A 68132-nucleotide genomic window follows, 5' to 3' on the forward strand; every position below is an offset into this window, starting at 1 on the left:
TTCATTGGTTAACATGTTCTTATGCTCACATAGTTCACGTATATTATTCATAAATGACGGCTCGACGCATCAGTTAACAGATCAAGGAGTGTCCTAGTGCTTCACAATGCGATGTTGCCCCTGAGATGAAGCAGAGAATCATGGATAAAGACGAGACGAGAAAATGTTAATCAAACATGTATGCACAATCATCTCGTGAAAAATTAATCGTCACTTGAGGGTGCTCTTCAACTGTAGGATGATCAGAGCTCCTGTTACGGTTTTCAAGACGAGACTGTTGATAGGGCGGTCGGACTTGTAGGACTGATCACCTAGAGAGGACAATGTAAGTGTTGTGGCATACAATTGTTATTATCAAGTAAACAGGTGACTGTTTTGCTTTCACATAGTGTATCAGGCAGTGGAACCTCATGAACTCGAAACTACTTGGACTATGATAAAATACTGCTGAAAAAGTAAAAGATTTTTTAATTCTTTCATAATAATATAGACCATATGACATGACATAATTGTAATATGAAAGGATCGGGAGGTCCCTAACGTTCTGTTTGTAGTATATTATCACGTTATCTTGATTTCGAGACTGGGGATATCGAATCACACTCGCACTTATCAAGATCAAACATCAAATCAAGTAACTATCACCCACTCTCACACTCACATTCACATTGACACTCACACCAACATACACATTAACACTCACATTCACACGCACACTGACATTTACACTCTAACTCACACTCACATTCACACTCACATACACATTCACATTCACATTCACACTCACACTCACATTCACACGCACACTCACATTCACACTCTAACTCACACTCACATTCACACTCACATACACATTCACATTCACAATCACACTCACATTCACACGCACACTCACATTCACACTCTAACTCACACTCACATTCACACTCACATACACATTCACAATCACACGCACACTGACATTCACACGCACACTCACATTCACACTCTAACTCACACTCACATTCACACTCACATACACATTCACATTCACACTCACACTCACATTCACACGCACACTGACATTCACACTCTAACTCACACTCCAATTCACACTCACATACAAATTCACAATCACACGCACACTCACATTCACACTCACAATCACACTCACGTTCACACGCACACGAACACTCACATTCACACTCACATTCACATTCACATTTGCATTCACAATCAGAATCACACTCACGTTCACACGCACACTTACCTTCACACTCACAATCACAATAACAATCACACTCACACTCACATATTCACACTCACACTCGCATACACAAACAAATTCACACCCACATACACATTCACACTCACATTTACATTCACACTCACATTCACTCTCACATTTACATTTACATTAACATTTACAATCACACTCACACTCACACTCATGTTCACACTAACACACAAACGTACTCTCACTCTCACTCTCACGCTCAAACTCACATTCACACTCACACGCACACCCACACTTACATTTACACTCACACTCACACTCACACTCACTCTCACTCTCACTCTCAGTATCACTCACTTTCGCTTTCACTTTCACCTTCATCTCCACCTCCACTTTCACTCTCACTCTCACTTTCACTATCACATTCACACTCACTCACATTTACTCTCACTCTCACTTACATTCACTGTCACTGTCACTATCACATTAACACTCACACTCACACTCACACTCACACTCACATTCACACTCATATTCACACTCACATTCACACTCATATTCACACTCACATTCACACTCACATTCACTGTCACTCTCACTATCACATTAACACTCACACTCACACTCACATTCACACTCACATTCACACTCACACTCACACTTACATTCATACTCACATTCACGGTCACATTCACACTCACACTCACTTTAACACTCACATTCCTACTTACAATCTTACTCACATTCATTTTCACTCACATTCACATTTACACTCAAATTCACACTCACACTCACACTCAAATTTACATTTACACTCAAATTCACATTCACACTCACTCTCACATTTACATTTACACTCACACTCACTCTCAATATCACTTTCACTTTCACTTTCACTATCACAATCACTTTCACTTTCACAATCACTTTCACTTTCACTTTCACTTTCACTGTCACATTCACACTCACTCACATTTACTCTCACTCTCACTTACATTCACTGTCACTATCACTATCTCTCACATTCACTCTCACTATAAAGATCATTCTCATATTCACTCTCACCATCACATTCACTGTCACTCTCACTCACACTCACTCTCACACTCTCACTCACTCTCACAGTCACACTGACACTCACACTCACACTCACTCTCAAGCTCACTCTCACTCTCAATCTCACTCTCACTCTCACTCACACTCACACCCATACTCACATCCACATCCACATTCACACTCACATTCACACACACTCACATTCACGCTCACACTCACTCACATTGACAGTCATCCTCACTCTCACTCTCACTTACAGTCACTCACATTTACTCCAACGTACAGTCACTGTCACTATTACTATCTCTCACATTCACTCTCACTCTCACTATCCCTCACTTACACTTTCACTTTCATCTTCACTTTCACTTTCACTCTCACAATCACTTTCAATATCACTCTCACTATCACATTCACTCTGACTAACACATTCACACTCAGTCACATTTACTCTCACTCTCACATACAGTCTCTGTCACTATCACTATCTCTCACATCCACTCTCACTCTCACTATCACTATCACATTCTTTCACCTTAACCTTCACCTTCACTTTCACTTTCACTTTCGCTCTCACTATCACAATCACTTTCACTTTACTCTCACTATCACATTCACTCTCACTATCACATTCAAACTCACTCACATTTACTCTCACTCTCACAAACATTCACTGTCACCATCACTATCTCTCACATTCAATCTCACTCTCACCATCACATTCACTGTCACTCTCACTCTCACTCACTCTCACACTCTTACTCACTCTCACAGTCACACTCACTCTCACACTTTCACTCACTCTCACAGTAACACTGACACTGACATTCACTCTCACTCTCACTCTCACTCTCACTCAAACTCACACTCACACCCATACTCACACCCACTTCCACATTCACACTCACACTCAAACTCAATCTCAAAGTCATTTGTTATTTACGGCTGTCTTTTACCTAAACGTATCGCCTGAGCTATACGGGTCCGTATCACCTGAGCTTTCAAGTTCAATTTGTTGGGCTGATATTTCGATGACGAACAGTATTCGTTCCTCTATGTGGTTTGATGGAACATATATTTCAAAGTACAATAAATGTACTTATCAACCTTTGTTTTGGAAGTATAACTGTGGACGGTGTTTATATTATATATGAATGATTGGAACAATTAACTCTGGTACGTTTTGTGAAATATTTATTACGCATTTACTGGATATGCATGCATATTATATATCTATTTCAAGCTATCATTATCTATTTAGTTATGAAATACTGCACTAATCTGAATATATAAAATATATATTTATATATCACTCACTTGAAACAACACGTTAACAATTGACCTGCTTTTCCATGTGATTGTGATGGGTACTCTTGGTTGGGCAGGATACAGTTCCAATTGTATCAAGAGTTGTGTCTGCCTAGTAAGATTATTGTGTATCACTTGGCTCAAAAGCCAAACTGACAATGGGCACCTTGACATGGATTTCAGGTGAAAATTAACTTTGCTTGTGTTTGTGACAGCTGACACCGGTGGGAAAAGTACATTCACCTTTTCGCGAACACCTGGTATCATCACAATTTGTAAGTGACGTATGAACGCATGCTTGTGATATGGTCGGAATCATTCACTGGACTCGACTTAGCAGAACATTTGTATGGTTATTAATTGTGGTTATTATTCGTGAAATAACGCTGTAAGCTGGGCTGCTTCCAGGCTGCCTAACTTATACAGTGGTTTTAAAGACTAAGATGGAGAAGACTCATAGGATATAGAACCTTGTCTTTTCTTGGCAAACAACACATTTATTTCGTCTAATGACCTGATAAAGTTTACATTTTCACTCAAGAATTTCCAAACATCCTCTATGCATTCTGATCATGGGCGGTTTTTTGTGAGGGATCATAATAATAATGATCTTGAGTGCGAAACCTTTAACTTGTCGTGTTCTTGTTATCGAGTTTATTTTATCCTATCATAGTAATTATGAATACAGTTTTGTTCATGTGTTGTCTTTGACTTGATATGCTTGATATAGTTTTTCTCTACACATTCTTTTGTGAAAGCTTACGTTTTTAAATGTATGAATTAAATGTAGTTCCTTTTGAATATTGAGATATAAAACAATGAAACGGTTTTAATGGCTCATGCATATATATGTATACAACTTGGAAGCAATATCAAAACAACAATGCCAAGCCCTGGGGTATTCCTATTGACTAATTGTAGACACCAATGTGAGTGTTGACTTACATCTTGAAAGCACACAGTGACAATGACACTAAGGTGTCACCGAGTTCGCTTTGCAGATGTTTAACAAAAACATTACACAAGAATGAAAAGTACATTTTATACATTGGTGACTTCTACTTGGGCAGAACATCTTTTATTAAATGACAGATCTCGTCTTCGTTCCAGAAGGTAAGACAAATCAATATACCCAGACTCCTCAAGTTAAGAGAAAATCAATCTCATATTATAAGGTGTTATTTTTTCCAAACCCAGACGTTTATTTACTGTTTTGTTAGGGAGATTCAACTCACTTTGACTCTATACATTTTCACTACCATTTAACCGTGCCGTTGATATGGACTCGTCCAGCATATTCAACCAACTGCTTCTCTCTTAAGCGCGATCACGTGATAAAACCAAACATACTTTAAAACATACATGCACACAGCTTTAACTCATAGTGTCCATCCTTTGACCAGTACCAGTTGTTCAAGGTTGTGATAATCACCTTACAATATGATCTGTTCGTGATTACTTGTTCTCCTCTTTCAGACTAGAATTCATGTTGTAAAGGATGACAGAAGGCATTTCCAATGTAATACATGGATAACTGTGACATCGATCTAGCAAGAAGACCAATGACGCACACTCGATATGTACTGAGGTCTCAAGGAATAAACCTTTCTGTCGTAGAATTCATCAGAACATAGGCTTGGGATCTGCTACTTTCTTATGGTTGAGATCCACAGGACCGATCATTGAGCACAGCCTCTTTCTTGCAGTTGAGATCTGCATAACATAGCATTAGGGGTAGTCGTTACACTTACCAAACTCAGAGGACTCAAAACAGGGATATTCTTTGAGAACGATTGCGCGATCATCGTATAATACAGTGGTACAGAACAGAAAGTTGCATATAGAGTTCTCACTGTTGTGCGTTACAGACATTTGAGCAGAACTTTTTGTATCACAGATTGGACAGAGGACCGGCATGTCGGAAAAAAGTCGAGCACCAACGAAGAGAGTCTTGACCAACTACGCCAACAACACCTCTGCCCATGGTATCTCAAAGTTGGTCGACAACAATGGCATCTTGCTGAAGTTGATGTGGCTGGTGCTGCTGCTGGTAGCGACAGGACTGATAGTGTTCCAGGTCATCAAGCTTGTACAGCAATATCAGAGGTGAGTCATTCATCACACAAATTTTGCAAATTGTTTGTTTGAAATCACCCTGGGGCTTCAAATACTTGACATTAAATTGAAAATTAATCAAATATCTGCTAAAACCGTCAAGATTTTAAACTCTCCCGAGCAGGATTTTCCACAGGTACACATGTACGATTTATCTCGAAATATTACGTCTATGTTATTTCCAACATGGTAAAGGCTTCTGTGACGGACGTATTTGTATACTCAAGTGGGTATAATATTTTAAATCCATTCTTGACGTTTAAAAAAGTATCAACCCTTGTCATTGTATAAGTGAAGTAATAATGTATGATAAATATATGATTTTAAATACCTTTATACATGACATGAACATTGATGTTATGGACGTACCACAGTGAAGCCTCGGTATTCTCCACAGAATCGTCACTCTTGAAGTTACGAATCAATGTTACGATGTGACACGCGATTTTAGTGCTACGGCTCTGACAACACCTATCCTCTCACAGAAGAGGTTGTGCATGAATACACCTCGCCCGGAAATTATATTTGAAACAAACACCGTGTCTATGATTACATTTCGTGGGCATAAAAGTTAAAGTGGACCAAGTTCCGTGCACTTTCTGTGAATGTTTTCCTTAATGATGTCTTCACATGAATATGATTGATGAAAATGCGAGCGTTAGAGAGATTATTACTTAAGTGTGTTGTGGTATCATATCATATATCGGGAATCATCATGAGTCTTGACATGATGCCTAGTCTAACCAACCCGGGACGTTTCGGAGAATGTGAAGACTCCCAACACTGCAGCCTTCTGCATAACCCAGATTGTCAGAAGGCGAAGAGCTACACCATCATGTCGCTAAAGATACTGTGTTTGTACCAAACATCCACTGACAATGTTTTGGACAGTCTCATTAAATTCATTACATAATCTACATTTCATATTTACATTTTGATGCAAAATCACACATTGAGCAGCAAACAGAAAACCTTCTGTTTCACTCATCGGGCCAGCCGACGTCGTCCAAAACGAAGGACTCTGCAGGGTTGCTGATCCTCTCAACACTCTGACTGGACCAATTTGATATGACACTTCGCATGGTTGACACTCTTTTACTGTACCGTCCAGCAGTACAGAACCTTTAACACTGCTATTGATATTACGTCTCACATCCTAGGCTCGTTTACGAAAACTGTGGAATACCATGTTTTCTTGACATGCTTCACAAGAGGATCATCAGTCAAATATATATGTGCAAAAGTGCACAATACAATTTTATCACAAAGAGACTCCACATTATTCAAACCACGTCCTCACATTATAATTTGTAAATATAAGAACGAGGATGGTGGAATCTATTGTCTGACATGATTCTTCGTGTATTTATTTATTTATTTATTTATTTATTTATTTATTTATTTATTTATTTATTTATTTTAAAATATTTGATATTTTTTATACGCAAACAACTAGGGTAATACTATCTTATCTTTATCTTTAATGATTCTATTAATCGATGTTTGAGACGTTATTGAAGCAACTATTAGTAACCGTGTATCACTATATATTGTTTGATAGAACCGCCCCTCTTATGTTATAGTGACAAAGGATGGGATGACTTCATTTGTACATTTATTGGCTCATGATACCAATTGCAAGTTTACCCTATTGGTTTATCAGATCGATAATACTATCAGTTATGTGATAAATACTATTCTCAGTGACTATTGATAGTTTTCATGCAAGACCGAGAGATTGAGGATTTGTGAGTGACACAAATGTTGTTCCTTATTTATTAAGCCGTGAAGCCAGATTTTCTTTTTTGATTGTACACGGATTGTATTTTAATATATTTTTTTCATCTAAAACTTTGATTTGAATCGGTAGATGGTAAAACAATTTTAAAACTCTTGACCTTGTTTGTGTCCGTATTTATATTATAAATATAAGATATGACTTGTGATAACGATTTATTGTTAAAAAATTCTGTTTTAGTCATGCAAAGCAGAACGTTATGCCTTATTATCTCAGATTCTTTATTTTTCTTTTAACCACGATCGGTGGTGCATGAGTAATGCTATAATATACTGAACAAATTAAAAACTTCACAATCCTAAAATTTTAACATTTTGACCAGTTATCATTGTGGGCCCTTAATGTGTATATAAACAGTTATGGCCACGTATTGTCTTCAGATAACGTATTTTCAGCCATACTTGTTAGCAGTCATTAACAAAAAAAGAAAAACACAAGAAAACAAAAGTCGTTACGGCCATTTGTCATGCCACGCCTTTCAAATGGCCAGGTCGACAACATGTGACGTCACATGCAGAGGATCGTCAGATTGTCTTACGTCACCTCCGTAACCGATTGTTGACGGCTACACCAACCAGAAATGAACTGTTTAGGGGTAGACTGAGTCCGCAAACTTTCGAAACCGTCTAAGAACTGCTCACCTTCAAGCACTACGGCCATACTGCGGGCCGATTCTGAATCAATTACACAGACGTCAACGTCAATTGTGGGCACAGCGACACTTACGATGGACTCAGAGAAATTGGAATCAAGTCGTCTTCAGTGATAAACCACGATTTAGTCTTCGATTTGCTGATGTTAGGGTGAGGGTGTGGAGGCGCCGTCATGAACGTTACGCCCAGTGTTGTGTACAGGTTGACAGGAAGTTGACAGATTTCGAGGCGGAAGTGTCATGGTGTGGGGTGCTTTCTGTGGCAATGCACGTTCCAGGCTTCTTGTCATCCGTGGCAAACTCAACGCTGCTGCTTACCGCGACCAGTTACCGGCACCACAACTTCTGCCTTTTATGGCAGCACATGGACCCGGTTTGATCTTCCAACACGACAATGCCAGATCCCACACAGCAATTTTGACAAGGAATTTCCTTCAGAATGCGGGAGTCAACGTCATGGACTGGCCGTCAAGGTCTCCCGACCTCAACCCCATCGAACACGTCTGGAATGCTCTTGGCAGACGTCTGCGCACTCTCCAGAACCAACCACAGAATTTGCAAGATCTTGGCACATTTTTGCAGCAACAATTGCGTCGTCTTCTCAATCATGTGTTCACAAGCATCACAAGGCCCACGCGGAGGCGTTGTGTGGCAGTTGTAACAACGCACATGGCGGCCATACACGCTACTGAACTTGTATGCCATCAGATTTTCGTGCTTGGGACTTATGATTTAAACTGTTGATGTTATTACCGAATACCGAAGGTGCTTGGAACAAATTATGGTTACCACCGTTAATTTCAAATTCTTCTTTGGACATTAATGATTAAAAATTACTTTCTCTGATACATTTGTCCGTTGTATATCATATATAGGATTACTTTTACAAATGTGAAGTTTTTAATTTGACTCAGTATACATAATATATAAAGTGAAACGATGAATCAAGATGACGGGGAGTGTACATTTATAAATAACAAGGGACATACAAAATTACTTAATACGACTTCCGATTGTATCCTGTATGCACGACTACTTAAAAAATTATATATTTATGGCTGCGAGGAACCTACATAGTTGCTTCATATCCTTACATTTAGGAGTACAAAAGAGGCGTTTTAGATTCGTGATGTTTGGTCAGTTTAGGTATTTCCTATCGATATATGTAATTCTTTGTTTTCTAAAAGCCTCACAACGAAAAAAATAGTAAATTCATCTGCATTGCCTGCATGGTAAATTACATAATTTACTTAAGCGATTTTCTCTAGGAGTAAAGCTCCATCTTCGAATCTCAAGGGGAAGGATAGTGTGTGATGTTCAAATTTTTAGTGGTGGGTATAATACTGATTCAGGTAACAAAACTAGGTATATGTTTAAACTATCTGTAAGTACAATCCTTTGGAGCTTGTTGCAACTATACTAGCCAAGATTTATCAAATTGATCTTTCATGATCATTGTTCTCTCAACAACTGCTACGATCCAGTCTGATGAATGTGGTGAATGAAATACGGCAGTCAGTCCTCAAGAGTTCAGTATATTTTCAGCACCGCTTAGCCATTGGTATTTTATTGGATTTATATAATAGCTACACTTTGGGCTCACTTGGGATCCCTTATTTATGCCAAAAACTAAGTCTTTTACCTATTTTATATTGAGTGGGACCCTTCCAAGTTCTCCACATACAAAAAATGGGGGTGATGTCCTCAGACCAGAAGCAATTTCTAAAAATCTGTTAAATGGATTCTCTCAGTAGCTTCTGTCCCCATAGTTCGGATCCATACATAAGTATGGGAGTTACCATGACGCCGAATGCTTTACATGAACAGTCTAATGATAGATGGAGGTTTCTCCTCTTTTTGAGTAAACAAATTAATATGGCCGGTCAATAAATGTATTATATCATTCATGCCCCAGGCGCCCAGTGAACACTAAGACATCCATTGAGAGCACCCAGCTGACATTTCCCAGTGTCACCATATGCAACCTGAACCCAGTTCTCAACTCCAAGGCGAGCGAATACAACATGTACCATGTAATTGAGAGAGTTGCCAAATACCTGAACGTTCCTCTGTCCGACTTCAAATACACTGGCGACGTAAGTACACAAAGGCGATAAAACCCTTTCAATACTCTTGACTAGTTTCTGCCAAAAGCGGAGTCAATTGTACCATCATAAGCATGTGTTTCCGAATCACTATCAAATAGTGATGATACCAGGTTTTCGCGCAAAAGTGAACGTACCCTGCCCCACCGGTGGCACTCATAACAAATACATGCAAGAGCAAGTCAATTAGTCACCTGAAGAAACAGCGGTAAACGTCTTCACGTGCTGATTCGGGTGGACTGTCATTTGTATTATCGATTCGATCGGCAGTGGTCAGTACAGCAGCAGTCTTCTATAGCAGTGTAATGTGCATCATATCGAGGGAACACGTGTTCCGGGCAACATTGCATCTTCGTTGTTCATAAAAGCGACAAACGATTTCCTTTTTCATATGTAAAATGAAGCGACAAAACACGTCAAAAGCCATACGATCTCTGCGATTCGACTGTATCATACGCATAAATGTCCTACTATATCACATTACACCTGGTATCATCACTTTGACTTTGACTGGTACCATGTGTTCCTGTAGCTTTGATTAACAACTTATTTGCCTTTGCATGTGTTTGTGACGGGTGCAACGGCGGGGCAGGATACGCTCGCCTTTTTTGCGAACACCTGGTATCATTACTGTTTGATAATGAGTTCTAATCACATGCTCATGATGTTGTCGGAATCGTGAACTATACTGCAAATTCAAGGTAAGTTTTCACACGAGTTTTTCGGAGTGAGTTTGACGCCGCTTTTAACAGTTTTCCAGTGATATCACGGCGTGTCAGTGCAATGTGGAAGGAAACCCAGAAGTCTCAGACGTTTACCACTTCGGTGAAACCCACGAGCATGGGTATGTTACTGACAAACCTAGAAACATAATTGGGGCGAACCGGGATTCGAACCCGCAATCAGAGATTTATGGCGTGCCCAAGGGACGCAATTCTGCACAGCGAATCGCGGCGCCTTAGACGACTGGGCCACGACTTCACACGAAGAAACAACGGAAACACATGGTACAAATCAAAATAGGGAATTGCTTCGGACATATTTTTTGACAGTGATGCGTCAAATTTGGAAATATCCTCCAAGTTCCTTCCACAAGACTTTTTGAAAGCTTTGCTGAGGCCTGATGACGTTGTAACCTGATCAAACAACTTTCGAGCAAGAGTCGTATGACGCTCTTTGAAATCATCGGGGAAAGAGCATGTTTGATTGTTCCTCAAAAGTTGTGAAATGTAGACACCAATAGGTGGAGCTCCTGAATTATTGCTCATCATAAAGGGAAAGCTGACTATTTGAAAGTTGAAGCCATAACAAATGTGTATAATATTCGTAATGGACGTCTGTATTAACTCTTACAATATGAACAATATTAGTGTCAGTATATTTGATGAGTTTAGACTTTCCTGAGGGGTCTTTGTGAACGTCCAAAAGGTGGAATTGGAACATTGGTGAAGAACAGTTAGTATAGCTCAGCGATATATATAAATTATCCATTTTACGTACACCAGATGACTCCATTCATGCCTTTTCAGATTCAAACTAATGATAACTACAGTTTTGCCGATGTCAACTTCCAAAGTGAGTAAGCCAGTGTCGACTACAGAGATATGTAAATTATAACCTTTTGTTCAAGAACCTGTTGTAACATGTGCACTTATCCTGCTGTACCCTGTGTTGAACTGTAACTAATCGCCCACTTCCTTTGGGCACCAAACTCCAAATTGTTCTCCCGCACTGTTCACTCAGTCTTATCGAGGACATAACGACAATCCACCCATCTGTGCTATTCACTCTGTCTTCTCCAGCATCTAACGACCAACTACTCCTCTCCACTCTCCACTTTGTCTTCTCCAGCATTTAACGACCAACTACTCCTCTTCACTATTCACTCTGTCTTCTCCAGCATCTAACGACCAACTACTCCTCTCCACTATTCACTCTGTCTTCTCCAGCATCTAACGATCAACTACTCCTCTCCTCTATTCACACTGTCTTCTCCAGCATCTAACGACCAACTACTCCTCTCCTCTATTCACTCTGACTTCTCCAGCATCTAACGACCAACTACTCCTCTCCTCTATTCACTCTGACTTCTCCAGCATCTAACGACCAACTACTCCTCTCCTCTATTCACTCTGACTTCTCCAGCATCTAACGACCAACTACTCCTCTCCTCTATTCACTCTGTGTTCTCCAGCATCTAACGACCAACTACTCCTCTCCACTCTCCACTTTGTCTTCTCCAGCATTTAACGACCAACTACTCCTCTCCACTCTCCACTCTGACTTCTCCAGCATCTAACGACCAACTACTCCTCTCCTCTATTCACTCTGACTTCTCCAGCATCTAACGACCAACTACTCCTCTCCTCTATTCACTCTGACTTCTCCAGCATCTAACGACCAACTACTCCTCTCCACTCTCCACTTTGTCTTCTCAAGAATCTAATGGTCTCTACCTTTCTGCACTATTCACCCGACCCGTGAAGATCCCGGGTAGAATAGGTCTTCAGCAACCCATGCCTGCCGTAAAAGGCGTCTATGCTTGTCGTACGAGGCGCCTAACGGGATTGGGTGGTCAGGTTGATGCATGTCATTGTATCTCAAGTGCGTGGATCGATGCTCATGATGTTAATCACTGCATTATTTACAGATCGCCGTCATTTAGCTGTAATATTGCTGTTCGTGGCGTTAAACAACACACAAATCACTATTCACCCTGTCGCCTCTAGAATATAAAAGGGGGATCGCCCAGTGGTTAAAGAGTTCTCTCATCACGCCGGAGATCAGGGTTCGATTCCCCGCGTGGGTTCAATGTATGAAGCCCATGTCTGGTGTCCCCCGCTGGAATATTGCTAAAGGCAGCGTGAAACCAGTCCTAGAATCTACACCTCTTCACTATTTGTCAGATCTTTCAGGTTCCCGTTCAAAAAAGAGATCTTAAGCGCTCTGGCTGTCAAAAGTCCATGTAAAGGTATTGGAATTGCAATTGCGTTAGCGCTAAGATGGTTTCTCGGACGCAGACCCAGGCGACCCTCTACGACAGTGGCCTATTTACTCTGTGTCCTCTTGACTCTACCGACCCCCTGTGACAGTATCACACAGTAGTTACCCAAACTCTAACTGCCCCATGTGTCCTCTATGCCAGTTAGTCATGCATTAGTTACCCTGATTCTGACTATTGTCCTCGTGCAGCTGATGACCCCCTGGACGAGTCGATTCTAGAGTTCCAGATGGAGATGCAGAGTTTATCATTAGGCGAACTTAAAGAGATTTCCCAGACCTTCGAGAGCTTTGTCATTTCCTGCACATTCGGAGGACGAGAATGCGACAGCAGGTAAGGAAACCGGCGATATAGTGTCACCAAGGAACTGACTACTACGTCGAAATAGATATTGGGCAGACGCAAAGAAAACGTTTTTCGAGATTGTATTAATTCTGTCAAAATAATCATATTATGCAATTCAGCAATCAGATATTTCATAGATACAAATTTGTTGTGCATACACAGTAGAAAACACGATATAATGCAACAGATGTTTTCATATCTGTCCTTGTTTGGTCTTGCAGCAACTTCACTGTGTCCTATGATCGCGACTACGGCTTGTGCTACACCTTCCCCAACAAGACAGACGTCAAGAAAGGCAATCGCATCTTTAACGCAGGGCCGCTGTATGGTAGGTTCATATAACAGCATGCTGTTTTCAAGATCGGCAACACCATAGCGAGATTCCTGTTGCAATAAACCAATTCCTGGTGGATTCACATATCTAACCATGAATATATTCATTTCTTTAAATGCTGATTGTTTCTGTTTTTTAACCAATCCGATTCAACGCCCCTGTTATACTTCCCCAAACCCACATTAACGGTAGCGTATTAATGATATCATTCGCTTAGGCCACAAAGGTGAGTAGATGTGATCTGGTGTGGTGTGGTGTGGTGTGGTGTGGTGTGGTGTGGTGTGGTGTGGTGTGGTGTGGTGTGGTCTGGTCTGGTCTGGTCTGGTCTGGTCTGGTCTGGTCTCGTCTCCCCACACGGATATAATACCATATGCCTATCTATAATGCACCAAATCCACACCATAAAACTCGCTTAAAGAGCTACATTATTACCACGGTTAATGCATCAGTGTGCACTCGATTTTCATGTTCGGTACCCTGGTATACAACATAAGCTGCCGGTGAGACGTGAGACCATATCATCCTACTGCGTACCCATTCACTGCTGGGCATATTTCGAAAAAGCCACTTGCCAAAGAAGACACAGCACATGTTACATGTGCTTTACCAGAAGCGTTAACTTCACCTGTTGCAAGACCTGTACGTTGTACTCAGAGCCAGTGTCACACTATGAGAAGCCTCATTTCTGGTGTCCCCCCCCCCCCCCCCCCCCCGTGATATTGCTGGAATTTTGTAAAACCAAACTCTTCTTTGCTTCCACATTGCTCAAATGTTTTTAAAACGTCATAATCGTCAATCCCCCTAACAAAAGCACTTCCAAAAGCAAATCCATCCCTTACATCAATGTTCCTTTAACCATTGAAAGGCGAAAACTGGCAAATTTCCCTTGAATGATACCTACGTCACTGAAAACATACAAACAAAATCGCCACAGATTTGCAATCAGTATTTCATGACAATGTGCAAATCTTGCTCTGGTCGATGGGAAACAATAAGAAGTGATCGCCAAAGGCAAACTTCCAATACAAAACGCGATCACTGCCGCGTACAATATCATTGTGACCCGAACACGACAGAGTCTCGAGAGGCAAAAAGAAAGTATACATATTTTGTAATATATGTAATTGAAAATTGAGTGAGTGAGTGTGGCTATACTCCGCTTTTAGCAATATTCCAGCAATATCACGGTGCTTGACACCAGAAATAGGGTTCACACATTGTACCCATGTCGGGAATCGAACCCGGGTCTTCCGCGTGATGAGCAAACACTTTAACGACTAGGCTACATAACCGCCCCAATTGAAAATTGAAAGTACAGTTGTTAAATTTTATTATGTCTATTTGACTATCATTCAATCTTACAACATTTTCTATAAACGTAATCATAGGTTGGGTAATTTTGTGTAAGAATATACTGGTTCAATGAGGACTGGTAAAAATGAATTTGTAACCACGTGACCCCCTACCAAGTTTGAAGTGTTGTAAATTTGTGGCGAAAATAACGAATTCGTTGATTTCGTCTAAAACACCCATCAACAGTTGTGTGTAGTTCGATTTTTGTTTCATTCTTAAAAGTTTTTAATCAAATTATATTTTATAAAGAAAAACCATGTAGATCTGAAGTATTCTTTGAATGCGGATTAACCGCCAGTACATTTCATCATTTTATATGATATCTCTTAAGATATTTTCAATTGAAAATCAATCATATGATAAAATCAACCGAGAGGCCGAGTTTATTTTGCCCCGGTTTACACATTGGTTGAATACATGACACGTTCAATGTATTACTAATTATGTATTCGTGTTCCAACTTCTAAATGCCTATTAAAGACGACATGGTGGTTATGACCAGGTCTGAAGCTGATCCTGAACGTGAACCAGAAAGAGTACCTCCCCTTCATTACTTCTTCCGCCGGAGTCAGACTACAGATCCATGAGTTTGGATCCGAGCCTCACATGCTTGAGCTGGGACAATCTCTCTCCACTGGCTTCGAGACGCAGATTGGAGTGAAACCCGTACGTGCATACAACTATCAACCCAGTGACCCTTCATAACGATATTGCGTCTGTACGAAAGCCTAATGGTACCACATTAGTAGTATACTTTCGAGCTTTCAATTATCATCTTTTCAAAATGTCGAATGAGTAAGTGTGCACGGAGCGTTTTGACACCAAAACTGAGCTTCACACCTTGAATTTCGAGTTTTCTTCTCGTGATCTTTCCAGTAATATTGATTAATTTCTCGTTATTTCAAGTATTGTATTTAATTATTTAAAAAGCGTTAAATAATTGACATTTCGATATGCAAAAGTTTGTAATGCCAAAGTGGCTCAAATGGGCTTCCGTACGTCTGCAACCTCAGACATGGTTCTACCGATTTGGCCTCTGTTTATGCCGAGGACATGGTACGTTTACAGCCTTTTGATATTTGGAACGCTTTTTAAGACCCATATCAGTCTCTTTGAGGAAAGTATTTCGCTGAAAATGAATTTCACATTATTCTTGTTGGTTACTAGTAATCATATTAGTCTTTGCGCATTGCAAGTACAGGGAAATATGTAACATCCACGGCTATGCATTGTTTAAGAAACTTCTCAAAATGATTAAATATTGTATAACAAAATATCTTTAAAGTATAACCACATATAAACGGTTGCTAACACATTCACATCGTTTATGGTATCACGGGTAGCCAGTTGCCTTACAGACCGCAATTCGCTGCGCAAAGTTGCGTCCCCTGAGCATGCCAGAATCACACGACTGTGGGTTCGAATCCCGGTTCGCCACGATTACGTTTCTAGGCTTGTCAGCAACATACCCGTACTCCAAGGTGATAAACTTCACTTCGATATTTAGCCGACATGCCGTGGCTGGAACACTGTTAAAAGCGGTGTTAAACTCAACTCACTCACTCTTATTCTTTTTATCAAAGTATATTGCGCAGGTCAATATTATTCCATATATGAATGCATTTTGGACTGGGCCGAAGTGGTCAGATTAGGCCCCACAAATCAGATCCACTTAACTCTATGAAATAACTCGAGGCACACAACAATTAGTTTTCTAATTCTGAGCAGCAGCAGTGTCTATAGGTTCGTGACGTCTGATAATGCTTCAATTTATGCACGTGTACGTGAATGCAGCTTTATGTTCCACAGATCGTTTATAAGAGGCTGCCCGATCCCCACGGCACGTGCGACGACTCCGGGAAGTACGAAAGTGTTCTGGTAAGGATAAGTTTAAATATGGCATCACCTCTCATATTTGAAACACGACTGTCACTGGACGATGTACCCATTTTGTGTGTTTTCTACTGCGAAAGAAAATAGGATATCCATATTTAAAATATGTTTCACAATTTGGTTCGAAAGCCTCCGTGGTCTAGTAGGGTAACGTCTGAACGGAGAGCGGGTTTCGATTCCCGGCCGCGTCATACCAAAATACGCTAAAAGATGGTACTTCCTGTTACCCTGCCTGGCGCTCGCCAAAGGAGCTTAAACAAGGACTGGTCAGGTCGCAGTCAGTATACTGTGTCTGAGTGGGACATTCATGCATGTTAAACTGCGGTATGATATCCCAGTGGGGTAACATCATAAAACCAACATTACTCCAGGCGTATTCAACCAGTCACACACACACACGCACACACTTGTCAGTAAATACGTTGTAAGGTTCCTTTATGTTCCTATCCTACTTATACGACACGTGTGGACACTGATGTGATCTTGTTAAATAGACCTTTATTTCTGCAACTAGGACTGTGAACGCGACTGCCTGGAGACTCTTATAGAGGGTGACTGCGGATGTTCACGGCGACAATACTCTGATGAGGATCCGTGCGCATCCAAAAGTGAGTCTGAAGCTCTATGTGCCATCCTACGATAGATCCCATGTGTCATGTTAACTTTTGTGTATTGTAGACATCCAATGTGTCATTTTCACCTGTATGAACTGTAGACATCCCCTGTATCATGTTCTCCTGTGTGAACTGTAGACATCCCCTGTGTCATGTAAACACGTATGTACCGTAGACATCCCCTGTATTATGTTAACATGTGTGTACTGTAGATATCCCCTGTGTCATGTTAACATATGTGTACTGTAGACATCCCCTGTGTCGTGTTAACATATGTGTACTGTAGACATCCCCTGTCTCATGTTACCGTGTGTGTACTGTAGACATCCCCTGTGTCATGTTCTCCTGTGTGAACTGTAGACATCCCCTGTCTCATGTTAACGTGTGTGAACTGTAGACATCCCCTGTGCCATGTTCACCTGTGTGTTGTAGACATCCCCTGTCTCATGTTCTCCTGTGTGTACTGTAGACATCCCCTGTCTTATGTTAACATGTGTGTATTGTAGACATCCACTGTATCATGTTACCGTGTGTGTACTGTAGACATCCCCTGTGTCATGTTAACGTCGTGTGTATTGTAGACATCCCCTGTGTCATGATAACATGTGTGTACTGTAGACATCCCATGTGCCATGTTCACCTGTGTGTACTGTAGACATTACATGTGTCATGTTCACCTGTGTGTACTGTACACACCCCCTGTCTCATGTTAACGTCTTGTGTATTGTAGACATCCCCTGTGTCATGTAAACACGTATGTACCGTAGACATCCCCTGTATTATGTTAACATGTGTGTACTGTAGACATCCTCTGTGTCATGTTAACTTGTGTGTACTGTAGGCATCCCCTGTGTCATGTTAACATGTGTGTACTGTAGACATCCCCTATCTCATGTTAACATCTGTGTACTGTAGATATCCCCTGTGTCATATTAACATGTGAGAAGTGTAGACATCCCCTGTGTCATGTTAACATCTGTGTACTGTAGACATCCCCTGTGTCATGTTAACATCTGTGTACTGTAGACATCCCCTGTGTCATGTTAACATCTGTGTACTGTAGACATCCCTGTGTCATGTTATAATGTGTGTACTGTAGATATCCCCTGTATCATGTTAACATGTGAGAAGTGTAGACATCCCCTGTGTCATGTTAACATCTGTGTACTGTGGACATCCCCTGTCTCATGTTAACATCTGTGTACTGTAGATATCCCCTGTGCCATGTTCACCTGTGAGAAGTGTAGACATCCCCTATGTCATGTTAACATCTGTGTACTGTAGACATCCCCTGTGTCATGTTAACATCTGTGTACTGTAGACATCCCCTGTGTCATGTTAACATCTGTGTATTGTCGATATCCCCTGTGTCATGTCAACATCTGTGTACTGTAGACATCCCCTGTGTCATGTTAACATCTGTGTACTGTAGACATCCCCTGTCTCATGTTAACATCTGTGTACTGTAGATATCCCCTGTGTCATATTAACATGTGAGAAGTGTAGACATCCCCTGTGTCATGTTAACATCTGTGTACTGTAGACATCCCCTGTGTCATGTTAACATCTGTGTACTGTAGACATCCCCTGTGTCATGTTAACATCTGTGTACTGTAGACATCCCCTGTGTCATGTTAACATCTGTGTATTGTCGATATCCCCTGTGTCATGTCAACATCTGTGTACTGTAGACATCCCCTGTGTCGTGTTAACATCTGTGTACTGTAGACATCCCCTGTGTCATGTTAACATCTGTGTACTGTCGATATCTCCTGAATCAGGGTAACATGTGTGTACTGTAGATATCCCCTGTGTCATGGTAACATGTGTGTACTGTATACATCTCCTGTATCATGTTAACTTGTGTGTACTGTATACATCCCCTGTCTCATGTTAACGTATGTGTTTTGTAGAAATTCCCTGTCTCATGTTAACGTGTGTTTATTGTTGACATCCCCTGTGTCATGTTAACTTGTGTGTACTGTAGATATACCCTGTGTCATGTTAACGTGTGTGTACTGTAGACATTAACTGTGTCGTTTTAGCATGTGTGTACTGTAGACATCCCCTGTGTCATGTTAACATCTGTGTACTGTAGACATCCCCTGTCTCATGTTAACATCTGTGTACTGTAGATATCCCCTGTGTCATATTAACATGTGAGAAGTGTAGACATCCCCTGTGTCATGTTAACATCTGTGTACTGTAGACACCCCCTGTGTCATGTTAACATCTGTGTACTGTCGTTATCCCCTGTGTCATGTCAACATCTGTGTACTGTAGACATCCCCTGTGTCATGTTAACATCTGTGTACTGTAGACATCCCCTGTCTCATGTTAACATCTGTGTACTGTCGATATCCCCTGTGTCATGTCAACATCTGTGTACTGTAGACATCCCCTGTGTCATGTTAACATCTGTGTACTGTAGACATCCCCTGTGTCATGTTAACATCTGTGTACTGTAGACATCCCCTGTGTCATGTTAACTTGTGTATACTGTAGACACCCCCTGTGTCATGTTAACGTATGTGTATTGTAGACATCGCCTGTTTCATGTTAACATGTGTGTACTGTAGACATCCCCTGTGTCATGTTAAAATGTGTGTACTGTAGACATCCCCTGTGTCATGTTAACGTGTGTGTACTGTAGACATCCCCTGTGTCATGTTAACTTGTGTGTACTGTAGATATCCCCTGTCTCATGTTAACTCGTGTGTTTTATACACATCCCCTGTGTCATGTTCACCTGTGTGTACTGTAGATATCTCCCGTGTCATGTTTCCCTGTGTGTATTGCAGACATCCCCTGTGTGTATTGTAGGCATCCCCTGTGTCATGTTTCCCTGTGTGTATTGCAGACATCCCCTGTGTCATGTTTCTCTGTGTGTATTGCAGACATCCCCTGTGTCATTTTTCCCTGTGTGTATTACAGACATCCTCTGTGTCATATTTCCCTGTGTGCACTGTAGACATCCTCTGTGTGATGTTTTCCTGTGTTTATTGCAGACATCCTCTGTGTCATGTTTCCATGTTTGTATTACAGACATCCCCTGTAATCCTCTGTACCATGCTTCCCTGTGTGAGTGTAAACAGCCCCAATTTCATGTGAACTTGTGCCTATTGTAGACATCCCATGTCTCATATTAACTTGTGTGTGTTGTAGACATCCTCTGTGTCATATGTCCCTGTGTGTGTTGTAGACATCCCCTGTATAAAGGACATAATCAAGGAGAAGCAGTCCGGCGAGTTGAAATGCGAACATACATGTCGGAGCACGTGCAGGTATATTGTATGGTTCCAACTGTCTCGTGCATGGTTAGATTTCACACAAAAACAGATGTTTCCCTATCGAGTTCTGTACTAATTCTAGAATTTCTTCCCGTTTAATTAGGAACCCTGGAATATCATTTATCGTAGATAGATAAAAAGCAATTTTGCGAAGTAAAACAAATTACGAATCGTACTAAGTGTTTTTCTTAATATCAAGAAATGAGCTGGGCCTTACATATTTTCATTGGTTCCCAACATAAGTAACCTGACAGAACTGTTTTCATTCGACGTTTCATTCGAGCCTAGTGGTTAAAGCGTTCACACTTAACGCCGAAAACCCGGGTTCGATTCCCGACATGGGTACACTTTCTGTTAAGCCCATTTCTGGTGTCAAGCACCGTGATATTGTTGGAATATTGCTAAAAGCGGCGTAAAACCATACTCACTCACTCATTCGACGTTTATTTCATTAAATGACGAAGTGATTGTAACCACCGATTTAATACAGAAGTTTACACAAAATGTCTAATGAAATTAAAAGGACCAATCTATTGTTCGTAGGGTGTATGACTTTGAGAAACAAGTATCAATGACAAGATGGCCGGCAAACCACTATGACCCTGCAGTCAAGTTCAAGGTCAAGAAATGGTCTTCTAATTTTGTGGATGATTTGTTCAGTGAGGAGAACAGCAGGTATGTCGCCATATTCTCTGTTACAATTGGACCAAAGAGCAGCGTGTCTCACACGCTGTCAATCGTGACATCCTTTAAATCAATACCAAGTGATTTTCTACATAGGAGAAATCCATAAAATCAAAACGAGAAATTTCTATAGTGGGTAATTCATAGCTTCAAAACCCAGTAATTTTATACACTTGGGGCAAAAGGCAAAACCTTATCATTTCCTATAGGTGGAACTACATAGAATCAAAACCCAGTAATGTCCCATAGTGGGGAAATCGATAGAATCAACAGCCAGTAAGTATCTATTGTGTATGCATGAAATTTCCATCGTTTAAGACAACGAACAATAATTATACAGACGTTTCTTACCCGGTTGTGTACATCATTACAAACCAGCATTAAAACGCTGAAATTGTATTTAACTATGGATATCCTCTCAGATATTAGATGGATAGAAGGGTAGCATCTTAGAAAGAGGGTAACGTCATGCCAGGATGTGTTCTATTTGCAGAGACAGCCTTCTTGCCATAAATGTGTACTTCTCGGAGCTATCCCTGCAAACTATCGAAGAGGAGCCAGCTTATGAGGTAATCTTGAAGAGCCCTACACACGTCCAGTGTGGAGTACAGCGTACTGAAGTTAATATTGTCTAAGTAGACTAGTCGGTGTGTCTCACTTCGGAAGCCTATTTGGGTCAAAAGCGCATATTTTTTTCTGAAAGTCGTAATTACGAGTTCAAAAGGCTTTCGTAAGATACCAAAACGTGCCGCACCTTTTTGTCAAATGAATCTCTGGTTTCCGTTTGGAAGTGGAACCTTTCCCGTGATCATCAAGTAGTGTGAGGAGTTGCATTTTTAAACTCTTGAGACATTACATGTGTGGGTACTTGTGCAGAGTGGGAGACGTTTCTCACAAACGTCATCTTGACAACCTTTTTACAACCCGTATCAATAAATGTACTGAGCTTTATGAAACACTTTTATCTTAAACTAAGATATTCAGTTGATATAAAAAAAAGTATATCTATTGTTTTAATTATTGCTTCGAATTTGGTTGGAGAAGGAGTATGTTTACTGTCACTGCAACCAATGCGTATCGTAAGAGGCGACCAAATGGATCGGTTTGTCAGAGTCGGTGACTTCATGTCAAACTCATGACATCGTATCCCCATCACTGCATTGGCTGGTTCATACTCACGTAGCTTAAATATTACTGAATGTGGGGGTGGTCCATTTTAATTTCTAGGGGTTAAATGAATCACACGTCATTAATTTGTTTAAATAAACTCAATCTCATTAAAATCAGACCTTTGTTCTCGCTACCGCTAAACAAAGATCTGAGGACAACCCATTACGGGTCACGTCAGACCGACCTTGTGCGAACTTTGACCGACCGATGGAATGACCAATCAGAAACAAGCTTTCTCGTGCTTTACGGCACAAATTTCAAATTGGCGACTACGCTTCGAAACATATTTTGTCAAATTCTCGATTACAAATTTGAAGCCTGAACATAAACATTCTGGAATGACTAATAGATTGTCTAGCATGTAAGGATTCAGTCGTTAAACCCGTAACTATCGTTCGGAATACCCCATGTTAAAGATTGCATGATTAGAAATCACATTCCGACTGTCACTTTCATAATCTGGTAAGCGACGCACTGACTGGTCGGATGAAAGGTCGTTCTGACGTGACCCCTAATGGGATGTCTTCAGATCTTTGTTTAGCGGTAGCGAAAACTAGGATCTGATTTTAATGAGATTGAAATAAACTCTGCTTGAAAACAAACAGTAGTGTTAAGAAATAACATAAAGAGTTTTAGTAAAGAATAAAGGAATCGTTACTAAACAACATTGTTTGCTCCCTGTTCCTAAAACCAGTACCAATGTCAAGGAATGTCAGTGCTCAAAAGCTATAAGCTCCCTGAGTGACAGAAGCAAAGTTCAGTAGCATTTATGAAATGTTGGGCGGAGACATATAAACTGTCCTCCACAGTGTTGCAAAACGAATGTATTTCTTTAGTATTTTTCTGTATTTATAAGCAGCAGAATCTGTACACCTGTGCACAGCAGACGTAATTCAAAATTAACATACCGTGTGCATAAGTTTCAGTATTCTGCTTCATCGATCACTTGATTGTCTGATTTGTTGACAGGCCACCGACGACAGGAGTACTCCTGTGATTCGTCTAGCAATTAATATTTGCAAAGTGTGTGAATGCCGGGTGGTACCTGTAGGACGGGACATACTTACCTTTCTTGCAAATACAGTCATTGTGACATCGCTGATTTTAAACGGTCCATTCATATATTTTTTGCAGCTATTTTGTCCTTACGTCAAATTTTAATCTGTTTTGGCGGACAATTTAAACCAGTTATTCTAATGCATTGACAATTTCTATTTACATGTGTAACCCTACTTTGTGTAGTTATGAAGATGCCTTGTTTTTATACAAAGGTGAGGTGAAATTGGGTTTAACGTCGCATCCAAGATTATTGCACTTATATACCGACGTGCATGTACGTGTTTGTTTGTGTTGCTGATTGTACAAGTCCGGACTGATGCCGATTTATAGTGCTAGCTCACTGAGATACCATGCCGCAGTTTAACATGAATACCCCACTCAGACACAGTATTCTGACTCCAAACTGACCAGTCCTTGTTTTAGCCCCTTAATACCGAGCGAGAGATAGGATAACAACAAGTACCATCTTTAAACGTTTATTGGTATCACGCGGGCGGGGATCGACCCCCGGACCTTCCGCTCTCCGGGCGGACGCTCTACCACTTGACCACGGAGGCGGTTGTTTAATACAAAAAGCTGCATCTGTATATGTTTCAGTTTGAGAGTCTCCTCAGTGACTTCGGCGGCCAGCTTGGGCTGTGGATGGGTATATCCGTGCTGTCTGTCTGTGAGGTTCTGGAGTTGTTTTACCTCCTCCTGGCCAACCGCTGCAAGCCACGCCCCAAAGTCAGCAGCTCGCCCGTGATTGACCTCAAGTCGTAACTCCATGCCGGACTCTACCAACATGGCTGTGGCCGCTTTAAACTTATTCAACTTCTTCTTCTATTAATGGATCTCATTATTACATAAATGCATTAAAACATATAATTTCATACACAATAGCCATTTTTTTATATCGTTGCATATATCAGTTCAATATTCATTTGGGCACACTTTCAGTAATGCTCCTCTGTTCTTTGCATCTTATGATATGACCATCTGGGAAGCCCCTCAATACCGATGATATATGATATGACCATCTGGGAAAGCCTGTGTTTTTGTACCAAATTGTCAGCAGGTAGGGTAGATATTTCTGAAACATACGCTGATATTTGAGATCTTGGAAAGTAAAGATGGATTGGTACGTGTTTGAAACCTATTTTTATACTTAACCACAAATCTATTGTTGCAAAGGCAGTAGATTTACTCTCCGCCAATCGAATTGTCGCTTTGTTATTTATTCTTTATAGTATTTAATAAAAACCTTATAGAGTATGGTTATTGCTGGGATATTATTTTGGTTAGTTGAATGGTGGATGATGACATATCTTTGTTTTCGGCACAAAATGTCACTTAGCATACTTGTATTGAGTTCGCAATGAAACTGTAAACGACATTGCTCAAATGCTGTCAAAGTAATTGCTTCATTGAATTAGTACATGAAACACTCCGCATACCCAGTATTCTTATTCCATATGGTGAACACAACCCTTGCACAATGCTATTGTCTTATTGAATGTCGCACTAATACTGTCCACGGTGACGATCCTTCCCAAAGCTAATCTCACACACATGTATATGCTTAATGTTTGTGTCACATGCATGTTTAATCTTTACATAGACATTTACACAATTATATTTACACAGCACAACCCAATTTACCGTGAATACCTTGATGTATCTCCCGCACTTTCACACTTGCACACTACCATGATTCACATGAAACGCTTCGTTTCATGAATTATACAAATTCCCCATACAATGTACCCATTACACAAGAATAAGAACAGTGATGTTATTTGGAATACACTCAAGTACTTTCACTTCATTGCCCATACCTGGTATAATATTCTCCAACAATTGGAACACGGCTGACACATCAACACATATGACAATAGCCGGCTGAGTTAAGAAATAAATGACTCGTGGTCGTTGTTTATCGTACAATACGGCAACGCAGGGAGAGATGTACAGCCTCTTTAAGGACGTTAGTCAAAGGTACGTATTTAAATAATGATGACCCCCTGAATAGAATCCAACTGCGGCACTGTTGGGCAAGCCCATTTTATGCACAGGTGTTTGTGTGTGTGTGTGTGTGTGTGTGTGTGTGTTGGGGGGGGTGGGGGGGGGGGGGGGGTGGGGGGGGGGGGGATTTGGTCCTTCACAATTTTAAAGTTGATTATCTGTACCTTATCTCCCAATACGGAGTGTCATATCTCTCTCACTTTTCGAAGCGATCGTTCGGCCATTGTGTTTATGTTCGTTTCCATAGCAGCATATACGAGGGCTGGCTGAAAAGTTCAAAGCCTCAGTGGGATATCTCAATCGGATTGCAACAAACTTTTGTCACAAACAAGTACAATCATTTATAGACATTAAGAACTGCAACTGTAATGTTAATTATTGTCTTTGTACCAGACCATCTAGTGAACCTACCCATTGAAATCACCAGAAATTGACAAACTGGCTATAGAACAGTCATCAAGTTCCTGCAACTGAAAGTTCTAACACCACTTTAGGGGATGATGCCCCTTCCTTTTCCACTGTAAAGAAGTGGGCTGCAGAATTCAAGCGTGGCAGAGAGAGCCTTGACGATGACCCGCGTCCATGAAGGCCTTCAACAGCAGCCATTCCGGAAAACATTACCCGGGTGCATGACATTGTGATGGCTGATCGACGATTGACCACTCAACATATTGCCAGTGTTGTGGGCATCTCTCATGAGAGGGTTGAGCACATTATCACCAACGAGTTGGGAATGTCAAAAGTTTCTGCAAGATGGGTGCCAAAGCTCTTGACAGCGGTTCAGAAACGTGTCAGATTCCGGACGTCCCGAGACAACTTATGCCGTTTTGAAGCAGATCCCGATGATTTTTTGGCCCGATTTGTAACCATGGATGAGACCTGGATTCATCACTTTCAACCAAAAACCAAAATTCAGTCTAAACAACGGAAGCATCCGGAATCACCAGCCCCCCCCCAAAAGCCAAGTCGGTTCCTACTGCTGGAAAGGTGATGGCTTCAGTCTTTTGGGATTCCAAGGGTATTCTGTGGATTGAATATCTTGAAAAAGGCCAGACTATCAATGGAAGATATAATGCTGACCTACTGAGACAGTTGTGCGAAGCTTTCAAAGCTAAGAGACAGGGAATGCTCACTAAAGGAGTCTTGTTCCACCAAGACAATGCTCATGTTCACAAAACTGGGGTTGCCATGTCAGCGATCCATGATTGTGGCTTCGAACTCATTGACCATCCCCCTTATTCACCCGATTTGGCCCCGTCAGACTTCCACCTGTTTCCCAAAATGAAAAAGGAACTAGCCGGTCACCATTTTCCTAGTAATGATGACATCATTTCCGCTGTGAATGATTTTTTAGGGTGGCTGAAGAAAATTTCTTCTTGACCGGCATTCAGGTCGTGCAGCATCGCTGGCAAAAGTGTGTAAACCTGGAAAGGGACTATGTTGAGAAATAAATGAAAACCATCGACTTGGTACGGGTCTTTCACAGTTAGGCTTAGAACCTTTCAGCCAGCCCTCGTATGTGGAACAACTCACTAGATACTTCCCACTCAAAAATAACGTTGTCAAGTTGCAAGCCCATGTTCGAATCTCCAAAAATGACGTCATGATAGAACAATGTTTTATCGTAAAATGAACCATGCTTCTTTCTTCATTGTTCTGTGCGTTTTATCGCGTAGCTCTCTTAAATAGTATAATAGTTGTGTTCCTTCTCACCTGAAACGCTATATTGGGTGTCACTCGCTTTTATCCTCGCTTTTATCTTCGGTAAAATCATTACCACTGCCATGTGTTATTTATCATTCTTTGCTTCATCACCTCTCTGCTTGAACACGTTATGTCTTGCATTCCCCCGTTACTTATCGCTGGGGATATCCATCCACATCCTGGTCCAGATGACTCCTTAAACACTGATTCTGACGTTTGTATTTTCTATTATAATATCAAAGTATTAGCCATAAACTCATTGAAATGTATGATGCTAGATCTGACTTTGACGTCCTCTGTTTAACTGAATCACTTCCTCGCCATAGGGGCGGTCGGGTAGCCTTGTGGTTAAAGCGTTCGCTCGTCACGCCGAAGACCCGGGTTCGATTCCCGATATGGTAACAATGTGTGAAGCCCATTCTGGTGTTCCCCGCCGTGATATTGCTGGAATATTGCTAAAAGCGGCGTAAAACCATACTCTCTCACTCCTCGCCATACAATGCAGTGGAAGGACATTCTCGTGGATCACTACGATGAATCACACAGGAGGTACAATGGTTGCGTCAGGGGTGGTATAATAGTATACGTTTTTTATATACTTTGTGCCAAACATAAATTTGATCTTGACAAACAAAGACACCATGTGGTTTCAAATTAGTCGAGTATTTGCTTTTATGTGTCGCCTACCGCCCACATAATACCGCCAGTGTATAGTGGACTGTCTTCAACATATGCAAGAAAGCGCACTTGATTGTTCTTGTGATATCGTTCTTGTTGGTGATCTAAATGAATACTTCTTGAGAAGCACTGTCCGCCACGAATTACATCAAACATGGTGACCTTAACTCTTATTTATAAGATATTATCTTAATTAATAATTGTAATTGTACGCTTACAGGTGTTATTAATACTACACCTGATATGTCTGAAGCCTTTCTATGTGTAGTACTGTGGATATAGCAAAAGATAAAACCAAACAACAACATAAAAATAGGTTATAAATGAAAGGTTATAAAATAGAAATAAATGTTGTAAAAGAAAGTTTAAATCAATTATAATTAAATAACTAATTACGAAAATGAGTAATAAAACTTTTATGATTGGATTTAATTGAGATACATTGTAAAAGACGAAGGTTCGACTTAATATATTCGTCATATTTTGACTGATGCCAGCTCGGATGGACCTTTAGCGTTTACTGATGCTGGCACAGCAGAAGTTCTAAATGGTTATTTTGTTTCTATCCATAATGTTGAAACTACTGATCATTATTGATCTCTTTTTAAACTGCGTTATGAATCCTTCCTTATCGATATGACCATACAAGAGTGGAAACTACGAGTGATCTGATCACGTTTGTATCATGTCAGCAATCCAGTGGCCCTGATAACTTTAATCAAAGATTGTTAAAGACACTAGCAGATAAAGTTACAATTATACCATTACGTAGTATCTTCAATACATTTTCCATTGCACTGGAAATTAGTTCACGTCATGCTATTGTCTGCGAAAGGAGACAAATCCCTTCCTTTGAATTGTTGACCAATAAGCCATCTGAACTAATTTTGCCCAATATATTTGGCTTTTGTAATGCCAATAAAATATGTTTCAAAACATAAACGACAACCTTAAGCACATTGTCGACTTAGGCTTCTCGGGAGAAAATATTTGTAACATATGTACAAAATATAACATTTATGTAACATATGTATTTCTGTGAAAATGTTTGCTTCAATTGAAGTTTTGGTTGTGTTGACATTCATTACCTTGTTATAAAATATTTTTTTAGGTATTGGCACATCTACATTTTCAGGCCCATAGTTCATCGAACTTGTATAGTGTTCAAATTGATCTGATTGTGTGTTATATTTGTACACTCGAACCATTGCAAATATTACCATGGCAGTTTATTATAGATGAACATGGTGGTAGCCTGATTACAATGATTGTGTTTAGCTTGAAATTTTTCATAGTTCCAGCTCAGTTCCATCCTCGACACACAGGGCTATTGGCTTTATAGCTTCACACATTGCTAGGATTCATTTCTATCGCTACCACTGTCACGTGTCAGTTGGATTACATCCCCCATGTACGAGGGGTAAACCTAAACAAACTGGTTTTGGCACGGCGCTTATTCCTTTAGTTAGCTCTAACGGTTTGAACGTACACATTTAATGCTTGTCCTTTGTTATGTAAAGTACCTTAACTCAAATGACATCATCAGACATCAGAATTCTTATTATGATACGATATAATTAGGAAATTTATTACTCGTTACGATGTCCTATTGTGTTTCATGAATGTTGCACTGTTATAATGTCACATTATTGGTTCTGAAAGACCAAGGATCATCACCGAATTGACACTGGGCTGCGACTGGATTCTCGTACGGAAACCGGGGACGATTCTAAACAGTGAGCTGAGAAGACCAAGACAACAGAAGCGTCTCTTGTATACATTGCATGTCGGACTGACATTACTAGCATGTGCCAATGTTAATGTAATGTTGACGCTCTCAGTGATATTTTACGAAACTATGTTAAGCAGTATATCATATTTTTTTTTATTCAATCAAATTTTCACCAGTTTCCCATTTTCAAATGCAATAAAAAAATAATTTTACTCACAAATATTTCAAACCTTTCATTTGCTCTGAAGCTAATGATGGGAACAACCCCTCTCTTAGCAATATTAGTTGGTGGAAGAGCCATTTTGCCCCATGTGTATCACGGTGTGTGGAAGCCTTGAGAATAAGTATGGTGCGAACAATCTCACTTTGAGGTAAAAGTGAACTGCGGAACCATGGGTCACTCGGACACTCATATGCCTGAAATCGTCATAGTATGTGTTTGCTGCTGACAGACAATTATCATAATTAAGGCGGGGACACGGGTGGCCCAGCCGTCCAAGGCGCCGCGATTCGCTGTGCAGAGTTGCGTCCCTTGGGCAAGCCAGAAACCTATTAATGTGGGTTCGAATCACGGTTCGTCCCTATTATGTTTCTAGGTTTGTCAGCACCATACCCGTGCTCGTAGGTTTCACCTAAGTGGTAAACGTCTAAGACCTGCATCACTTCGATCTTTCCTCCCACATTAAGCTGATATAACTGGAATACTGTTAAAAGCGGCGTTAAACCCAACTCACTCACTCACTCACTCACTCACTCATAATCAAGGCGAACCTGGGATTCACACACACTCAGAGAAACCTAACAATCAGGCTCCACATATAGTGTTCGGCAATCGAGTATTTACTCACACATTTTACTTAAATGAGTGGATATGTTTCAAACAATTCTTCTTGAAATGTTTCATGTGACTTTTAATTTGTATCTGTTCGTGCTTAACCCCATGTCGCCTATAGTCACCACAGCGATATAAACCTCGAGGGAAGAGACACATCCGTGTTTGATGGTGGCTGAAAATCAGTGAGTGAGTGAGTGAGTATGGTTTTACGCCGCTTTTAGCAATATTCCAGCAATATCACGGCGGGGGACACCAGAAATGGGCTTCACACATTGTACCTATGTCGGGAATCGAACCCGGGTCTTCGGCGTGACGAGCGAACGCTTTAACCACTAGGCTACCCGACCGTCCCGGCTGAAAATGATACAAACACGAATTGGTTATTGGATAAATTTGTAGTGAGCAGAGTGAAGCAGGTATTGTCATGACCAGTTGGAATTGGTTTACATTCATATTCAGTCAGGTAACGCATTGGTAACGTTTGTAATTGTCTGGTCAAATCCAAATTTTACGTGAAGTCTTTGATAGGCATTTAGAAGATGGAATAATGTTGGCTCCAATGTACTTGTGTCCATAAGTGTATGATATCTCATAAAAAAATCCCCTGGGGTTTGGGAGGGACATTTACCTTGGGCGTAAACTATGGTTTTGAAATTTTACGCAAGCGAATGAGAAGTAATTGAGCAACGTTGATTTAATAGCTTATCTGGAGCTCTGCCCACCAGCTAACGAACGCAAGATTTACAGAGAACAACAGCCGTGTTCCAACGTGGTCAGAGCACCTGAAAACGACGTCACGATGCTAACATCCTACATTGTACGCCTTCTGTGAATCAGTAAGCAACAAAGAACTAAGGGCACTCTGTACCGGAACAGATAAATTGGGTGCTGAACTCAAGGTATATTTCACGCGAGAACCTATTGTTGAGCCAGTTGTCTTCTTAATGACTAATCTAAAAAAAACATCATCAATCTGAGAGTGTTAAAAGGTTTCTTCCATCACCAGGAATTGTTTTTATACATGCTGCATTTTCTGGTATGAATTAGTTTGGTTGGTTTGTTGTTTAACGCCGCATTTGGCAGTATTCCAGCTATATGGCTTTGGTCTGCAAATAATTGATTTTGGACCAGGTATCGATCTTCGCAATTGGGATATGAATGAGTGTGTGAGCATAGTCTTTTCAGCAGTGCCACGGCGTGGGAACCAGAAATGAGCTTCACACATTGTACTCATCAGGATAATCGAACCCGCGACTTCGGCGTGACGAGCGAACGTTTTAACTACAAGGGTGCATCACCGCCCCATTCGGGATACGACGACCTACATCAAACCAAGTCAGCGAGCCTGACCACCCGAACCGGTTAGTCGCCTCTTACGCTAAGCATGTTTAGCTGAAGACCAATTCTAACCCAGGTCTTCATGGGCCGTATGAATAAGTGAGTGAGTTGGGTTTAACGCCGCTTTTAACAGTATTCCCGTTATTTCGTGGCGTGTCAGCATAACCTTTTATTCTGGTTCCTCGATTCATCAGCTCAGCCAGACAGTGGAGTCGACATAAGAGTTAACACTTAATAGGCTTTATAGTCTCCTAATGTATTTCTGAAACTTAAAAACAGCATTTAAAAATTCAAAGTTTGCTATTGTGAGACTGCAATTGTATGGTAGATCATCTACTACAGAGCTATTGTGAAGTTTGAAAACGATGGCCTACGTAACAGCCAAGCTTACAAAAGTCGCTTTCATCTATTTTGTAATGAACATCAACACGTAAGCTTGACAGTAATGCATCCCATTTGTTCTTCAATAAATTAAATATGGATTCGAGGCACTCAGCTGTTAGACAATACTGCTGGAACTGTTCAGGGAATAGCTTTACAAATATCAATAATGAATATGACACTTAACTCAAGTAGGCACAGGACAACACCACAGTCCACTACTTAAAAGATGCAACAATAAAGAAGTTGTTCTGTTTCACATCGGGGCAAAGTATATCTGTGGACGATGGCCACCAACAAGAGGATACCAGCTTCGCAGATGCTGGGCGACTTTGCGGACAACACGTCAGCCCATGGCGTCCGCAAGCTGCACGGGAGGGGTCACTGGCTTTTTAAAGTCGTCTGGCTCCTTCTTCTATTGTCAGCGACAGGGCTTATCCTCATGCAGGTGTGGCAGCTCATCATCCAGTATCAAAGGTGAGTCAATCAGTATTCGAGGTGAGTCAATCAGTTGAGTCAACCAGCAGTAGAGGTGAGTCAAACAGTATCAAAAATTAGTCAATCAGAATCAAAAGTGAGTATAAACGGTATCGGAGGAGTGTCAGACAGGATCAGAGGTGATTCAACCAGTATCAGAAATGATTCAACTACTGTCAGAAGTGAGTCAAACAGATGTCAACCGGCGACAGGGAGTTCTCAATCAATCAGGCTATCAGCAGGGGGCGGCCGGGTAGCCTAGTGGTTAAAGCGTTCGCTCGTCACGCCGAAGACCCGGGTTCGAACCCCAACATGGGTACAATGTGTGAAGCCCATTTCTGGTGTCCCCCGCCGTGATATTGCTGGAATATTGCTACAAGCGGCGTAAAACCAAACTCACTCACTCACTCACTCTTATCAGCAGTGGGGCCACGGATGGCCCAGCCGTCTTTGCAGCTACAATTCGCTGTGTAAAGTTGCGTCCCTTGGGCACGCAACAACCCCGGTATGTCGATTATCTTCCTAGGTTTGTCAGCATTTCGCGGGTTTTCCTCATATTGCTTAACGTCTGAGACCTGCATCAATCCGGACTTTCTCCCCACAGTAAGTTGACACGCCGTGATATAACTGTATGACGTTCAAAACGGCGTTAAACCCAACTCACTTACGCACGTCTATTAGCAGTACCATTGTGTAAATCATTATATCACACGCAGACTGCCTGTGTACACCTTCATCTCAAACATAGGCTGTGTATAGACACCTTCCTCTCGCACGTAGACAAACAGTGTACACCTTCGTTTCACACGTGGACAGTCTGTGTACATGTGTATATCAGCTGTAGACTGTCTGTGCACACCGTTACAGCTTTATTATCCAAATACATTATAGCGACAAAATCCTTTCAATATTCATAAGAAATCGCTGCAGAAAACGGAATCGATTGCAAGATTCCATCAACTATGTGTTCGCGATGAAGGTGTACACAGGCAGTCTGCGTGTGATGCAAAGTCAAGTGAATTGTTTATCTGTAAAAACCACGGGCACATAGTCAAAATAGGGAATTGATCCAAAATTACTTTCGTCACTAATGCGTCAAATTTGGAAATGTCCTCCACATGTCCACCATAAAGCTTTTTGAAAGGTGAACTGGGGCCCTGAATGTTGTAGCCTTGATCAAACAACTTCTGAGCATGAGTTGTATTTGCGCTCTTGGACATTTTGGTAGAAAGAGCAACTTAGATTGAACCTCAGAAGCTGTGAAGGACTGGAGCTGCAAGAATATTGCTCTAAAAAGGTAACGTTGACTATTGGAGGTTGAAGTCATCCCTCATACAGGGTTGTGGAGTGTGTTCTGTCCCTCTGGATCTTTAAGCATATATGTAAATATGAAACAGATGAAGCCGTCCAAACTGGGGTTATTTGATGGTTATTAAAGGACTATGCAATTACTTTGTCCATGCCAATCCCAGCAGAAAGTTTGATTCATATGCATACAGAAACAGATAAGGAAGAAGGTGAGCGCAATTAGGTGTTCTTAGAAACTGACCCATACAACAAATTTAGCCACCTTATACAGTTGCCTATAGAATCATTTTAAATATTTTCAAAAGAGACTTAGTATATGAAGTTATCACTCTGCTGAAACAGTTTTGTACGAAATGGTACAGTGTCGCAGTCGAGAATGATGTTTGGATGTTACTTCCTATTTGCCGGATCCGTGAAGATCCAGGGTAGAGTAGGTCTTCAGGAACCCATGCTTGCCGTAAAAGGCGACTATCGGGATCGGGTAGTCATGCTCGCTGACTTGATTGATGCAGGTCATCGATCCTAATTGCGTGGATCGATGCTCATGATATCAATCACTTGATTTTCTGGTTCAGACTCGATTATTTACAGACCGCCGTCATATAGCTGGAATATTGCAGAGTACGGCGTAAAAACAACCAATCCTTTTTGCAGACCAAAAATCCGCACACATGCAATAAGTGACGGTTACTTTCAAAGATTGAATGTAACATAATTACAACCTTAGTGATCTGGGATATCAAATTGTCATTCAATAAATCAGAGTCTCGACGTGTACGCCAACTTCGCAAATGCCAACTGGCTTTTGGTACAGTTGCATGTTGTACATCTACAAGGATTTGCGACACGTGCACTTGCAGAGGATGAATCCATGAAGCCGAATACACTCTGCAAGTTACGTGGACCTCCTAACACAGCAACTTTTGAGCTGGTTAAACACATGTATGTCCACCAGTTAGCATTCCAACGCTTCAATAACAACGACGTGGTCTGTTGTTCAAGGTCCAAACTGGGTTTCTACACTTACAAATGTAGGTGCCCTGTAGTGTGATTGCACACTACATGACGCATACAAGACGATCTTGTACCAATACGTCAAGCTGTATAGTTGGGATACAAACAGCTGCACCCGCGCCACCCTGGGGATGCAGAAACTGAGACGATTCCTGTAGGAACTCTTTGGATCATATTCATTCATTACACAGCGAACGTGGGTGCGATAAAACTCCTTCCAATCTTTCAACAGATGATAAATAAAATAAACTAAGTATTGGTTGGCAATTTGTAATTTTCCTAGAAACAGCGATAACTAGTGGAAAGTGGGTATTGGGAATATGACTGCCCAGGAACAGGTACCAAAAAACACCTCACCCTAACGCGGCACCTCTGACGGCGCTCGTGCAGTGACAAAAACATGGTGAAACAGGTTTCCCGCCTATGCCATAAACTGCACGTGCACGTTAGCTGTATAAATGCGTTCGTCTATAGGGTATAAACACACGTGATGAAAGCACACAACAGAAATGCCACGACTGGCACAGGAGCAGAGAGAGAGAGAGCCATCGTTATGGCCGAAATGGGGGCAACACAGGTCCAAATTGCCAGAAGGTTTGGTTGTACACCATTGACAGTAGCCAGGCTGATTCAACGGTACAGGCAGACAGGAAGGACACAGGACAGGCCTAGAACCGAACGACCCCGAGTGACAACACCACTGGAAGACGGTCAGATACGGCTCATTCACCTGCGAAACAGATTCGTAACGGCGACGGCGACGGCAGCAACAACGTTGGAACATCCCATTAGCCAGCGTACAGTACTACGACGACTTCGTGCTGATGGAATCCGAGCGTATCGTCCTTTCCGAGGAATGGTACTGACTGCTCAACATCGACGCCTGAGACTGCGATGGGCGAGGCAGGTTCGACGCTGCCAAATGAGAAATTGGCGTCGAGTGCTATTTACTGATGAAAGTCGGTTTAACTTGTTTCGAAATGACGGCAGAGAACGAGTTTATCGACGCAGAGGGGAACGTTTGGCTCCGGCGTGTATTCGACAGGTCCAACAATTCGGCAGGGGAGGTGTCATGGTGTGGGGCGGTTTTTGTGGAGATCAGAGGACTGATTTGGAGATTATACAGGAAAACCTGAACGCTGTGCAGTACAGAGACCAAGTGTTGCAGCCAGTTGTTCTTCCGTTCTTACAAAACTAACAGCAGGGGACTTTGTTTCAACACGATAATGTCAGGTCCCATACTGCAAGACTGACTCGGAACTTTCTAAAACAGCAGAAAGTTGACGTGTTGCCCTCTTCTGTCCACTGACCCGATATGAATCCTATTGAACATCTGTGGGACCATCATGACAGACAGATTAGAGCACGCCATCAGCCTCCCGTAAACAGACAAGAATTGCAGCAGGCCCTGAGAGACGAGTGGCAACGGATTCCAGTCCACGTCATCAGAAGACTGACGTCATCCCTGAGGCGGCGTATCACAGCATGCATTGAGGCAGCTGGACGTCATACACGCTATTGAAGGCAACTGTGTCGACAATGAACTTGTAGTGTGTCTGACAATTTTTTGGTGACATTTCAGACAACTTTTGAAAATGAAATTTCTTACCCCACCATTGTTTACCTTCAGCTTACATTACCTGTGATTGCACAATTTCATCCAAACTGTGCTTGATCAATCATTTGTTACCCCTCCCTAGATTAGATTATAATTCACAACAAAACCTCTTCGTGTTATTTTTTATCGATCATGGAACTCGACCTATACTTTCTTTTGCAGCCCAGTTTAGCTTCAACGGGTGACATTTATTCATTAGTAATCGATTGTTCATAACACCGCGGGGAATTTAAAAAAAAACGAATAAAAATCAAATGTTGATGTGTGTGTATATATTGATTACACAGCAACGTATGAACGGCTTATATGGTGATTAGGAGTACGATTTGTTCTTTTTCGGAAAGAACGGGAGAAGATGGCGGGTGCCCACGTCGCGATTGCTGGGCGATATTGCAGACAACATGTCAGCCCGTGGCGTCCGCAAGCTGCACGAGAAGGGTCAGTGGCTTTTTAAAGTCCTCTGGCTCCTTCTTCTATTGACAGCAACAGGAGCTATCCTCATGCAAGTGTGGCAGCTCATCAACCTCTATCAGAGGTGAGTCAATCACTATCTGATATGAGTCAACCAGTATGAGAGGTCAGTCAAATACTACCAAATGTGAGTCAATCACAATGATACCAGTATATGTGCCAAATAGTATCAGAAGTGAGTCAATAGGCATCAGAGGTGAGTCAAACAGATGTGCGTCAACCAGCTTCAGTGACGTTTCATGTAGTATCCGAGGTGCGATATCTGGAGCTTGAGGTGAGTCTGTCAGTATCAAAGCTGTGGTAATCGACTTCACAAGTGGACGACATCAATATGACATTGTACTTTCCTTATGCAGCTATGCAAGCTCATTAGCAGGTGAGTCAGCCGACATAAACAATGAGTCAGTCAGTTTTACATGTAAATGTCAATTAATCAGTGTAAAGGGCGAGTAAGAGTGTCTCAAGTTACCCAAGTGTGGGTTAATCAACCTCAGGGAAAGTTCCTTATATCTGATAATAGTAAGTTAATATTTCGCAAGGATACAGTCACTATAATTTAAGTCGTAGACGCTTGATGTTAGATGCTGTACCTTTTTGGCCAGATTTCTGTTCAACTTGCCTTACGAATCCGTTGACTCCTACAAATTGAAATGTGATAAAAAAAAATATAAAAAATCGAAAGCAGTGTAAAAAACTCACCTGACCAGAAATAAGTGAATTTTGTTAAAAAGAAAATAATTTAAAATGGCTATCAATATAAATGAAATATTTAAATATCTTTAAGTTATGCCCGTCAGTAAAGACAGAGAGGTAACTGTTAATGTTTTTCTTACCCTTTTCTTTACCCAAAACTTCGTAACTACTAAACATTTTGAGGAAATCTAAATAAAATATATGGAACTGGATTTTCTTTATATATCTTAGACCTGTCGACTAAAAGAAATCTTTCCTACATATGCCAAGACGAGGTCGCATTTTGACATTGATAGTTGCTGGATTGTCTGGTCCAGATGTGAATATGTAAAGACCACCGTCAAATAGGTGGAAAATTGCTAATACGGCGCTAAACAACAAACGAAAACAAAAAATTTCGAATCTGCCAGTTTCGTGGTCCAGTTAGTGAGTTCATGGTATTTAGTTTTTAAAAACAAACAATTTTACAAAATCAACGATGGACAGTACTTGTAGATCGATCGCGCAATCATCACTGCAGCAGCCCTATCGTATAACGGATATATTCTGAATCCTGTAAATGTGTGCCTTATGATTTATTAATGTGATTTAAATTGTTGTTTTTGAAACTTCTGGATTGTTTCAATATTATTCCAAATAAATTGTTCATGCCAATGTAAGGATTCCGGGACAGAATACGTCCCAAGTATACACATGCACAAAAGTTAAGCGCCACCCACCATATTTGTGAGCTGTTACTTTTGGCACTTAATGCTGACTATTATAACGAGATGTACGATTGTTATAAGCCGTATATGTAAACCTCATGTGATGCAAAAGTTGTCCCAAAGCAAGTTTATCTTGTGTTCCAAACGAATATGAGCAGAAAGGAATTTTACCGAAGACCGGAAATTGAAGGATTAGAAAACATTGAAAAACTTTTTTTGTCATGTAACTGTCATGATATCAGCAGACCATATCAGGTGTCACATAGACACCCTAGGGAGTGCAGAGTCTATTGCAAGACAGGAACGTCAGTAACGTGTGTATGATCCACGGACATTGACCACAGCTTCAACCCTACGCCTCATACGCATTACAAGTCGTTGAATGCTTCTCTGAGGCAAACGGATCCATTCTTCATGAAGTGCGGCTTCAAGTCCAGCGAGATTTTGAACTGGGGGATCACGATGTCTGATTTTCCGGCCAAGAATGTCCCAGAGATGCTCAATCGAATTCAGATCCGGACTACAGGCCGGCCAAGGAAGAGTGGCAATAGCTTCTTGACGCAAATAAGCCAAAACTGCCCGAGATCTGTGTGGTCTAGCATTGTCGTCCATGTAAACAGGTCTTGTCTGAAGAGGATGGTTGTCAAAATGAGGGACTACCACTGGACGAAGAACGGCATCTTGGTATTGTTGGCCATTTAGGTTTCCACGAATTGTCACCAGCGGAAATTTGCAGTCGAAGGAAACACAACCCCATATCATGACAGACCCCCCGCCATATGTTAATGTCTTCTGGATGTTCCTTGGTGCAAAACGAGTGTTACGTTGCCTCCAAACACGTATTCGACCATCAACAGTTCGTAGCAGCATTCGACACTCGTCAGACCGATGGATCCTTCTCCAGTTGGCCAAGTTCCATCGACTACGGGCACGACACCATATCAGACGATTCCGCATGTGACTCTCAGTCAGTTGAGGACGTTTTACTGGTCTTCTGGCGTTATAACCAGCCGCAGTTAGGTCATCGTCGAGAGTCTCTGATGGGTCACCGCAATCTTAAATCTGTTGAAGTGGCAAATGGATTTCGTCTGACTATCCTGAAAAGACGTCTATCCTCTGTTAGAGGTCTTTCTTGGCCTACCAGACCTATGCCTGTCATTGACATCATTGGTTTGACCATGTTTGACAATCAAACGAGTGATAACACTGTGATGACGACCCGTTTGTCTTGCAAAGGCCCTGCATGACATGCCAGCATTTTCCATGCCTATCACTTGCAATCGTTCAACGTTCATTAACTTTCTCCTCACCATGGCTGATTTTCAACCTCTATTTGAAGGGGAATCTCACACAGGAGCAAAATGCAACCACGTGTCTGAAACTTGAATTTCACTATTTATAGGGTAGGGGAACTGCAGCAACACGTAAAGCACGCTTTCCTCGTGGTATCTAGACAAATTTGGGTTCATGAAACTATGGAAGCCTAATTCAGTCATACATCATCATATTTCGTATTTCTGATTCCCACACGTGAAATCAAGAGACTATGAATATGGTGGCGTTTAGCTTTTGTGCATGTGTATATATTATGTAGGGCGGTTGGGTTGCGTAGTGGTTAAAGCATCCGGTCGTCACGCCGAAGGAACGGATTGGTTCCCCACATGTGTGAAACCCTTTTAGTTATTGGTGGAATACTACTAAAATCCGTATAACCCCCCCCCCACCCCCCCACCCCCCACCCCCTCAGTACCGATATGTTGTCTGCATGGGGGACAAATATCTCGATCTAACTGCGCTCGAAAATTAGTGGCTAACAAACAAAACAAACATGAGCGGAAACAAAAATGTTGCAAAATGTTCTCAACACCTTATACATAAACGAATGGTGTGATCACATATTCAACGTTATTTTCGTTTTCGTTTTCTCTACTCATTTGAAAAGACAGTGGAGACACTGATACTCTTCCAAGTGATTCCCAGACAGTGTTGTAATGTTTTTACGTCGGTGTTTTGTGAGATTGTGTTGGCTGTAGCCACGCATGACTATGTGTTCTTCACTGTGTGGACAAACCCTGACATTCTACTTGCTGACCTACTGAGTTATTGCCAAAAGATAAAAGTGAATGAACTATTCAGACAAGCCCAGATCAACACAGGCGCCATCGTTAAACATTTAGCAATGCACAGAAGACAACTTGAGGCCGTAATGGGAAATCACAATGCACAAAGACTGTAGCGAATCACAGGAATATGTAAATAATTTATTTGGAAAGTGGAGACAGCGCTTTGATCTCAGATATTATGGAAATAGCAATTGTTTCAAAAGGCTGGACGCTTATAAACGATAAGCTATCCGGAAAATGTCCTTTGAAATAAAGGACTGTTTTACGCTGTCTTTAAAAATTTATCTTGAATGTTTACTGTATGAAATATTATAGGCCGAACTGAAGTGCATGCTTTACACTTTGGTATCATTTTACAAATAGATTCACAGGTTTCATGTATGTACATTTCTGCATTTAGAAATCATTCTCCCTGTGGAGATATGAAGAGGCGCCAAGTACGTCATGTCATTTTACAAATAGAATCACATGTTTCATGTATGTACACTTCTGCATTTAGAAATCATTCTCCCTCTGGGGATTTGAAGAGGCGCCAAGTACGTCATGTTATTTTACAAAAAGAATCACATGTTTCATGTATGTCCATTTCTGCATTTAGAAATCATTCTCCCTGTGGGGATATCAAGAGGCGCCAAGTACGTCATGCTATTTTACAAATAGAATCACATGTTTCATGTATGTACACTTCTGCATTTAGAAATCATTCTCCCTCTGGGGATTTGAAGAGGCGCCAAGTACGTCATGCTATTTTACAAAAAGAATCACATGTTTCATGTATGTCGATTTCTGCATTTAGAAATCATTCTCCCTCTGGGGATATGAAGAGGCGCCAAGTACGTCATGTTATTTTACAAATAGAATCACATGTTTCATGTATGTCCATTTCTGCATTTAGAAATTATTCTCCCTCTGGGGATTTGAAGAGGCGCCAAGTACGTCATGCTATTTTACAAAAAGAATCACATGTTTCATGTATGTACACTTCTGCATTTAGAAATCATTCTCCCTCTGGGGATTTGAAGAGGCGCCAAGTACGTCATGCTATTTTACAAAAAGAATCACATGTTTCATGTATGTCCATTTCTGCATTTAGAAATCATTCTCCCTCTGGGGATATGAAGAGGCGCCAAGTACGTCATGTTATTTTACAAATAGAATCACATGTTTCATGTATGTCCATTTCTGCATTTAGAAATTATTCTCCCTCTGGGGATTTGAAGAGGCGCCAAGTACGTCATGCTATTTTACAAAAAGAATCACATGTTTCATGTATGTCGATTTCTGCATTTAGAAATCATTCTCCCTCTGGGGATATGAAGAGGCGCCAAGTACGTCATGTTATTTTACAAATAGAATCACATGTTTCATGTATGTCCATTTCTGCATTTAGAAATTATTCTCCCTCTGGGGATTTGAAGAGGCGCCAAGTACGTCATGTTATTTTACAAATAGAATTACATGTTTCATGTATGTCCATTTCTGCATTTAGAAATTATTCTCCCTCTGGGGATTTGAAGAGGCGCCAAGTACGTCATGCTATTTTACAAAAAGAATCACATGTTTCATGTATGTCGATTTCTGCATTTAGAAATCATTCTCCCTCTGGGGATATGAAGAGGCGCCAAGTACGTCATGTTATTTTACAAATAGAATCACATGTTTCATGTATGTCCATTTCTGCATTTAGAAATTATTCTCCCTCTGGGGATTTGAAGAGGCGCCAAGTACGTCATGCTATTTTACAAATAGAATCACATGTTTCATGTATGTCCATTTCTGCATTTAGAAATCATTCTCCCTGTGCAGATATGAAGAGGCGCCAAGTACGTCATGCTATTTTATAAATAGAATCACATGTCTCATGTATGTACATGTACATTTCTGCATTTAGAAATTATTCTCCCTGTGGAGATATGAAGAGGCGCCAAGTACGTCATGCTTGGTCATTGGAGCCGACTTATATCTGGATCAGTCGGATCTGTGACATGGCTGAATACGTTTCATCATACCTACCTGTCTTGGATCGTTGCTCAGGCTTTAAGTCTTTAGTTTGCCTTATGCAGCATTGATCATTTACAAGCAGTCGGGATATAGCAGTTGACAGCACTTGCTTGTTAACTCACTACAACTAATGCAAACACATCATTATGGGGAACAATGACGATGAACATCACACATTCTGTGATGAGATAACTTGTGTCTTCGGCGTGACGAAATACTGTTTTGTCGGCCGCTACGCTATTCCACCGCCCTACGTTACAAATAAAACGTTAAGATATATAAAAATATATCTGTCTTCAAGCATGATAATTTTAGTTATTCTGGTTATTACGTATGAGTGAGTGAGTGAGTTAGTGAGTTGTGTCAATCATACAGCGACTTAAACAAGATGTGATATTATTAAACATTAAAGGTTGCATGCATAAGCAGTAGACATAAAATCTGTTTATTTTGATATGTGTTAAGTGTTTGAAAAACAAACCAACAACTAATGTTATTTTGGATTCAATGTATGTTTTAGGAGGTCCTGGTTCAGTTTGTTATCCTGGAAACACATTTCTCAATGTAATGTCAGTTTCGTAACATACATCTTACGAAAGGTTTAAGCTTTTTCGGCATCAGCGGCGTTAAAGTCAAATCATTTATATATTTCCAGACGGCCTGTTACAACCAAGACGACGATAAACACCCGCAGTCTTCAGTTCCCGAGCGTCACCCTGTGCAACCTAAACCCGTTCAAGTACTCCAACATTAGAAGTAACGAATTCGCCATGGCCGCCCTCAGGAGTTTGTCCAGGACTCTCAACGTCTCGCTGGAACAGTTTGGTAACACATCGCAACCCGATCCAGTAGGTTCACTCTTGACTTCACCTGAAACACTTGTGTTGTACCAACACATCCCAACCCGATCCAGTAGGTTCACTCTTGACTTCACCTGAAACACTTGTGTTGTACCAACACATCGCAACCCGATCCAGTAGGTTCACTCTTGACTTCACCTGAAACACTTGTGTTGTACCAACACATCGCAATCCGATCCAGTAGGTTCACTCTTGACTTCACCTGAAACACTTGTGTTGTACCAACACATCGCAACCCGATCCAGCAGGTTCACTCTTGACTTCACCTGAAACACTTCTGTTGTACCAACACATCGCAATCATATGCAGTAGGTTCATTTCTGAGTTTACCCGAGGCCTAAAGTCGGAGGGTGTCACTTTAAGACTATTTGGGTTTTTTTACGATTTAGTTAAATAAAAACACAGAAGTAAAATATAACAATCTACTGCCAATGACTTTGAAAGTATGGTGGCTAGATCTTAATCTCCATGGGCACCAAATGTGCTCGCCTTCTTGCTGATCTGTTTCTGTATGCATATGAATCCGAATTTCTGCTTGGCAAAGTCAAAACAGGTTAATTTGACCAAGAAGCTTAACAGATACTTGATTTTCAAGTATATCAATAATCTGATATCCTTTATGAACCATCAAATAGCCATTTCCCTTCCATTGATTTACCCACTTGAACTAGCAATAAAGGAGAACCATGAGACCGCCTCGTCTCTTTCATATTTAGATATGTGCATATATTAAAACGGAGTGACAGAAAACACTCCACAATACTGTATGACAAGAGAGTAAACTTTTTCTTTATGTCGAACAATACTCTATTCCCGTTGTCTGCATTTCACAACTTTCGACGAACTATCGAGCATGCTCTTTCTACCAAGATGACCAAGAGGGTCATAAGACTCTTGCTTAAAAGTTCTTTGATCAAGATCACTTTATCAAGGCCTCAGTAAACCTTTCAAAAACCTGTACGGTGGCCGCGTAGGGGACATTTGAACAGCAACTTGACTGGCACGTCATCCTGACTACAGATATACAGTATGTCATTTAAATGACATGATCCCTACGTCGTGAAGTTACTGAATTTTGGTCTATGAACAGGAAAACGATGGTGGCGGGGAAGTTTACGTGGATGACGTCGTAACATCAAGGAGTACATACTCAGGTAACTTTGTTTCACTACAAACCGCAGCAACTTGACGCTACATGTACATGTGTTTCCTTTCTTATATCAAATAAGATTAGTATTTAGATTTCTATATAGCTGAAGGCAGATCAATGTGTGAACATGTAATACCAGCTTTTCTGCAATATATGTAGGGGCGTCGGGGCAGCGTAGAGGTGGAACAGTTGGCTCCTCATGATAAAGACCGGGTTCCATTCCCAACACGAGTACAGTACATGAAACCATTTCTATCATAACCGATTATTTGGCTTGAATATACTTAATTGGCGAAACCCGAAATGGACTTCTTCCCATTTGAAAGTACAAAGAATTCTCTTGTCAACTCCCTTGATGCACTTTAGATCTAAATCGCACTTTACATTGTTCAGTGAGTCAGTTCCTGACCCAAGCACCGGAGGAGTTCCGGATGGATACTCTGCTATCTCTGGCAGACAAGACAGACATCCGTGCGTTGGCACAGCCTGTCTCGGAGCTCATCGTCAGCTGCACCTTCGCCGGCAGCGACTGTCACCACAGGTAACTGTGGACTATTTGCAACCCTTGCCTTTAAGAACAAGGAATCCTAGCGAGACAGTCGAATAAACATCTGATCTTTTCCCAGCAGACCAATATATCCTTGGTAGGTCGTCCTCAGTAGCATATAGACTTCTGATATTGGCTGCTTTGCAGCAAACGAATACAATTGGAGTGTGACAATTCTCTAAAATAAGTAACAAACTCACCTTGGCCCTCCATAAGAACACTGTTCATTGGAAAGTAATTCTCTACCTCAATCTAAAATGTAACCTTAACCTTCAAACAGTAGAAAACTGAATTCTGGATAGGTCCTTTTCTGTCTGTGTTTTTTAACCAGCATGTCGATTATACATGTATCAATAACTAATAAGTGGTTTTAGAACCGGTATTCGAAAATATAGTGGGTCATACTTGATGTTTTGTTTCGAAACTGTTGGCTTTTTTATTATTCTTGCATGTATATTTGGGTGAAATATGGGTGGAAATGTCAAATGTCTTTTGGGCATGTCAGTCTCATTAAGCATGTATTCATTGTGCATGTGTGTTTTCAATACATTGCTGCTAAATGCAGTGACGACACAAGTCATGTGTACTGTAGATGTGAAGGTGGTCATTGCAATCAAATGTGCATGAGACGGAAAAATGTTTCATCATAGATAGTGATTACACGAAATGTTCGCGCATCAGATGAATATGTCATGTCGTACTGTCGTGTGAAGGTGATTTTTAAAACAACTGTAACAGCGAACATGTTCACGGAAAGGTATCTTCACGTTGCAAAGCAGTTAACTGACTACAAAAGTCCAGTTTCCACTCTTGCCGAAGTTCGCTGGAATGTCTGGGCTCGATCGTAGCGCCACCAGGGTCTACTACGAGTAATGTCCCTTTTTGTCCCTTCTGTGTCCCTCCAATTTTCCAATCAGATTCCATCTCTCATATCACTTGCATGTGCTTCAAACAAAATGGCGGCGCCCAGTCAAGATGATCTGGTCAATAATCAAGATCTATATTGAAAAAAAGGGTCTTACCTCGCGAAATGCATTAAATAATTTAAGCACCTTGATGAAAAGATTTGGAAAATACCAGTCGATGCTCAGTTGACGTTACACATGTTTTGCAAATCCTACCGTCTACCTAAATCTGCACGTTGAAAAATTCATTTTGTTTTCGAACCGGACGTCTGGTTCGTATCGCGATTTTGATTGGACTATGCATAGACTCGTTAGTCCAGCCAAAATGTAACTTCATTCAGCCTAGTTCCGCAAGGGTGGTAACTGGACTTTTACGCCCTTGCCTGTGGAAGATGGACCAGAACGACGTATGAAGTGTGAGTGGTGGGGAAGGGTGGAGGTGGTGCGAGTGTGTTGAGGGGGGATTTTTCGGTTTCTGCCTCGAAACATTCATGATTAACGCTGAAAGGAGGTTGCCAACAATTAGGTTGTTCCACAACGTTTTTGTGTCAAGAACATCCGGAATAAAACACACACACACACACACACACACACACACACACACACACACACACACACACACACACACACACCAAAATATCAACTGATTTATTCTTTTGGTCCTTTGGTTGACACGATTCAACAGCTCTGATATGGTTGTGGTCTTGCAGCGAATTCTCGTGGATCTACGACCTCGACTATATGACATGCTACCAGTTCCCACGGAAAAACAGCACCCGCTCGTTCGACGTCTACAACGCTGGACAACTCTTTGGTAAGTATGAATGAATCATGATCAGTCGAGGCTTGTCAGATGAATGTGTGAGGAAACCCCCCAAGTAATACACCCCACCAGAAGGTAACAATAAGAATGACAATCGTTATTCCAGCTATTATAACTGCCTGTCAGCTTCTGGTTGACAGAAAGCCCATAGGCATGCAGATAGTAGACGTTTAACCCACAATCAGGGTTTTGTGTTGAAAAAGCAGGAGAATCTCGTATTTGGACACCCAACCATCATATCCCACCACAGAAAAGGCGTTGTACTACCGATGATCAGATGTAGTGTGGTTTGCCTTTTTCTTTCTTGAGGTCTAAGTTTGATTCTGAACGTGGACCAGAAAGAGTACATCCCCTTCGTGACGCCCAGCGCCGGTATCCGTGTGGCGATCCACGAGTTCGACTCGCCGCCTAATCTGATGCAGAAAGGGCTGACTGCTCCCCCGGGCTTCGAGACATCCATTGGAATCAGACCAGTGAGTACGAGACAGTGAAATTATCTTGATGAGCCCACCTGCGATTTTTTTCCGATTGTTTGTGTTTGAGTGGAGAGTCCTGTGTCATGTCTCTGTTCTCTGTTGCGATTCTCTTTTATGTTAGAGACGGAATGGTTCCTAGGTCACTTCATCAAGACATATTCTTCATCAAACACACCTTTGCGAATCTACAAATGTCAGTGTGTAGACAGACAACAAACACACCATTATATTTTTGTTATTGAGCAATGAAGAAGGAGTATTCGCCAATCTCAGGGTGGAAAATTTGTCCTCGGCGATTTCAGATCCTAATGGACCTTGACATTTGGGTTTGAGATGATACTGACCCATTGACGATTGGCAGTGGCTCTTTATTTATTCCACAGGGGAGCTGTTCAGTTCGATAGATACGTTTTCGGCCAACACTGTGTACTATGAAAAAACAATTCTGGTTGCGTTATATCTGAAATTCCAACTCAGTCACTGCCTCTATTCTTCAGGTGGTCCGAATACACCAGCCAGCCCCGTACGGCAACTGTGAAACCGACAACCCCTATGGAGACATTCAAGTAAGCAGGGAAGGATCCCTCAACCAGCACTGCAAGGAATCCATAGTGGAACTATCTATGATGTGAAACACATACAGGCAGATGACGTACACACCCAATATGTTCAAAATGTTTCTGAGTTTGTCTCTCGTCAAATCAAAGAATTCGCCCAATTACCATAAAACATATTATGCTCTCTTTTGTAATACGGATGTCATGTTATGAACTTTATAGGACGGAATCTGACGGAATGGGTTTCGTGCAGTGCCACTACTCCATATAATTGCTGTTAGCCATATCAACAGGGTTGACTCATGTGTAAATGTTTTGTGTTGCTGTTGTCAGTGAGAGCAATATGTTTGTGTACAGTGAAATCAGTTTGCCCGGGCCCCGTTCAACTGGAACCAATTACCATTGGAACTTTCATATACATCAATGGGCATCATCACGAATATATCAAATCGTCGTTCACTTACTACGTATTCAAGAATCCTTTTCTTTTTCTTTTTGTGTCATCTGCTCTTTAATCGAATTAGTATTTTTCAGACTGTGTTTACCTACGGTTTTAACTTTAGTTTAACATTACTTCTTAAACCGACAAATCTAACACCAACAAATCATTCAAAACGGAATTCGCTATAACTGGCGAATAAATGTGGGTTCATTGTAATATGAAATTAAAGAGTATGAAATCGGTTGTATGCTCTTTCGCTTGTGATGGCATTATGTGTACTTTAGATAATTATATTCTTATGTCGTTGCTATTGTTACAGACGTGTCAGCGAAGCTGCCTGGAGGATCTGATTGAAAATGAATGTGAATGCTCACGGAGGATCGACAACCCCAACAACACCACCTACACGTGCTCCGGAGGCCGTGAGTACGATAACTCATTCAGTGAATAACGTACTAACCAACTGTGTATGCACTTAGTTTGTAAACATTATAATAGATCTGCTGTGTGACATTGATGATGACCAACTCCGTGGTCTAGTGGTAGAGCGTCCGCCCGGAGAGCGAAAGGTCCAGGGTTCGATACCCGACCGCGTCATATCAAAAGACGTTAAAAGATGGTACTTTTTGTTACCCTGTCTGGCGCTCGGCATTCAGGGGCTAAAACAAGGACTGCTCGGCACGGAGTCAGTATACTGTGTCTGAGTGGGATGTTCATTTTAAACTGCGGCATGGTATCTCAGTGAGCCAGCACTATAAATCGGCATCAGTCCGGACTAGTACAAGCAGTCACACACACACACACACACACACACACACACACACACACACACGTGCATGCACGTCGCTATATAAGTGCAATAATCTTGAACGCGACGTTAAACCCCATTTCACCTCACCATTGATGAGCTTCATGTTCATCAGGGTAATTAACACACAGAATCGGGGATTTCTACCCCATAAAATGAAGGGTTAACGTATTAAAGAATTGACTGGATCTTTTTTGAGAACCTGTTTCATAATCAGTTGTTATTGACACGTTAGCTGTTGTTACTCACGTCCTCCCTGAATCTGCCATAGAAACAGTGCACCTCTTTGTTCATTATGCTGTGTCCATTTGAATAAAGTCTGAAGAATTACATAATATCATTTAGTTTGGTTTGTTCGTTGTTTAACGCCGCACTCAGCAATAGTCCAGCTATATGCAGCGGTCAGTAAATAATCGAATCTGAGCGAGACAATCCAGAGATTGGCTCGTGGGCAACGAACTATGCAACTGAGATCCGATGGCATGTATTAACCAAGTCAGCGAGCCTATTACGACAAGCATTGTTTACCGAAGACCAATTCTGAACCGGACTGTATAGGGAGCATGGTAGCATAAGATTAATATAATTCTTTAAGTAGTACTGCTATAAAGTATTTTAATAATTTGAGATTTGCCTTGACTAAATTCAGCACCTAAACAAAACAATTATCTGTATAATCATGTCAAAATGTGATTTTAGGCTTGAAATAATTTGTTACCATGCTCAGTCAGGTTGATAAGGCGAGTTGTCGTTATTTAGACATTCACTCAACATGGTCGAAAACACTGAAAGGAAGTGCCCTTCTTCTACTATAGAAGCAGACGGGGTCGTATGTTGTCGCGTTTAGTACGTTGGCTTACAAAAAATGCACATCTGCACATGGGTGCGTGGAGGAGCACTGACGTCGCCAATCAAGTCACTGAAAATACAGGGAACATAATTGAAACGAGATGCCATAAGATCCGTAAATGACGTCACAGCTAAACATTTTTTAATAAACATACTCAACCTTTGCGAAAACATGTAGTGTCAAGTTGAAACACGGATTCTCGATTATTGATGAAGAACTTGAGCTTGAGCGCAAAGGTCACTCATAAAAGTGTGTGACAGAAATACACCATCCTGACCATCCTGTCTGAAGATAGTAGGTCTGTTTATAAGACTTATGTATCTTTGCGCCTTGACGTTGGAGAAAAGTTCTTGACACCATTCTTAAGATGGGCGAGTTGTTTCATTGGATTGATGTATCTTTGGGCCTTGGTGGTAGATACTATTTCTCAAGACCCCACATTAGATGGCAGGTCTGTTGATTAGATTGGTGTAGCTTGGTGCATCAAGTAAATGACAGTCAGACAGACAGACATCTTATTTGGTAGTTGTGGCTGCATTGTGCAGTTAACGGTTAATTTTTGTTGTTATGTGATATATATGATATACAAAAAATATCTGACAATATATGATTTAACAATATGGCTGGTTGACGTATGACATAAGAGTTGTTGGATTCTATAAGAGTAATCACCAACATACTGTTTTCATTAATATTATTTTACTTCGGAATATACGTTTCTCTAAAAAATCAAACGTATCACATATCGAAAAGTCATCGTGAAATTCATCCGAAATCACCTTTTATTGACACTGTGTATCAATTGTGGACCGTTACTCATTTTAACTTCTCTGTGTTCATATCTAGGACTGATATTGACACTACAATTGTGTGATTACTCTCTAAAATTACACAGATCGTCTAACATATGTATATACTTTTCATGTTCTACTTAGATCTGACTTAATATTATTGTGATGGCTGGGGAATGGATGAAATGGCTGAAGGTGAAATACTATCATGCGAGTTTTGACTGTAGATATAATGTACACTTTGCCCAAATGTGCATAAGAACAACTTTTCATGATCTACTATGAACAATAAGAATTGTTTGCAGAGACCGACTGCATAAAGGAGGTTATCAAGAAAAGACAGGAGGGAAATCTCACGTGCGGGACATGCCAGATATCGTGCAGGTGAGTGAGGGTACCGTTACCGACTGATATCGCGAGCAACGTCACATATAAAAGACACATATTTAAATGTTTATGAAAATGAAACAATGTGGAGGACATGGAAAACTTAGTTATCAAAACAACTAACCATATTTAACTGGTGTTAGAGAACCTAACAACAACCTTTCTTTGAGAAGTATATTAATCAATGTTGCCGTGCAGGGAGCATGACTACATGCGACGTCTCTCCATGACGACATGGCCCTCGGACCACCACGACATGGCTCTCAAAGCTGTCATCAACGCCAACAATGAGAAGTCACTGGGAGACATTGATACAAGGTAACTGATATGAGAAACGTTTCTCAATCTTCCTCTGGAGGTTACGGTGATGATTGCAGCGACGACACTATTCCCTTGCATGTTCATATTGATTACTCACGTGGACCCAATGAACTGACATGGTTAAAAGTTGATGGTCAGGGTTAGGATATACACTATGTTTACACTATATACTGGCATGGTTACATTTGCAGTTAAATCCTGTTTACGCTATATACTGACATGGTCAGAGCTAGGGTTACCCTTGTTTACAATGTATATGGGACTGTCATGTTTAGAGTTAGGATACCACCCGTATTCACAACGAAATAGCATGATTTTGGTAAGGATACCACCTGCATACACTACGTATTGCCATGGTTAGGGTTAGAAGGTACATTTCTCCTGTATACACTATGATAATGGCATGGTTAAAGTTAGAGTTAAGACTTCATGGTTCGATTGGGGTTTGTTTAGGTGTGAGGGTTAGGGTTAGGGTGTACACTCTACGTACTGGCGTTAACTTTTATGATGTAGTCTTTAACCTTCCACTGGTGCTTTTGTATGCTTTAATAGGAAGAACCTGGTGTCCCTCAATGTCTTCTTCTCCGAGCTGACAGAGGAGATCGTGCAAGAGGTGCCAGCTTACATGGTAGGAGAATCTCTACAGGCCGTTTGGCTGCAAATGAGCACGATGAATTGAAAAAAAAACAAATAACAAAAATCAAGTATTTCACGTCATCTGACCAGCGCATCTTGTCAGTCAACAACGATGTATACTATGTAGCACGTGCAGTACGTGTTTGCGCTACTCGTCCTGTCGTTGTTGTCCCCTTTTATTCAAGATGTCAACTTATACATACACTTACACGTACACATAACAACATGAAACTTTCTTAAACAACTTTTTTCCAGAGATGGGAATACAAAAAAGAGCAGATATTGTTTGGTACAAGGTGTTCATTGCTGTGTACCGTATCGACATGTAATAGACTATTCCCGATGTTGAGTAATTTTGCAATTCATCGTTCTCATTTGGAGCCAAACTGACTTTACTAGACACATAAATCTTAATCCGAAACTGTTTTTGTTTGCTTTTGTCAGACGTGGACTTACAGAAATGTGCTGTCTGTTTACTTTGCAATCTAATTACATCTGAACCATGATGACACATCAGAAATAAAAGCCACCAGTGAAACCACCTTATATGTTATATATATATATATATATATATATATATATATATAGAGAGAGAGAGAGAGAGAGAGAGAGAGAGAGAGAGAGGGAGAGACAGAGAGAGAGGGAGAGACAGAAATAAAAGCCACCAGTGAAACCACCTTATATGTTATATATATAGAGGTTATCACGCGAGTGTGTTTGGGGATGGTAAATATCCTGCATTAGGAATAAACATTGTATTTAGCGAGCCTTGGCGAGCTAAATACATAGTGTTTATTCCTAATACAGGATATTTACCATCCCCAAACACACAAGCGTGATAACCTCTTTATCATATAATGTCATTCTTTAATTCTGTGCTTCAAAATCACTTTCCCTCTTTCACAAACATTACCGAAATATTGCGAGTTTTCCTGGAATGCGCGCATTAATATTTATTACGTCACAGGGTAAGTGATGTGTCAGTCGGACAGTGACAGTAGCCAATATAGTTCCAACTGAAATCTGTTTCTTATACAGTGGCGAAGCAACATATACGCAAAACAACTATTGTTTTTATTTGCCTTTCGCGGCAATCCATCGGTCTGTCCGCTAGAGTAACTGCCCTTTGTCAAAGGGAAGCTACTCTAACCCTAGTCTATGAGACGTCACGGCCACGGTCAGACGTTGTTGACCGTTGGTATGTCATAACGTTAAGAAGTGTAGTCAGATGTACACACAGCGACAAAACGAAACAAGGTAACAATTCAAACATATTTGGTTCCAAATCAAACTATTTTAATTTGTGGAGAAGGTTTCAAGCCGCAGACGTCTACAAGCACAGATATGGATACTGATCCCACTTGGCTAGGCCTCGTGCCCTCGCAAAATTGTTTCGAAATTTATATCTCGAAAGTTGCCAAAACTTATAAAATGCCTTAGCTACGTCACACTTAGACACTGATTTTCAGTATATTAGACTGTTCTTTTGATAATGATAGCAATTTTCCCTGTAGTTTATCCAGATTCCCGATGGTTAATTCTGACTCGATCGCCAAATGACGAGGGCGACGCCATGTTTGTTTATAAACACTGAAAGTAGTCCCTCTTGACCTTTGATATTTGCATCTCTATCCGCATATGACCCCAACGGATATCGTTTTTATCCGTTGGCTTTATCCTGCCGAGAAATCGACCCATTATATGATAAATATATATATATATATATATATATAGAGAGAGAGAGAGAGAGAGAGAGAGAGAAATAAAAGCCACCAGTGAAACCACCTTATATGTTATATATATATATATATATATATATATATATATATATAGAGAGAGAGAGAGAGAGAGAGAGAGGGGGAGAGGGAGAGAGAGAAATAAAAGACACCAATGAAACCACCTTATATGTTATATATATATATATATATATATATATACACAGAGCGAGAGAGAGGGAGAGAGAGAGGGAGAGAGAGAAATAAAAGACACCAGTGAAAGCACCTTATATGTTATATATATATATATATATAGAGAGAGAGAGAGAGAGAGAGAGAGAGAGAGAGAGGGGGGGGGGGGGGAGAGAGAGAGGGAGAGAGAGAAATAAAAGACACCAGTGAAACCACCTTATATGTTATATATGTGTAGATCTGTGCATATTGATTTAGAGGAACAAAGAAATTATCCAAAAGAACTTGAGACAAGAAAGTAGGATTTCGATGATCGACTTTGCCATTATGTTGAACAATATTTTTATTAGCTATTGTCTTTGGTGTCTCTGAACTTTTGTGGTACAGACGAACTGCTATTTCTACGACCATTTCAAATAACGTCGCGATTCATTTTCGTTATGAATGTCGTGGTCGACATCCGGGTCCACCTGTGGTATTTTGGGACTTACAAGTACACAGAAATAAGCAAACCCGTTTTCCCTTTAATGCGATAGTATTCTTGCGATCATTGAAGTTGAAGACAAATGTTTACCATTTCCTAGAAATCCACCAGCATTGGCATAGATACTTACCTACCATAACAAGATTATTATTCGAACCAAAAACAAGGTTTTTGTCAGGTACCACTGCACATCAGATTACACCGACTTGGACGACTTGGGCACATGTGATACATATGGATGACTGAATGTAAAGTAACTTCCACTGTTCTATTTCAGTGGGAGAACTTGTTGAGTGACATCGGAGGCCAGCTGGGACTGTGGCTGGGTATATCAGTTCTGTCCCTTTGCGAAGCCATTGAGCTTGTCCTGTTGATGATCGGCAACTGCTTCAAGAGCAAGGCAGGCAACAACGTTACCCATGTGACGCCCATCGATGGAAAATGAATGCACACGGATATGGCACACCCTTGTGTGAATTACTGGGACCAAACATTCTATTTTATTGTTTTCAAAATATTTACAGGTTTCAAATTGTTTCAAAATGTCTTTGTAGTTTTAATTGTTGTATCATGTGTTGCTATCATATGTTGCTAATTCGGAATATATGTGTGCTGAAATGAAGATGACAGCAATATCACGGTGGGGGACAATAGGAATGGGCTTCACATATTGTACCCATTTAACAACTTTAAAGACTTCCCAACCTCCCCCCTTTACGATATGGAAACGCATGAGGTTACTCATAGAAGTTTGTTTTTGCTTGTTTGTTGCTTAACGCCGCACCCAGCAATATTCCAGCTATATGACTTGGGTCTGTAAGTAATCGAGTCTGGACCAGACAATCCAGCGATTGACAACTTGAGATTGATCCTCGCAATTAGGATTGATGACATGCATCAACCAAGTCAGCCAGCCTGATCCCGTTAGTCGCCTCTTACGACAAGCATGGTCGCCTTTTACGGCAAGCATGGGTTGCTGAAGACCTATTCTACCCCGGATCGTCAGGGGCGACTTATAGAAGTAACTTATATAAGAATCTCTTGCGTGTTATATACATTGTGTAATTTGATCATACAATGATACATTTTGAGAACTGTGTATTTTATCTTGTATTTTTTATCAATACAATCACCTCATAGATGTCTTAGTGTTATCTTGTGCTAAATAATATGTCAGTAATATATCTTAAATCTCCTGTTTGTCTGATTGCATCTTTTAAACATGTTTTGAATAATTCGTAATACAAATTGTAATTCAATCCAGTTTTTATACATGCCTTTTTGTATCTGTTATGGCAAAAATAAAAGTTACGTTCGGACATATCTTCTCGCTCACTTACACAACAGCCGCTCCTTAGTGAACAGGCGGTATGTTTTTTGTGTTCATTGCATAACGACGACCTAATCACTGCAAACAAAATGCAGTTTCCGGTATCCGGATACCTCCGGACACTTACCAAAAACGCATCCGGGTATCCGGTGGCAGATACCTTGCCTGATACCAGATCCATGGTATCCGGTGGCAGATACCTTGCCTGATACCAGATCCGTGGTATCCGGTGGCAGATACCTTGCCTGATACCAGATCCGTGGTACCCGGTGGCAGATACCTTGCCTGATACCAGATCCATGGTATCCGGTGGCAGATACCTTGCCTGATACCAGACCCGTGGTATCCGGTGGCAGATACCTTGCCTGATACCAGATCCGTTGTACACGGTGGCAGGTACCTTGTCTGATACCAGATCCATGGTACCCGGTGGAAGATACCTAGCCTGATACCAGATCCGTGGTACCCGGTGGCAGATACCTTGCCTGATACCAGATCCATGGTACCCGGTGGCAGATACCTAGCCTGATACCAGATCAGTGGTACCCGGTGGCAGATACCTAGCCTGATACCAGATCCGTGGTACCCGGTGGCAGATACCTTGCCTGATACAAGATCCATGGTACCCGGTGGCAGATACCTTGCCTGATACCAGATCCGTGGTACCCGGTGGAAGATACCTTGCCTGATACCAGATCCGTGGTATCCGGTGGCAGATACCTTGCCTGATACCAGATCCGTGGTACCCGGTGGCAGATACCTTACCTAATACCAGATCCGTGGTACCCGGTGGCAGATACCTTGCCTGATACCAGATCCGTTGTACCTGGTGGTTGATACGTTGCCTGATACCAGATCCGTGGTATCCGGCATTGGACACCTCACCGGAAAGCATGCCTCCTGGAATCCGGGTATCCGGCACCAGAGTCCTTACCGGATATCTCAATCTGGGTGTCCAAGGCTCCGGCACCGGATACCCCACCGGATACGTCATTTTTTCCAAAATAAATGTCACAATTTGAGGGGTGCATTTTGTTCAATTAAGTGTGAAACACCTAACAATGAAAATTGAACATTGCTGAAGGTATCCGGATGCAATTTTTCGAGATGTCTTTTTTTCTAGTAAATAATGTTAGCCTCGGCATATCAGATAGCTGTTATATTCTGTGTTTTTTCAGTATTCAGTAAATATTCCCTTAAAGTTGAGATCTGTGGGCATGTACTTTTGGAGAAGACAGTGTTTCAATTTCATCTATAATTCTTTTTAGATGTTAAGTTGTTTAATGAACAAACATCAGTTCTAATACATACGTGATGATATCCTTAAATTTCATGTTCAGACTTCCAGTTTGTTCTGAGTGAAAGTAAAAGTCATCAACTGTGTACTCACTTGGGCCTTTGGTCCTGGTGAGATGATAATAAGATTATTTGTAACGTGTGTAACTACAGTGAGCTCTTCTTCAGTTACTGTGAACATTTTTACTGAAAGACAACGTTAATTTGACCTTCATTATCAGTTGCGACTATTTCAAAAACAATTGCAAAGGGCTTCATATCACGTATACCACTTTTGAAGGCCCTAGGCAGAATTATATGCAAAAATGAAAATATGGTTTATGCTATTCATTGAAATTGTGTGAATGTGATTTATTACCATTGCTCATACATGAGTATTCAAATGATATAACATATAATACTGCATGCATAATACTTCACAAATATCTCCAGAAACAGGTATTTTAGTGATAATGGAATAAATACTTTCACTATTCACTATTAGTTGGATCTTACACTTCAACCTTTTGACCTTGACAGTGAATTTGACCTTCAATATCAGTGACAAATATTTCAAAAACATTTCAAAGAGCTATCCAGCACATAAACCAAATATGATGTCCTTTGGTAGAATTCAATGTAACATTGACAAAAATATGGTACATGCTTAGGTTAATGTTATTACTTCAACATCGCACCAGCGTGACGGTATTTGCACATGTTTTTTTGTTTTTTTCTTAGAACAAGCCATCCTAGCGAGACAGTCTCGCCACAAATACAGATGTGACCCTGAAATATTCCAAGCAATGCATCCTGGGTAGGTTATCCACCTCAGAATATAAACCTCCGACATCGACTTTCTTCAAGCAGAACAATACATCAGGAATAAGTCATTATCTACTGCAGGTAAGAAACTGAACTTGACCCCCACCACTACACGTTATTGGTAGATAACTTTCTACCTCATATTTACGTCTGATCTTGTCCTTGGATATTTGGGTACCTGAGATTCTTGGTTTGACACAGAATAAGTTTCCAGGCACTGCTTCGAAACATTCAGACATTGATAGCTGGTGCAGAATAATTTCACTCACAACACATATGAAGGACATCCAACGTGAAATAAACACCCACCCACTCATCCACCCCTTCCCCATCATCAAATGGTCGGTGCCTTGGTGCGTTTGTTGAACTGTTGATTACAGCAAGTTCTCGTGGATCAACGACCTCGACTACACGAACTGCTACCATTTTCCATGGAAAAACAGCACGCGCTCCCTCGACGTCAACAACGCTGGCCAACGTTTTTCTTCGGTACGTACGAATGAGTCAGTTGGGTTTACAGTAGTTAAGATCTATCGAGGCGTCTCACTAAGGATGATAATGTGGATCATTATTTCACCTTTATCATCACTGTGTGTCAGCTTGATGTTGGAGGAAAGTTCAATGTGATGCAGTTCGTAGACGTTTATCACTTTGTTGAAACCACGTTAACGTGTTCGGTAAATCTGTGATTTTGGACACATGGCCAACGATTTCCCCGACAGCTAAGGAGTTCAACTTTGCACAACAACTAAAGGCACTTTGGACGGTTTGGTTGTTCACTCCATCTGCACTTTTCTTTATGATACTAATGGTCATATATAGTATATACTCTTCATGAATTACCGTTTCCTTCTTGAGGTCTGAGTTTTATTCTCAACATGGACCAGAAAGAGTATAATCCCTGCGTGACGCCGCTGCAGGTATCCGTAGGGCGATCCACGAGTTTGGCTAGCTGCCCCAGTTTGTTCTGAAAGGGCTGACTGCTGCCCCAGGCTCAGAGACCTCCAATGGAATCAGACCAGTGAGTATTTGGAGAACTTATAACGTAGGTATTTCTGATTCTCATGGACCTCTACTGTCATTTGGAATTGGGATGATACAGACACCTCGATGGTCAGCAATGTAGCTGTACACTACCGTGGGATACGAATCCAGACACCTTTTGTACACCATGTAAAGCCAGTTCTCGTTGTATTACTACTGACTGTTTCTCAAAGCCCGAAAATCTAACTTACTTCACCTCTATATTCAGGCAGTCCGAATACACCTGCAAGCCCCCTATGGCATTTGAGTGACCAACAACCACGGTGACATTCAGGTAAGCAGGGATGGGCCTCTTCGGCCAGCACTGGGAGCAATGTTGGACAGACAGGCATATTTTTTTCAAAATTATATACACATAAAACATTGTTATGAGAGACTAATATAAACACAATTTAATGATACAGATATATAAGAATACAATATATATATATAAAGCACCATTTTAAAACATGGGATAAAAATCACTGGTCGATGTATAAAAACTATTTCTATGTCTGCAAATACATTGACTGAATCAGTCGCTGATTTCGATTCTGTGGTATTCTGTGGCCCATTCATCCTGCAATGTCTGACACAGTGTGAAGCGTGTGAGGCGGCGGTTGACGTTGTTTGAGTTCATTCCATTGATGTTCAAGTGGGTTTAAATTGGGCGATATTGATGACCACGGAAGCATAGTAATGTTCCCATTCTGTTGGGAACGTACAGCACGTGCAGTGGCACGTTCACTGTGTGGTCGGGCGTTGTTCTGCTGACGAATCTCTCGTTGAGGGTCGATAACGGGAAGCATGTGATCCTTGGTCTGCCAGATCTTGGACAATCTCTGGTCGGTTAGTCGTGCACATCGAAGCAGTTGAAGCAACAGTAGCGATTTACAGATAATGCCACCCCTTTATACCCAGCAGCCTTATTTCACTGAACATCACGTGCCAAGTGCATGCAGACTTTATTCCACGCTTAATTCGTGACGATTTCGAAACCTCCGTTTTCAATGTCAACAAGTCCAAAAGTGAGCGTGGCTCACTAATACCCCCGACCCGACTAGTGTGTCAGTAGTTACAAATCAAATAGCTAGGATAGGGTTAGGGTTTGAAAAATTCATTAAAAAAATGGAAAATTAATCAAAAAAATTATTTTCTTTTGACTGCATCCCTCCATGTGACACAGATTATATGTACTAAGTTTGAGATGAATCCACTAAATAGTTTAAGAGAAAACGCGCGGACAAAGTTTTCAGACGGCGTTAGGGTTTGAAAAATTAATTAAAAAAAGGAAAATAAATAAAAACATTTTTTTTCTTTGGACTGCACCCCTCCATATGACACTGATTATATGTACTAAGTTTGAGATGAATCCCCTCAATAGTTTCAGAGAAATAGCGCGGACAAAGTTTTCGGACGGACGGACGGACGGACGGACGGAATCTTGGTATAACTATTTTCGCATGAAAATTTAGCCATCAATTAAAATTAACTACAGTGCTACGATTAAAACTGTGGTAGGAATAAAATACTTCGAATGATGTGGTGTTACCCTCTGAAGGGGACAATTATTTTATACAACTTTAACCCTCTTTGTGGATACAGCCACTAACCATCTTACTTATAAATGAAACACTGAGTGAGCGGGTTACAATCTAATGTCATATCGGCATTATTTCATTCATAAAGCGACGAGAACATGTTTTAGTAGATACAAGCACCTCATATGAATTCATGAAAGTTCTATTTAAAAGCAAATTTGTCAACATATTTTTGCATGCCAATAATATTTATAATGTGGGCTATAAACCACCAACGACCAACGCAAGGCCGCCTCGCTGGTGATCATGGGGACTTACGGTGTCTCCAATTCCAGCACGATATCCCAGCAGAATTTACGTCATCACTTAGGCAAATGGTGGTTGTGCACGATACTAGACAAAGTTCCAAAACGCTCAGTAATGAGTTGGCTTAAACCACTCGTGTGTCATACTTACATCTATGATAGGAATTACATCTCACACAGGGGAACAATAAGTTTAGGACACTTTATCACCAAGCGCAGAGCCTTCAGAGCCGTTGATTAAAGCAGCACATTCAGTTTGATAACAAGCTATTAGTTACTCCGAGACAGATCTAAATCTTTAAACACTACCAATATTGTAAAACATTGCATCATGAAAAAATCCAAAAGAGACTTTACTCGAAGATATTTATTAACTGTGTTTCTTTGCCATATCATATTCATGGGTTAATAATGTATCACCCTCTTTAAAATGGTGAACACTAGATTTGGAATAATGGAAAACTCAGAACAAAATATATAGAAACTGGAGCATTAACCAAGGTAATAAAATCAATGAAGAACAATAAAATAGCATCCATATGTGGATTTCCATTTTATAATATTTGGAAAGATTTGTGTTGAAGGAATTTATGATACACGGGAGACTCATTTGAAAATAAGGAATTATATTAACCATGGACAGGGTCTTTGTAACCTTTATTCCCGAACCAGGTAAAGACAGAACATTACTTAAAAATAGCGTCCAGTGTCTCTGTTAAGCTCTGTCCATAGAATTATAAGCTCCTGCCAAACAAACAGATTGAAAAACATTTTAGATTATTTTTCAGGACAACCAGACGGGGTTTGTGTAAAAGTGGAAATGTTACACCACCGATTAGGAGGTATATGAAACAATGAATAATGATGATGATCGGAATTGTCAGAGATTTTATTTTATTTGCCCAAAATGGAGGCAACAGCAATCATCGTCATACAGTGCGCCAGAACATTAGGTGGATTATCGCCTTCAGATCACATGCATGTAGTCAGTATAAGCTTCACAGAGTTGTCTCCCTTTACTCAATATCTTTATTTTAGATTGTACACATACTCTATATAATTCTTTGCCTTAATGCCTGATACATGTGTGTACTTTAACAATACCGTAATGTGGAAACTCAGATACCTGCTAAATTAAAGGTATACCGGTTATCCCTACAATTACTGTATGTAACAATCTAATTATTAAAACATACCAGAACACTTAAACAATAACCATAACACGTCACATCATGTTAAACTCTAGAATATTTACATTATTCCAATTACAGTGTACTTCTTTAGATCATGTACATACCTAGCAATGCAAACCCATAACGTTGCAAAATATTATTCTGAAAACATAAAGCGTTCCAACAGTAACATGATCTGTTCGTAAAGCTATTCTGAGTAACCTAATTAAGCATAACAATGACCTCATTTCCGGTGCAGCCAAACACAATCTCCGGCTCAAATCACTCTAGAGTGTTTACTGTCTGACTGGGGAATGTGTCTGGTGTTTGATTTGAGAGCATAGCTGAAGCAATAAATAATGATGATAATCGGATCTGTCATAAATATATTCCATTTACCCAAAATGGCGGCAATAGCGAATATGTTATTCGGGCCAGGGCCAAGGATCGACGTGGCTCCTCTAAGGGACGCAACTCACAATGTCGTTGCGTCTTTGGTGACGTATATCCGATGTGTGCCGTAAAAAATTGTCGCAGTTAAAAGTTCATTGATACTATTTTTGAGTTAAGACGCTTGTGGTAGATTTACGGATGCTCAAACTTTATTAGTAGTAGCAGGTGTGATACAGAATGTGAGTTCGCTTTGATGCCAACTAATGAACATGATTTATCATTTGGCATAATGAAAATGGTTCAACGCATTCGACTTATCAGAGGTAAAAAATGAAATCGCTGGGACCGGGCAGTGAGTTCTACACAACCGAGAAATTGACACATATGAGTTCGACTAAACTGTATTTGACTACAGTAGATCAGTAATATTCTTCTACAGCTATATGAAATGAACATCTTTTTATCTTAGTCCCTTCCAAAATTCACGATCCAAACTTTTAGATGTATTTGGCAATGTCCAATCTTTATTCTGGAAATTTGGCCAGGTGCACTGCCTGTAATATAACATGAGATTAGATAAAACATTATAGTGAAGGTACAAGAAAGGATATCGATTTTTTATCATGTTTATGTAATTGAAAATTGAATCAACTGCTGTTAAATTTGAATATGTCTATTTAACCTCACTCATTCTGGCACAAGACTGCACAAAGTCATCTGTGGGGGATAAGTTTGTATGAAAACAAATTCGTTCAAAGAAGACTGAGTAAGATATGGATTTGGACCCGCATGATCCCTACCACGTTGGAAATGCTGTAAATATGAGCTGAAGAAAATCAAATACTAAATTTTGAAACATTAGGTGTCTCAGATACCCATCATCTGTTTTTTATTGTGCGATTTGTTTACATTTTTATGAGGTAATATGAGTAAATCAAACAATATTATTAAGGTGAGTGAGTAGGTGAGTATGGTTTTACGCCACTTTTAGCAATGTCACGGCGGAGGACACCAGAAATGGGCTTCACACATTGAACCCATGTCGGGAATCGAACCAGGGCCTTGGCGTGACGAGCGAACGCTTTAACCACTAGGCTACCAGACCGCCCCTATATTATCAAAACTATAACCATGTAGATATGAGGTCCTCTTTGAATGCTGACTGAGCGCTGGTTCAGTTTATTGATTGGATATAACTTATGATATTTTCAATGGAAAATCAAAAATGTGATGAATGAACTGAGAGGTATAGTTTTTTGGGCTCCTCAGTTTAATATAGTTCAGACGTAAGGTCATGCCTTTATCCAATGAATGACAGATTCATGAAGCACGTCTAGATTATAAAAAAAAGGTTCCACACGAAAACCCAAAATTAGGAGATATACTGTAAACAAATTTGGTATAGCAACTCATTATAATCTCGGAATAAATTATGCTATTTTAAGTGTATTTAAAACATTAAATGTAAACAGGCTGTATTCAGACAATCCTTCAGAGATGCTAGTACAATTCATTTAAAGTAAATACCATGTCGATGTTATACTCCTGGTGTGTGTTAAACACAATGACTGTAAATAAAGCAAAATAGTAAAATATTATTTTAAAGCGCCTTGAATTAGGAAGACTGATATGCATGTATTTATGTGTGGTGGTAAGAAGTCGTACATAACTGTAGTTACTTAGGCGTACTTTTGACGGAAAATATAAAATATAAATAGTATGGCAAAGGCTGCAGCAAGTTCGCCTAGAAGAGCACTTGGCATATTAATTGCAAAATTATTAGATGGTATGAATACCGAACTATTACCAAGTCATATGACACCATGGTACTGTCTTCTATTGAGTATGTGCGTGTACCTGAGGTACTTGAGATTGCCTGTATTAATACCCTTCAAAATACAGCCTTTCAGAATATTACTTTTCAGGTTAAAGAGGCGAGGAAGTGCTGTTAAAATATATAAACGTTTATGTAATCTAGATAAAGATCGGATGTGTCACAATATATTTCTTAGGAGCTATCGTTGGCCGATTAAAAAGAAAAGGAAACTTGAATTTCAAAATTCTTAAAATAATATCTCGGCCTGGAATGTTTTATTCGCTATAAGAACTGTTTTAATGCATTATTTTATTGTGTGAGAGGTTGAGTGTTTAGTTTTAGATGTGTATACAAACGAGTAAATCCGGCTATTAGACAACCGAATAGTAGCTCCTGCTTAGGCGGCAGGGTTATAGTGAAATTTTAAAATGTATATGCCACAGACAATTTAGTCACACGCCCTATCCCCCATCCCACTGAAACGCTACATTCAAGCCTGTAATACATTCTGTCTGACCCGTGAATATTCGGGGTAGAATAGATCAAACCATGCGTGTCGTAGACGGTGACTATGCTTGTTGTAAGAGGCGACTAACGGGATCGGGTGGTCAGTCTCGCTGACTTGTTTGTTCCACGTCATCGTATCCCAATTGCGTGGATCGATGCCCATAATGTCAATCACTTGATTGTCTTGTCCATATTGCTGAGTTCGGCGTTAAACCCAAAACAAACAAACAACATATGTTGTCTACCATTTTTAAAAGTAATTGGGAAGACACTTACGTAAACAATCCATGTCTGCTACTAGTTTCTTAATTAGCTTATGACCTTAAAAAACGTGCATGTATTGATCTGTTGTCTTAATAATTAACCCATCCAGACTGTTATGATTAGTCAACTTTTATCAAATTAACCACAGCAAGAATTCCCCATAACCGGTGTGATTGTGATAACTGTCATGCCTGACATATTTCTCTGAGTGGGACATCTTAAATTCTTGCAGTAAACCGTTACACAGTGACAATCTGATCAACGGTTTTCTGTACACTCGAACCGTTGGATGTTACATACACTCTTCAAAAAAAGAAACGCACTCGCAGATTTTTAGTAAATATATTGTACATAATAAAGTCGATATATTATTTTACTATCATGGATACAAATATGAAATTTTGGATCTAAATAGTTACATGTTGTCATTGTACAAAGGCATTGAAAACTGGTCATTGTCATGTCACATAAGGTCACAAGGTTGCGCTGAGCTCTCGTGTGACCGCCCCGGGCAGAAATCACGGCTCTGCATCTCCTTGGCACTGACTGCATAAGTGTACGAATTGTGTCCTATGAAATTCAGCGCCATTCTGCTTGTAACGCGTTGTCCAGTTATGGAAGTGTCTGCGGCGTGTTCTGACGTTGACGTACACGACGATCGAGTTCATTCCAGAAGTGTTCGATTGGGTTGAGAACCGAAGATCTCGACGGCCAGGGCAAGGCGTTGATGTTGGCATTATGAAGGTAGTCCACCATCACAGGAGCTTAATAAGGTCCACATGTATGGGTCATCAGGCGTTTTTGATAAACCGAGCAAATCCGGAGAAAATTTCCATCTGAAAGTGTATGGGGAAGCATGGTATAATGAGCTGTGTGTGAGTCTGAAAATATGACGTGGATATGCATATTCACACACGTATTGTCTCTGGAGTCTGTGTGTATGGTATGATATTACTTCTCTCTTAACATCTAAAACAACATGATCAATAAAGCGATGCTTCTAGTTAATCCCCGACAGTACAGCAAAGTCTGAAAGGTCTATATTTATGTCATGAAGTATATTTAAGTAGACAGTCAATTCATTCCAGAATCGTTTTACAAGTGCTCAACGAATGAACAATATTTTCTGGCTCCACCTTACACAAATAGCAAACAGTTAAGTCATCTTAAACATAAACTACATATGTGCACATTCATCTCAAACATAGACTATATGTGTACACCGGCATCTCAAACACTGACTATATGTATACACCGTCACCGTCATCTCAAACATAGACTATATGTATACACTGTCATCTCAAACTTAGACTACATGTATTCACCGCCATCTCAAACATAGACTATATGTGAACACCGGCATCTCAAACAAAGTCTATATGTATACACCGTCATCTCAAACATACACTATTTGTATACATCGTCACCGTCATCTCAAACTTAGGCTATATGTATACACCGTCATCTCAAACATAGACTATATGTATACACCGTCATCTCAAACATAGTCTATTTGTATACACCATCATCTCAAACATAGACTATTTGTATACACCGTCACCGTCATCTCAAACTTAGACTATATGTATACACCATCATCTCCAACTTAGACTATATGTATACATTGTCACCGTCATCTCAAACATAGACTATATGTATACACTGTCATCTCAAACATAGACTATTTGTATACACCGTCGTCTCAAACTTAGACTATATGTATACGCCGTCATCTCAAACTTAGACTATATGTATATACTGTCATCTCAAACATAGACTATATGTATTCACCGTCATCTCAAACATAGACCATTTGTATTCACCGTCATCTCAAACATAGACTATATGTATTCACCGTCATCTCAAACATAAACTATATGTAGACACCGTCATCTCAAACATAGACTATATGTATTCACCGTCATCTCAAACATAGACTATTTGTATACATCTTCATCTCAAACATAGACTATATGTATACACCGTCATCTCAAACATAGACTATTTGTTTACACCGTCATCTCAAACATAGACTATAAGTATACACCGTCATCTCAAATATAGACTATTTGTTTACACCGTCATCTCAAACATAGACTATATGTATACACCTTCATCTCAAACAAAGGCTATATGTATACACCTTCATCTCAAACATAGACTATTTGTTTACACCGTCATCTCAAACATAGACTATAAGTATACACCGTCATCTCAAACATAGACTATTTGTTTACACCGTCATCTCAAACATAGACTATATGTATACACCGTCATCTCAAACATAGACTATATGTATACACCTTCATCTCAAACAAAGGCTATATGTATACACCTTCATCTCAAACATAGACTATATGTATACACCGTCATCTCAAATTTAGACTATATGTATTCACCGTCATCTCAAACATAGAATATATGTGTACACCAGCATCTCAAAAATAGTCTATTTGTGTACATCGTCATCTCAAACATAGACTATTTGTATACACCGTCATCTCAAACATAGACTATATGTATACACCGTCATCTCAAACATAGACTATATGTATACATTGTCACCGTCATCTCAAACTTAGACTATATGTATACACCGTCATCTCAAACATAGACTATATGTATACACCTTCATCTCAAACATAGACTATTTGTATACA

General features: G+C 40.5%; 2 protein-coding genes across 3 annotated transcripts; both read left to right on the forward strand.

Annotated features, from left to right (window-relative positions):
- The first annotated feature begins 257 nt into the window (after positions 1-257).
- On the forward strand, positions 258-25307 carry LOC139455880 (epithelial sodium channel subunit gamma-2-like). Of its 2 annotated transcripts, none has more exons than XM_071237424.1 (13): positions 258-325; positions 5478-5686; positions 10061-10241; positions 11780-11825; positions 13443-13584; positions 13818-13924; positions 15786-15949; positions 17093-17161; positions 17691-17784; positions 20993-21074; positions 21624-21755; positions 22258-22333; positions 24591-25307. In XM_071237424.1, exons 2-13 carry the CDS (start codon positions 5496-5498, stop codon positions 24753-24755), a joined length of 1449 nt encoding a protein of 482 aa, XP_071093525.1. In that variant the 5' UTR covers positions 258-325; positions 5478-5495; the 3' UTR covers positions 24756-25307. The 2 variants fall into 2 exon arrangements, with proteins under 2 accessions (XP_071093525.1, XP_071093524.1); XM_071237423.1 differs by lacking the exon at positions 258-325 and adding an exon at positions 4980-4998.
- Positions 25308-32951: 7644 nt separating this feature from the next.
- On the forward strand, positions 32952-55466 carry LOC139455881 (epithelial sodium channel subunit beta-like). Its single transcript, XM_071237425.1, has 12 exons — positions 32952-33142; positions 43733-43925; positions 45028-45091; positions 45481-45628; positions 47250-47353; positions 47672-47835; positions 48336-48404; positions 49157-49259; positions 51592-51670; positions 51872-51991; positions 52547-52622; positions 55299-55466. The coding sequence occupies exons 1-12, from the start codon at positions 32952-32954 to the stop codon at positions 55464-55466; spliced, it is 1479 nt and encodes a 492-aa protein (XP_071093526.1).
- Positions 55467-68132: the final 12666 nt, after the last annotated feature.

The sequence above is a fragment of the Haliotis cracherodii genome, unplaced genomic scaffold (genome assembly GCF_022045235.1).
Source record: "Haliotis cracherodii isolate W230 unplaced genomic scaffold, xgHalCrac1.p SCAF_11, whole genome shotgun sequence".
Classification (NCBI taxonomy): Eukaryota; Metazoa; Mollusca; class Gastropoda; order Lepetellida; family Haliotidae; genus Haliotis; species Haliotis cracherodii.

Bases quoted from the DNA above. Each gene is read 5' to 3' on its own strand.
- LOC139455880 (XM_071237424.1), top strand. From the start codon at position 5,496: ATGTCGGAAAAAAGTCGAGCACCAACGAAGAGAGTCTTGACCAACTAC. The intron at 5,687-10,060 runs GTGAGTCATTCA...TTCATGCCCCAG, and splicing joins CTTGTACAGCAATATCAGAG to GCGCCCAGTGAACACTAAGA. The intron at 13,585-13,817 runs GTAAGGAAACCG...TTGGTCTTGCAG, and splicing joins GGACGAGAATGCGACAGCAG to CAACTTCACTGTGTCCTATG.
- LOC139455881 (XM_071237425.1), top strand. From the start codon at position 32,952: ATGGCCACCAACAAGAGGATACCAGCTTCGCAGATGCTGGGCGACTTT. The intron at 33,143-43,732 runs GTGAGTCAATCA...ATATATTTCCAG, and splicing joins CTCATCATCCAGTATCAAAG to ACGGCCTGTTACAACCAAGA. The intron at 51,671-51,871 runs GTGAGTGAGGGT...GTTGCCGTGCAG, and splicing joins ACATGCCAGATATCGTGCAG to GGAGCATGACTACATGCGAC.